This window comes from Coregonus lavaretus (genome assembly GCF_964263955.1).
Source record: "Coregonus lavaretus genome assembly, contig: HAP1_SCAFFOLD_679, whole genome shotgun sequence".
NCBI lineage: Eukaryota > Metazoa > Chordata > Actinopteri > Salmoniformes > Salmonidae > Coregonus > Coregonus lavaretus.
In genome coordinates this window covers 174,062-246,150 of record NW_028158491.1, presented here as the reverse complement: position 1 = coordinate 246,150, position 72,089 = coordinate 174,062, and the positions used below count along the sequence as shown (strand labels likewise).

The following is a 72,089-nucleotide window of genomic DNA, read 5'->3' as shown; positions in this document are numbered from 1 at the left end:
AAGGACAGCATGAGAGTTTATCTCCTCCCACGCAGAACCACTACCGTGTGTGTGTGTTTGTGTGTAGTACCAATGTCTGCCGACTAAAGTGTATACTTGTGACTGGATACATCCCTGCAACACTGGAGGTTGGAAAGAAATGAAAGGAGAAAGAAAGTGAATAAATGACCAGATACATCCTGGATGTTGGAAACCAATAAAAAAGTAAGAAAGAACAAAAGTAAGAAAGAAAATATAGAAAGTAATTGGTTTTCAGAGATTAAACTTTCATCTACTGAGGCTTGGCCCTGATTTTCTGTTCTCTCCCTCCCCCTCTCCCTCTCTCCCTCCACCGGGTAAACAAACAAGCATTTGGGGTATAAAACCCACACAAAGCCGTCTGATGCAATATCACAACAGTTGCTTGGCATTGCCTAGCATTCTCCAAATGAACAAATTCACAAACAACAAAGTCATCTGAATAGTTTCTGTAACATGGAACACTCGCGTTACATCATCAAGTCACATAGGCTGTGTCCCAAATAGTACCCTATTCCCTATATAGTGCACTACTATTGACCAGAGCCCTTTGCAGACAATATATCGATCTGCGTCCCAGAGCCCTGGTCAAAAGTAGTGCAAAATATAGGGAATAGGGTGCCATTTGGGATGCATCCATAGTCTAACCTCGTCCCCAGGCTATTGTGCATTAGGGAGGAAGTGTGGTTGTGGAGACTACAGATGAACTACAGTGCATACAGACCACAGGTGGCTGGTTGCACCTTAATTGGGGAGGACGGGCACATAGTAATGGCTGGAATGGAATGAATGGAATAGCATCAAACACATCAAACACATGGTTTCCATGTGGTTGATGCAATTCCCTTCACTCCATTCCAGCCATTACTATGTGCCCGTCCTCCCCTCAGCAGCCTCCTGTGATAGGGACATAGCCCCAACTAGTGGACAGTCTCTGTCCCTTCTGAATCTCCAATCCATCTCTCCTCTCTTTTCCCTCGTTGACTTGCCCTTCAACATCTGGTAGCAATGGATCAGTGTCAGCTATATACAGATGTAGGATCGTAGCCCCTTCATGCAGTCAAATGGCCTAGTGACCTCATGGGTGAAATGTTATTCCTATTTTTCATAATTTCATAATTAATACACTTTTTTTATTTATTGCGCCGAAAATATGGTGTTTACATGTCAAATGTTTTTTACAAATATTTTTCTGTGTTCTATGATGTATATGAAGTGTAATTTTGTGATGCAAACAAAACATGTTATACATTTCAACTCTATATCTGACATAGTCTTAAGCAAAGTAGATTTGCTTAAGACTACCAAGAAACACTCTGTGTGACCCTGATTTATCCCACTGCCGTAAAAGGTTATTAATTTGAGCCAGTTTGCTACAGCAGGAAAATGTGAATTATTACGTGGATTGATAAATGTTTCATTAAGCCTCTTCAGAAGCCTTTTTAAACCTCAAATGCACTACAAGTTTTACATTTCCTGCATTGCAGGAAGGTTCTCCTGCAACAGGGCGATCAAATTAAGATCCTACATCTATATGACGCTATAAGGATGATCTCTTATACCTATTCTAAAGCTTTTAAATCCATGAGGTGACAGTCAACAAGGGCATAGACAGGGTGGGGTGGGGACTGGGGAGTGGCACTAGAGAATCAGAACGCTCCACTTCTCTCAATGGAAGGTGACATCATTCACCATCCTCTGTCTCCCTGGGATATGTTACATCATCAAGGCCACGGACAGGAAGTGACCTAACCTGATGTGACTAAAATGGAGCTCTGCATGGCGCCTTGGAGGAAGACTAATGGATAGGGGGATTAACTTTTGTGTGTGCGTGCGTGCATGCAAGCATGCGTTTGTGAATGTGTGTGTGCATGCGTGTGTGTTACCATAGGCCTTTGAAATCCACCTTGACTACAATATCAACCTTGAGATCTATCAGATCTGTTGAATGGAGAGAATGGATAAAAGAATGGATGAAGAGAATAGGAGAGAAAAACCATGCTGTATGAACAGGAAAAGAAGGAGAGCAGTAAACAAAGGAAGGACAGACTGACACAATCTAACTGGACTAGGAAGGACAGACTGACACAATCTAACTGGACTAGGAAGGACAGACTGACACAATCTAACTGGACTAGTAAGGACAGACTGACACAATCTAACTGGACTAGGAAGGACAGACTGACACACTCTAACTGGACTAGGAAGGACAGACTGACACAATCTAACTGGACTAGGAAGGACAGACTGACACAATCTAACTGGACTAGGAAGGACAGACTGACACAATCTAACTGGACTAGTAAGGACAGACTGACACAATCTAACTGGACTAGGAAGGACAGACTGACACAATCTAACTGGACTAGGAAGGACAGACTGACACAATCTAACTGGACTAGGAAGGACAGACTGACACAATCTAACTGGACTAGGAAGGACAGACTGACACAATCTAACTGGACTAGGAAGGACAGACTGACACAATCTAACTGGACTAGGAAGGACAGACTGACAATCTAACTGGACTAGGAAGGACAACATGGCAACATATTAAGTAATGGCTAGGATCGACAACATGGCAACATATTAAGTAATGGCTAGGATGGACAACATGGCAACATATTAAGTAATGGCTAGGAAGGACAACATGGCAACATATTAAGTAATGGCTAGGAAGGACAACATAGGATTAGGAAGTGATGGCTCTCTCTATGTGAAGTCAATCATCTATTAAACCTACCACTTTTATAGTGTATCTGTGAAATCTCCCATGAATTTGTCTTGCATCCCAAATTGCATCCTATTCCTTTATTTAGTGGGCAAATGTAGTGCAATTTATAGGGAAAGGGGTGACATTTGGGACGCAAACATAGGCATTATCCTGATTGTGTGTGCTGTCATACAGGTCATACAAGCCCTCTGGGCAAACGTTAAAATGGACAGGGTCAATACAGAACATAGACTAGACCCTTAGTAATATTCATATTCAGTCATGTGTAATAAATATGGGCAGAATAACAAACTACTGTAGAACTAAATTAGTAAATAGAATAATATAACTAAATGTACTGGTAGTTCAGTACATAACATTAACTGGATATTTCATGGGTTAAACTGTTGAAACTGGAGCAACGTTGCATGAATTCAGTGAGTCATCATGGGAATGCCTAACTGTGAGGATCCATTTCCTGGTTTCCTGATTGTGGATAATAACCCCATCACAATGACAGAACTTCTGTGTCTCTGCATTTCAGCCTTTCCACATGTTAACCAATGAATACATACACCCACGCACGCACACACACACACAAACCCTAGAGTGTACACACATACACATGCACGTAGGGCACACACACACACACGCACACACACTTTAGTGTACACACATACAGACACACATCTCCCCCACACCCCCCTCTCAGGCTCTCTCACTCAATTATGCACGTGGCCCTCCATGCTATTATTTGCCATTAGCGGTTAAGTGCGAGTCCTTTCTGTGAGTCCCCCCCTCAGTCACTCTGTTCTTTCATAAGATGCCACACACCACTCAAAACAGATTCACTTCTCAGCTAAGACATTCACAATGGGTATTGCGACTCGTACAGCATTTCATTCCTCAAAATGTATTTAATGTATTTGTATTATTTAGTAATAATTACCCACAGAGAGAAAGACAGAGAGACAGAGGGGTGTTTGAAAAGAAAGAACCCATTTTCAGTAAAATGCCAACTGCCAACACTTTGAAATAAATGTGGACATAATCATAACATTTCTCTGTAGTTGGTGCGCTGAGGCTCTGAAACGGACAGTTCGTTGCTAGCGGAAAAAAGATTAGACTATGGGCCCTGGTCAAAAGTAATGTGCTATATAGGGAATAGGGTGCCATTTGCCATTTGGGATGCAGCCTGAATGAATACATGTAGCACAAGTGTCTCTGACACAAGAGAGTTTGACAAAATATAAACCCTTTTCAGTAATATGCCACTTTCAAATAAATGTAGATAGTTACAGTTCCTTTCTTTGTTGATGTCATCCATATTCCTCTGCTTAATATTCTAACAGCTCACAAGTCTCTTTAATGACCTGAGTTCCAAATGGCAACCTATTCCCTACATTGTGCACCACTTTTGACCAGGGCCCGTAGTGTACCATATAGCATATAGGGTGCCATTTGGGTCGCAGTCTGAATGTAGGCGTGAATTCATGTAGCACAAGTCTCTATGACACTGTCAAGAGCCAATGAATTAGTATTACATGATATAATAGACGATCACTATGCTAGCACTTTCTTCTCCCCTGCAGAATAACTTTAGCTGTCTGATGATAACCTTAGGCTACTAACACCAAAAGGAATCCTATAAGAAGACAAAACAGTGGATAAAACATTGATTGACAAGAACCAGGCACAGTAGCCATTTTGTTTTCTTTCAACATTCCGACAGTGAAATGAGAAATGACTAAAGGGTTTTTAACTTCGACAATCTGGTAAGAGTGCCTTGGTATTTCTGTATGGGATAGCCTATGTCTTAGAAGTTTAGGCTCTTTTTTTCATCAGTGACTGACAGTAGTATACTGGCTGCGTCCTCTCTTCTCTCAAATGATCCAACTCTTATCCCTTCCGGTTAAGGAAATTGAAAGTGGGCAGCGTGCCCAGATCAGAGTATTGGACCACCTATCGTCCCACTCTAGGTTGTAACTACATACAGTTTAACATAGTGAAGACTGATGCAGTGAGAAGAGTGACTGCTGCTGCTGCTACTGAGTCACTCAGTCCTAAAGCAAACACTGTCACCTATATTGGCATAACCAGATTGTCTTTACCATAATATGACTGACACACACAATATATTGTCATTTAAACTGTCACCTATATTGGCATGACCAGATTGTCTTTACCATAATATGACTGACACACACAATATATTGTCATTTAAACTGTCACCTATATTGACATGATCATATTGCCATTACCGTAATATGACTGACTGACTGACAGACACAATATAGTGTCATTTAAACTGTCACCTATATTGGCATGACCAGATTGTCATTACCGTAATATGACTGACTTGACTAACACAATATACTGTGCATGTACATTGACATCTACAGTGTACACTGTCATCGACATTGACATGATATCATTAGCATAACTTACTACAATATACATGTAGATTGTCATCTATACAGTGATCTATCTTGACATGAACATATTGCCACTGACATGACTGACTTATACAATATACATCCAGTTATCTATACTGACACAGGCCATGCCTGCCTTATCTCCTTCTGTATTTCCTATGAACAGCTACTCGTGGATAAACCTGAGAGAGGTATTCAGGGCAGCCAAATGACATGCGGTCACTGTGTGCCACCGGCCATGCAGTGTTGTTGTACAGACACATACGCACACACACACACCAACACAAACACACATACACGTGGGTGGTTGGACGTGTCAATCGGGAGCCTGACAGGAGTCTTCGTCGCTCCTAGTGATTACACACCCACACACACAAACAAGCAAGCGAAGACACAGAGAGGCCTGTGTTATTGTGGGTCATGGAAGTGGCCTAAGGAGAGGATTAGGGTTGAGAATACACACTCACACACACACACACTACACTATCTTTCTGCGTTTGAGTCCTTGACCTCTGCCCCCTCCTTCTCCCCTGGCACTGACTACCCCTTGCTCCTCTGGCTTCACCCACCCCCTCTACACCCTTTGGCAGTGACAAGTGAAAGTGGAGCCAGCCTGGGGAATTACCAGGCACTTTACTGAGGCTGGGGTCTAGCCAACAGAAGCTGCCCCTGCCCTCTGCCCTCAATGTGTGTGTGTGTGTGTGTGTGTGTGTGTGTGTGTGTGTGTGTGTGTGTGTGAGACGGCCCCTTGGCTGTTTGGGTTGTCCTTCCCTTCTGGGCAAAGCTACTAGCCTACATTAGTCCTACCATCAGACCTACCATCAGACCTACCATTAGACCCTACCATTAGACCCTACCATTAGACCCTACCATTAGACCCTACCATTAGACCCTACCATTAGTCCTACCATTAGTCCTACCATTAGACCCTACCATTAGTCCTACCATTAGTCCCTACCATTAGACCCTACCATTAGTCCTACCATTAGACCCTACCATTAGTCCCTACCATTAGACCCTACCATTAGTCCTACCATTAGACCCTACCATTAGTCCTACCATTAGACCCTACCATTAGTCCTACCATTAGATCCTACCATTAGACCCTACCATTAGACCCTACCATTAGACCTACCATTAGTCCTACCATTATTCTACTAATGCTTAGTAATGGGCTTTAAGAGTAGAGGAGGACCACATCCTTACGTCTCCCACTAGCATTTAGCCTGTGTGTGGATATTGATGTCTTGAATGGGAACGGGTTTCCACTCAATACACACACACGCAAGCATGAATGTGAATGTGTACACACACACGCACGCACGCAAAGACGCATGCATGCACGCGCACACACACTGCATTAAAAACGGAGCTAATGATCATATGTGGTCATATATCCAGGCTCTGTCGCAGCTGGCCGCAACCGGTCCAAGGTAGGGGAGGGTTTGGCCGGCAGGGATGTGGGTTCGTTTCCCACGGGGGCCAGTATGGAAAAAAATAAAAAAACGTATGCATTCACTAACTGTAAGTCGCTCTGGATAAGAGCGTCTGCTAAATGACTAAAATGTAATGTAAATGTAATGTGGTGGTTTGACTTGCAAATGCATGTCAAACCAAAAGAGATTATGATTAGTATGATGATTGTTTTTTTACAAGAAAAGGCCATAAGGGCCTCATGGAATAACCGGAACATTCATAAACTGTTCCTAGAATTTATAATCTCTGCTCAAACTTCTAAGAAGATGTCTTCTAGAACATTCAACTGATTTAACCTAGATTCTAGATAGCATTCAGCCAAGACAAGAGATTGCATCCCAAATGGCACCCTATACAGTGCAGTACTACACACTAAAGCAGTACACTATATAGGGAATAAGGTACCATTTGGGACGCTGCCTAGAGGATAACTATTCAACCCTGGAGCAGAATCTTTCATTATGATAATCTAAAACGACTTATTTAGTGTCACCTTGAGTATTGGATGTCTGATGTTATCAATGAAAGTGTGTTGTACCAACTGACACACCTCCATGTTTATTATGACTTCACTATCAGTATCCTCTCCAAGGGCCTGTTTCTCCCACTGAATTACAACTGCCCCTAACAGTGATTCATGAAGTTGCACACACACACACACCTGATCGATATTAGTGCCTTGACAAACTGCTACATTTCTCCCTGCTCTACACATGATATGGCCCTAGTCTGGTACCCCATATGGGACATCTATCAATGATGTTCACTATGCTATGTATGGACCCATACTTTTAGCAGCACACCGTGTAGGCCAGAGACCATCCATGTCCCATACTAGTTGTATACTATAAGGACCAGCAACTCCATACCAAAGCTGTCAAAGCCCTTGTAACTGTGCTATTTGATGGTGTTTAATCAGGTTTGTAGTACTATGGCCCATGTCAGCCTTGGTGGAATTATCTCTGATGGTCACAGGAGACAGAAGGGTACCATAGGTGCACGTTTTGGATTTTGCCCTAGCACTACACAGCTGATTCAAATCACTAACTCATCATCAAGCTTTGATTATTTGAATCAGCTGTGTAGTTCTAGGGGCAAAAACCAAAACGTGCACCCAGAGAGGGGGCCGAAGACCGAGTTAGGGGCACCCTGCTCTATGTTACCCTTCTGTCTCCTGCCATACAGATAATATGGCATTTAGCAGATGCTTTTATCCAAAGCGATTTACAGTCATGTGTGCATACATTTTTACGTATGGGTGGTCCCGGGGTTCGAACCCACTACCCTGGCGTTACAAGCGCCATGATGTGGGTTCGAACCCCGGGACCACCCATACGTAAAAATGTATGCACACATGACTGTAAATCGCTTTGGATAAAAGCATCTGCTAAATGCCATATTATCTGTATGGCAGGAGACAGAAGGGTAACATTGAGCTACAGATGACCACCAGATGATGCCATGTAGATGTTTACTCTAATTGTTACAGAAGGGGGGGGGGGGTTAAGACACTGAGACTGGTTTGCTTCCTGTAGTAAATCAATATAATCAACTTTGGAAAAAGTTGTTACTGCCTTCTGTCATGCAGCATGCGCTAATGCATCAAATTGTAACTTGATATCCCATTAGTCTCGTGCATTAGGCCTAGGAGCTAAGGCTAGCCTATTTAGAAGACTATTTGTTTTCATTTGTTTGTCAAATATAATGTACCTTTGAACATATAATTTAAGGCTTAGTTGTTACATCCATTTTTGGACTTTTTTAATACCCATTGATTATTGAAGAATATAACTTGCCTCAAGAGCTTAGTTCAACTGTTGTAGGCCTACCCCATCGGAACCCAAAATATAAGCATGTTTTACTCCAATGTTTGTAAACAATATAAATGTAAACAAACACTGCATAGCCTCAAAACATGGTTAAAACGATAATGTTGATATCATGGAGGGTCAGTCCTTGCATAGATAGATCTATGAATTTGAGAGTGGTTACATTTCTCCAGGCCCATCCCTAAGCTTTTTACCAAAACAAAGGCAGGGAACGCTTTGTTTTTGTTTCATTTAAGGACTCTCGCTTTAATGTCAGTTTGGTTTCAGTTCTCACCTGCAGCCTCCGACGTCGAATGATTCCAGAGTCATCCATGGCAGTGGCGGGAACATGCGAGTCGCGTGCTTAGTAGTAACCTATCACCTGGTCTCGTGGCCGCAGTGTGGTCGTCTGGCGTCTCCAGGACACGGGGACAGGGCATGGACGTCCCGCGTGGCACTGGCTGCGGGACACTGGCCAAGAACACTCCCGCCTCACTCCTCTTCACTGGTGCGACAAAGCCCCTAGTCTTCTCAACTCTCAAGCTAAAAACCAATTCCTCCCGACTAACATCTGGTCCTGTACCCTAGGCTACTGCTCTAGCAAGTGCTGATGAAGCAAGTTCCTGAAGGTACCAGCCTGTCCTAGTGTCCTTAATACATTGGCCTATAGAGAGGGGCCTGAAGAAGGCTAGTCGAATTTTAATTGTAGCCTACTTTTTAAAATGTAGGCTAGCACACAAATTAAATTAAAATGTATAGACAGAAATAGCTTATCAATTATGGAAAGTACTTTAGGCTAAAAGTAGTGCACCTTCAGCAGTGGTTTTGAATATGCAGGTATCCATATGATTATAATTATTCAGTTCTTTGATTGAATGTCTGTTGCTGTTTATTCCATGTTTGTGTTTATTCCTATTGTGACGTTCTCATTGCACTGTGGCTATCCATTCACTTCACCACTTCAGGATTGCTGTCCATGTGTTTAATTAATCTGGTGTCCAAAAGCACCCTTTATAACGCATTTGTTGTTATAATAGCCTAATGTAGGCTACTGTAAACTACTAGCATATGCAATCAAGAATCAAGCCATATAGGCTACATTAATAACTACAGTAAAATGCATGCAGATTGAACCTCAGCGCGCAGATCAAGCGACACGTGTACGCATCTTCGAATCCTCCCAACGCGCAAACCCCATCCGGTACAGTCATTTGACATCTGTTCGATGTTCTATGGATTCGCATAAGGAGCAAAATACGTAACCCTATACATTCATTTCTGATCCATGCTGAATCCTACCCCAGAGCTTGCTGCTATAAATAAAACCGTTTTCCTCGCTTTTCGTTTCAGAATTATAGCCCACAGATTAGGGCTATAGCTACATACCATTTCCTCATCTCATCCGCGCGCAGGTGCTGCCATATTATTTTCTGAACGTGTCATCCCTTATAGCTTTAATATCCACGGTATAATGATGTTTACCCTGAAGACGAGTTGGTTTGTAATATATCTCTCTCCATTCCATTCCCTACCTCCCACTTCCTTCTAAATACAAGCGAATCACTTTTGGATTTTAACCCCTCAGCGACCAAATTTTCCCTCCGTCCTTTGCCTCTCCTCCATTCTCTATAGTGGAGAGAAATATAGGTCCTATAGCCAGCCATATGTAATGTAGGTATCACTTTAAGGGACAGACATTATTGTAATAAACCTTAATATAAAAGAAAGAAGTCAGACCCATCTACAGCTATATAAGTCATGATGTGACATGTTAAATAGTTAACAGTCAAGTTAATTGAACAGAATGTCCTACGAAAAATAAAGCAAACCTTCAGTTGCTTAAAATATAAATTATTAACCAGAGATAAGACTTCCCTTTCATCCCAGTATTACATATTACTGTCTCAGAGTTTAGGTCTACCTTCAGAACATTTCAACAGTTAATCAGGTGAACACCTTAACACTTACTGTCTGTCACCTTAGGAGGAACGTTACACAACCAAACTCCCACCATTCGTTTATATTCAGGTTAAAGGGTTAAAGGGTTCTGAAGATTTTTAGAGATTAACTAGGCTATATCAATCTCCAAGTGGGCAGCTTTGACCTGTCTTTAGCACTGATTTGGTCATTGTATATGTAAACAAGTCAAAAACATCTTCCAGTGTTTTCTACAGGTGCCTAGTTTAGTTTAGTTTATTAGGATCCCCATTAGCTACTGCATATGCAGCAGCTACTCTTCCTGGGTCCACGTAAAATACAAATACATGACAAAGTACAGAACAGTTATAGACAAGAACAACATAAGATATTACATTAAATTCAAAATAAAAAATAAAATAAAAGTTATATTAAGTTATATATTGGAAAGACACCAAGAGACTATTTACACACTATTCATATATACATATTGATATTCTTATATACAGTGCAGTTAAATTCGATCTTTAGAAAGAGGAGAGGCTCTGTGATACATTTTTTAAATCTGATTTTTTAAGCTAAACTTGTTGCCTGAGTAACCTCTGGTGGCAGAGTATTCCATGATGACATGGCTCTTTACATAACTGAGCCAAGCATTAAATCTGTTTTTGGTTTGGGTACCGTGAAGAAACCCATAGTGACATGTCTGGTGGGGTATGTATGTCTGTTTGAAGTGTATGCAAATACATTATACAAGTGGTTAGGCATTTTCAACACACAAATGTTTCTTTAAAAGGCTAGGAAAAAAGGCTAGAAAATAAGTATTTAATTACTCCTCAACCCTCAACCATGAAAGACTATCATGCATGTTGTTGATGTTAGTTCTGTGTGTGCAGTTTTGGGCAAGGCGTGCTGCTTTGTTTTGAGCCAGCTGCAGCTTTGCTAGGTCTTTCTTTGCTGCACCTGACCATATTACCGGACAGTAATCAAGATGGGACACGATCAGAGCCTGAACAACTAGTACAGTTGATCTTTGTGTCAAGAACGCAGAACAGATTTTTATAAACAGACATACCTCTCCCCATCTTCACAACAACTTTGTCAATATTATATATTTGAGTGATCATTGACTTGGTGTTCTAGTTCTCTCTGTCACCAAGGTTACTGGATGAGGACAAGGGCATGTTGCTGAAGGAAAGACAAGTACAAAGTTCATCATGCCCACACACAATGTGATACAGTATACGTATATATTTAGTGTCAGTATGATATTTAATTGTTAAACATTGCCACAATATAAGAGATGCTTACATCAGACTTCCAAACACACTTGCAAAGCATAAACACACACAAGCTGTGTGTGTTTCTGTGTGTGTGTGTTTCTGTGTGTGTGTGTCTGTGTGTGTGTCTGTCTGGCTTAGAGCCTCACTCTGGGATTTAGCTACTCTTGATAGATTGGTCTGGGTCTTCTGTCTGTGAACAGCCCACTTTCACAGACACACAGACACAGAAACACACACACACACATTCAGGAACTGAAATGAACCTGCGCTGCTATTGTTATAAAACCATGGCAATGAAAAAATAAATTGTTTAAGAATATCGAACTGTTGTTGTCTTAACAAAAGCTTCAACCTCCTCCTGCATAGACAGTCTGCCAGTAAAAAAAAAATGAAATGGGATCCTAGACTACTACCCAGCTGCCTGTTTGTCTAATTCATCCCGAATATGTAGCAACACTGTTCCTCTTCAATAAGAATAGGAGACATGTTTATTTTACATTTTCATGTTCATTAGGAACTATTGGGATGGAAGGAAACCCAGCATACTCAAATAGCCCAATGAAATAAAGCCTTAGTGAAAGTCCCCATACACCTCATTCCAACTAGGTCACAGTGCACACCGTGCCATAGTGCTCAAAGGGGTGATGTCATCCCCTAAATTATGCATGTGGGGGTTGGGGTAACGTGTTGGGGTAACGTCACATCTCAAGAGACAAAAAGCTTGACAAGGCAAAGCCCTTGGAATATTTTTGATCCTTTCTCCCTCACCTCATTCAGTGTCTACAACAAGAACCACGTCACTTCACATCACTTCAGAAGACAGCTAACTTTCTTCCCTTTAGTTTGTATTGGGAACCCAGTTTGGTTCCAGGTAGAACCTGTTGTGGTTCCAGGTAGAACTCTTTTGGGTTCCATGTAGAACCCTCTGTGTAAAGGGTTCTACCTGGAACCAAAACGGGTTCTTCAAAGGGTTCTCCTATGGGGACAGCCGAAGAACCCCTTTAGGTTCTAGATAGGACCTTTTTTTCTAAGAGTTTAGCAACATCAAGTAACATGATGCAGAGCTTATTCAGTGAATACAAGTACAACAACAACGTTGTCAGGTGGGCTAATCAGAGCTAGTGGAGTGTGTCAGTGAGTTAGAGCAGCAACTTGCTTTTTGTTACAATGATGTTCTGTACATTGTGTTCATTGTGTGTTCTTTTCATGGCACTCTGATTCTAGTGTTTGGCAGTGCGCACACACAGGCACGCACATTTTTTATTTATTTATTTCACCTTTATTTAACCAGGTAAGCCAGTTGAGAACAAGTTCTCATTTACAACTGCGACCTGGCCAAGATAAAGCAAAGCAGTGCGATAAAAACAACAACACAGGGGTAAAACAAAACATAAAGTCAAAAATACAACAGAACATATATATACAGTGTGTGCAAATGTAGCAAGTTATGGAGGTAAGGCAATAAATAGGCCATAGTGCAAAATAATTACAATTTAGTATTAACACTGGAATGATAGATGTGCAAGAGATGATGTGCAAATAGAGATACTGGGGTGCAAATGAGCAAAATAAATAACAATATGGGGATGAGGTAGTTGGGTGGGCTAATTTCAGATGGGCTGTGTACAGGTGCAGTGATCGGTAAGGTGCTCTGACAAATGATGCTTAAAGTTAGTGAGGGAGATAAGAGTCTCCAGCTTCAGAGATTTTTGCAGTTCGTTCCAGTCATTGGCAGCAGAGAACTGGAAGGAATGGCGGCCAAAGGAGGTGTTGGCTTTGGGGATGACCAGTGAGATATACCTGCAGGAGCGCATACTAAGGGTGGGTGTTACTATGGTGACCAATGAGCTAAGATAAGGCAGGGATTTGCCTAGCAGTGATTTATAGATGACCTGGAGCCAGTGGGTTTGGCGACGAATATGTAGTGAGGACCAGCCAACAAGAGCGTACAGGTCACAGTGGTGGGTAGTATATGGGGCTTTGGTGACAAAACGGATGGCACTGTGATAGACTACATCCAATTTGCTGAGTAGAATGTTGGAGGCTATTTTGTAAATGACATCGCCGAAGTCAAGGATCGGTAGGATCGTCAGTTTAACAAGGGCATGTTTGGCAGCATGAGTGAAGGAGGCTTTGTTGCGAAATAGGAAGATTTAACTTTGGATTGGAGATGCTTAATGTGAGTCTGGAAGGATAGTTTACAGTCTAACCAGACACCTAGGTATTTGTAGTTGTCCACATACTCTAGGTCAGACCCGCCGAGAGTAGTGATTCTAGTCGGGTGGGCGGGTGCCAGCAGCGTTCGATTGAAGAGCATGCATTTAGTTTTACTAGTGTTTAAGAGCAGTTGGAGGCAACGGAAGGAGTGTTGTATGGCATTGAAGCTCGTTTGGAGGTTTGTTAACACATTGTCCAATGAAGGGCCAGATGTCGTAGCCGGCCGCGACCGGGAGACCCATGGGGCGGCGCACAATTGGCCCAGCGTCGTCCAGGGTAGGGGAGGGATTGGCCGGCAGGGATATAGCTCAGTTGTGGGTTCGATTCACACGGGGGGCCAGTATGAAAAATGAAAAATAATGTATGCACTCACTAACTGTAAGTCGCTCTGGATAAGAGCGTCTGCTAAATGACAAAAAAAAATATATAAAATAAATAACACAATTAAAAAAAAAAAATGTATACAAAATGGTGTCGTCTGCGTAGAGGTGGATCTGAGAGTCACCAGCAGCAAGAGCGACATCATTGATATACACAGAGAAAAGAGTTGGCCCAAGAATTAAACCCTGTGGCACCCCCATAGAGACTGCCATAGGTCCAGACAACAGGCCCTCCGATTTGACACATTGACCTCTATCTGAGAAGTAGTTGGTGAACCAGGCGAGGCAGTCATTTGAGAAACCAAGGCTATTTAGTCTGTCAATAAGAATGTGGTGGTTGACAGAGTCGAAAACCTTGGCCAGGTCGATGAAGACGGCTGCACAGTACTGTCTATTATCGATCGCTGTTATAATATCGTTTAGGACCTTGAGCGTGGCTGAGGTGCACCCATGACCAGCTCGGAAACTGGATTGCATAGCGGAGAAGGTACGGTGGGATTTGAAATGGTCGGTGATCTGTTTGTTAACTTGGCTTTCAAAAACTTTCAAAAGGCAGGGCAGGATGGAGGCAGGGCAGGATGGTAATCTGTAGCTCAATTGGTCCTCTGTAGCTCAATTGGTAGAGCATGGCGCTTGTAACGCCAGGGTAGTGGGTTCGATCCCCGGGACCACCCATTCGTAAAAATTTATGCACACATGACTGTAAATCGCTTTGGATTAAAGCGTCTGCTAAATGGCATATTATTATTATATAGGTCTGTAACAGTTTGGATCTAGAGTATCACCCCCTTTGAAGAGGGGGATGACCGCGGCAGCTTTCCAATCTCTGGGGATCTCAGACATTACGAAAGAGAGGTTGAACAGGCTAGTAATAGGGGTTGCGACAATTTCGGCTGCTAATCTTAGAAAGAAAGGGTCCAGATTGTCTAGCCCAGATGATTTGTAGGGGTACAGATTTTGCAGCTCTTTCAGAACATCAGCTGTCTGAATTTGTGTGAAGGAAAATTGGGGGGGGGGGGCATGGGCAAGTTGCAGCGGAGGGTGCAGAGCTGGTGGCCGGGGTAGTGGTAGCCAGGTGGAAAGCATGGCCAGCCGTAGCAAAATGCTTGTTGAAATTCTCGATTATTGTAGATTTATCGGTGGTGATAGTGTTTCCTAGCCTCAGTGCAGTGGGCAGCTGGGAGGAGGTGCTCTTATTCTCCATGGACTTTACAGTGTCCCAAAACATTTTGGAGTTAGTGCTACAGGATGCACATTTGTTTGAAAAAGCTAGCCTTTGCTTTCCTAACTGCTTGTGTATATTGGTTCCTAACTTCCCTGAAAAGTTGCATATTGCGGGGGCTATTCGATGCTAATGCAGTTAGACAAAAAATTATTTTATGCTGGTCAAGGGCAGTCAAGTCTGAGGAGAACCAGGGGCTATATCTGTTCTTAGTTCTGAATTTTTTGAATGGGGCATGCTTATTTAAGATAGAGAGGAAAGCACTTTTAAAGAACAACCAGGCATCCTCTACTGACGGAATGAGATCGATATCCATCCAGGATACCGGGGCCAGGTCAATTAGGAAGGCCTGCTCGCTAAAGTGTTTTAGGGAGTGTTTGACAGTGATGAGGGGTGGTCGTTTGACCGCGGACCCATTACGGACGCAGGCAATAAGGCAGTGATCGCTGAGATCCTGGTTGAAGACAGTGGAGGTGTATTTAGAGGGTAAGTTAGTCAGGATGATATCTATGAGGGTGCCCATGTTTACGGATTTAGGGTTGTACCTGGTAGGTTCCTTGATCATTTGTGTGAGATTGAGGGCATCTAGTTTGGATTGTAGGATGGCCGGGGTGTTAAGCATATCCCAGTTTAGGTCACCAAGCAGTACGAACTCTGAGGATAGGCTGAGGGGGGTCTGTAGCAAGCGGCAACAGTGAGAGACTTATTTCTGGAAAGGTGGATTTTTAGAAGTAGGAGCTCAAACTGTTTGGGCACAGACCTGGATAGTATTATAGAGCTCTGCAGGCTATCTCTACAGTAGATTGCAACTCCACCCCCTTTGGCAGTTCTATCTAGACGGAAAATGTTGTAGTTGTGGATGGACATTTCTGAATTTTTGGTGGCCTTCCTAAGCCAGGATTCAGACACTGCTAGAACATCAGGGTTGGCGGAGTGTGCCAATGCAGTGAATAACTCAAACTTAGGAAGGAGGCTTCTGATGTTAACATGCAAAAAGCCAAGGCTTTTACGGTTACAGAAGTCAACAAATGATAGCGCCTGGGGAGTAGGAGTGATACTGGGGGCTGCAGGGCCTGGGTTAACCTCTACATCACCAGAGGAACAGAGGAGGAATAGAATAAGGATACGGCTAAAGGCTTTAAGAACTGGTCTTCTAGTGCGTTGGGTACAGAGAAAAAAGATTTCCAGGCGTTGTAGAATAGATTCAGGGCATTATGTACAGACAAGGATATGGAAGGATATGAGTACAGTGGAGGTAAACCTAAGCGTTGGGTAACAATGAAAGAGATAGCATCACTGGAGGCACCGATTGAGCTGGTCTCCGCGTGTATGGGGGGTGGAACAAAGGAGCTATTTGAGGCAGTTTGAGAGGGACTTGGGGCTCTACAGTGAAATTGTATAATAAGAACTAACTGGAACAGCAATAGGCAAGGCATATTGACATGAGAGAGAGGCATAAAGCAATCACAGGTGTTATTCGAGAGAGCTAAGATGTAGGATCTTAATTTGAGCCAGTTTGCTACAGCAGGAAAATAGTACTGCAGCAACAGGAAATGTGAATTATTATGTGTATTATAATTAATGGACATGTTTTTGTAGGGGTTGATACATTTTTCGTTAGGGCAAATCAAGTCTGCCATTTGAAAGTGGAAATTACACATTTTAGAAGCCTTGAATACACTATAAGTTTGCATTTCCTGCAGTGCATGAAAATTCTCAGGCACACACACAGACACACACACAGTCCTCTTCTTCCCTGTGTGGAAGTGGGTCACGGACTACAGCCTTGCTAAAAGCCTGGGAGAAGAGAAGAGGCACTAAATAAAATACCAGCAGACTACAAGTCCCATGGGAGAACCATCATCAGTCAGAGTCCATAGACTAGGGGGGGGTGGGGGAGGGAAGAGAGGGAAAGAGAGATGAGGGGAGATACAGACAGACAGACAGACAGACAGACAGACAGACAGACAGACAGACAGACAGACAGACAGACAGACAGACAGACAGACAGACAGACAGACAGACAGACAGACAGACAGACAGACAGACAGACAGACAGACAGACAGACAGACAGACAGACAGACAGACAGACAGACAGACAGACAGACAGACAGACAGACAGACAGACAGACAGACAGACAGACAGACAGACAGACAGACAGACAGAGAGAGAGAGAGAGAGAGAGAGAGAGAGAGAGAGAGAGAGAGAGAGAGAGAGAGAGAGAGAGAGAGAGAGAGAGAGAGAGAGAGAGAGAGAGAGAGAGAGAGAGAGAGAGAGAGAGAGAGAGCAAAAGCAGGTAGATTTGAAGAGTTTATTTCCAAAACACTATTTACACAAATGTTTCCCATTTGTGTTTTTTCATCAGAAATGAATGCTTATGGGTAACATTATTTGTGTGTAAAATATTACTATTCTCAGATTTTAAATGAATAGGTTTCAGATGTGTATTAAAATGTGTTTTGTTGCAAAACTCTATATATCCATTGTTTCGCAGTATATTTAACATAAACATTCAACCCATCATAAATCTAGCCTCATGCTATAGTGTTTGGTTAAACTTAGGTCTTGTCCCAAATGGCATCCTATTCTCTATATAGTGCACTACTTTTGAACAGAACCCAGATCTCATATTACTGTATCGATAAATGTTTAAATACACTACATATACAAAAGTATGTGGACACCCCTTCAAATTAGTGGATTCGGGTTTTTCAGCCACACCCGTTGTTGACAGGTGTATAAAATCGAACACACAGCCATGCAATTTCCATAGACAAACATTGGCAGTAGAATGGCCTTACTGAAGAGCTCAGTGACTTTCAATGTGGCACCGTCACAGCATGCCACCTTTCCAACTAGTCAGTTCGTCAAATTTCTGCCCTGCTAGAGCTGCTCCGGTCAACTGTAAGTGCTGTTATTGTGAAGTGGAAACGTCTAGGAGCAACAATGGCTCAGCCGTGAAGTGGTAGGTTACAAAAGCTCACAGAACGGGACCGCCAAGTGCTGAAGCGCGTAGCGCGTACAAATCTTCTGTCCTCGGTTGCAACGCTCACTACTGAGTTCCAAACTGCCTCTGGAAGCAACGTCAGCATAAGAACTGTTCGTTGGGAGCTTCATGAAATGGGTTTCCATGGCCGAGCAGCCGCACACAAGCCTAAGATCACCATGCGCAATGCCAAGCGTCGGCTGGAGTGGTGTAAAGCTTGCCGCCATTGGACTCTGGAGCAGTGGAAATGCGTTCTCTGGAGTAATGAATCACGCTTCACCATCTGGTAGTCGGTCAGACTAATCTGGGTTTTGCAGATGCCAGGAGAACACTACCTTCCCAAATGCATAGTGCCCTCTGTAAAGTTTGGTGGAGGAGGAATAATGGTCTGTGGCAGTTTTTCATGATTCAGGTTAGGCCCCTTAGTTCCAGTGAAGGGAAATCTTAACGCTACAGCATACAATGACATTCATGACGATTCTGTGCTTCCAACTTTGTGGCGACAGTTTGGGAAAGGACCTTTCCTGTTTCAACATGACAATGGCCCCGTGCACAAAGCGAGGTCCATACAGAAATGGTTTGTCAAGATCGGTGTGGAAGAACTAGACTGGACTGCACAGAGCCCTGACCTCAACCCTATCGAACACCTTTGGGATGAATTGGAATGCCGACTGCGAGCCAGGCCTAATCGCCCAACATCAGTGCCCGACCACACTTATACTCTCGTGGCTGAATGGAAGCAAGTCCCCACAGCAATGTTCCAACATCTAGTGGAAAGCCTTCCCAGAATAGTGGAATCTGTTATAGCAGCAAAGGGGGGACCAACTCCATATTAATGCCCATCATTTTGGAATGAGATGTTCGATGAGCAGATGTCCACATACTTTTGGTCATTTAGTGTATATACAGTACCAGTCAAAGGTTTAGACACACCAACTCATTCAATGGTTTTTCTTAATTTGTACAATTATTTACATTATAGAATAATAGTGAAGACATCAAAACTATGAAATAACACATATGGAATCATGTAGTAACCAAAAAAGTGTTAAACAAATCAAAATATATTTTATAGTTGAGATTCTTCAAATAGCCACCCTTTGCCTTGATGACAGCTTTGCAAACTCTTGGCATTCTCTCAACCAGCTCAACCAACACTTTTTTGGTTACTACATGATTCCATATGTGTTATTTCATAGTTTTGATGTCTTCACTATTATTCTACAATGTAGAAAATTGTAAAAATTAAGAAAAACCCTTGAATGAGTAAGTGTGTCCAAACTTTTGACTGGTACTGTATATTTTTAAAGTATTTGTGTCACAAATGTATCATTTGTACAATTCTTTATTAAAAAGGTCATTATTTCTCACATTTGACAATGTAAAACCTTGCAGTGCTACTTTTGTCTCTGAGAGTGAGGCGGATTTATTGTCAGTATTGTAGTCCGTCTGACATGTGGGGAAATGATGAACTGAAAATGTAATGAAGAAATTAGTAATTTGTCTCCAGTCATTTGTCTCCAGTTGTGACATGTTGTAGGCCTCAACCTGGCTGTGACATCTGTTGTAGGCCTCTACATGGCTGTGACATCTGTTGTAGGCCTCTACATGGCTGTGACATCTGTTGTAGGCCTCTACATGGCTGTGACATCTGTTGTAGGCCTGTACCTGGCTGTGACATGTTGTAGGCCTCAACCTGGCTGTGACATCTGTTGTAGGCCTCAACCTGGCTGTGACATCTGTTGTAGGCCTCTACATGGCTGTGACATGTTGTAGGCCTGTACCTGGCTGTGCTAAAGACTCGTACTACTCCACCCCCTCCCCTCATCTCTGACTGTGACTGCATGCGAAGGTGTCCTTTTCTACACAGCCTGATACCATAATACACTTTAATTTCTCTCTCCCTCTTCCTTCCTCCCTCCGTCTCTCTCTCTCTCTTCCTCCCTCCAAGACTTCAGAACATCACAGGAGCAGTGTCTAACAGCATGTCACCATAACCCACTGGGCTTTATTGATGTCTATATCATCCACTCATGATTACTGTATTAGGGTGTCACACAAGGTGGCTTACACACAATACACGTTCACTACAGTGCAACAGCAGCACCCTGTGGTAGAGCGGTGTTACTGTAATAAAACTGAGACCATGGGGTTATTAATCTCGGAAATCCAGGATTTAAATTTCGCGTAACTGCGCCAGTTAGATGTTACGTGGTCTGTCCACAAGATATTATCATGAGGTGACTCTCAAATGAAAATCAAATCAAAAGTATTTTCTTGAAATGTATATTTTATAAGGGTTTTATGTATGTTTTGATATAGTGAAGAGGAGACAGGAAAGGTGGGAGAGTTTGCAAGTCAGAAGGGCATGGGTCAGATTCGAACCCATGCTGACTCTGGTAGCACTAGGCTGTACATGTGTGTCGGGTTCCGCAGCATTAACCGCTAGGACAGCAAAAATATTGTATTGCGTCCTCTCTCCTCGCCTCCGCTCTCCTCACCTCCTCTCTCCTCACCATCTTTTGGATAGCAAGGATAAGGATATCAGGGCTCTTTGAAAAGTCAATTAATTGACACTACAACACGTCCTAGATAGGAGATCTAATAGCAGGATTTAAGCAGATAGATCCATGTCTTCCAGATCCTTTGCCTGAGTCAGTGTGAACCAGGTGCTCCTTGAAACAGAATCACTTGGAATGTCTACTAATGTCAACATCTCTTAACCCGGGACTCTGGGTGTTCTTTGACCTCATCTTTGGCCAACTATACAATACCTGAGCCATCACTTGAGATCTATGTAACTCATCTCTATTCTTTTGAACTGGGCATCACCTGATCTGACTCCAGAGTTCATGTATTGATACTAGCCTAGGCATATGTAACTAACTGGAAATGTTCCCTCTCCGCTATACCATCTGAACCAATAGATTACCATGGTGGCCAATGATGAATTGGATATGAGGTGCATGCCATGGACACAAGCCTCAAGAAAATATGGAGAAATCAGATACTCTATGGTGTGTCTGAAATGGCACCCTATATCCCATATAAGGGAAAGGGGGATATCTAGTCAGTTGTACAATTGAATGCATTCAACTGAAATGTGTCGTCCGCATTTAACCCAACCCCTCTGAATAGTGCATTACTCATCTCTTAATCTCGTCTGATCATTTATCACATTCATAGCTTCTGTGTCATCAGTGTTGTCCTACTCATACTATTTGATCCTGTCTCCAGGGTGGTGTCATAAAGGGAGTTTAAACATAGGCCTATGCATCAGTGGTCAGATTTAGCCTGTTATTCACGATCCTTTAAACATCACTTGAATCCTAACACATCTTCTATGGACACCACCTGAATGGTGATGTATTATTGCGCAGACGACACACAACTAATCTTCTCCTTTCCCCATTCTGATAACCAGGTGGCGAATCACATCTCTGCATGTCTGGCAGACATATCAGTATGGATGACGGATCACCACCTCAAGCTGAACCTTGGCAAGACGGAGCTGCTCTTCCTCCCGGGGAAGGACTGCCCGTTCCATGACCTCGCCATCACGGTTGACAACTCCGTTGTGTCCTCCTCCCAGAGTGCGAAGAGCCTTGGCGTGACCCTGGACAACACCCTGTCGTTCTCCGCTAACATCAAGGCGGTGACCCGATCCTGTAGGTTCATGCTCTACAATATTCGGAGAGTACGACCCTGCCTTACACAGGAAGCGGCACAGGTCCTAATCCAGGCACTTGTCATATCTCCCGTCTGGATTACTGCAACTCGCTGTTGGCTGGGCTCCCTGCCTGTGCCATTAAACCCCTACAACTCATCCAGAATGCCGCAGCCCGTCTGGTGTTCAACCTTCCCAAGTTCTCTCACGTCACCCCGCTCCTCCGCACACTACACTGGCTTCCAGTTGAAGCTCGCATCTGCTACAAGACCATGGTGCTTGCCTACGGAGCTGTGAGGGGAACGGCACCTCCGTACCTTCAGGCTCTGATCAGTCCCGACACCCAAACGAGGGCATTGCGTTCATCCACCTCTGGCCTGCTGGCTCCCCTACCTCTGCTGAAGCACAGTTCCCGCTCAGCCCAGTCAAAACTGTTCGCTGCTCTGGCACCCCAATGGTGGAACAAGCTCCCTCACGACGCCAGGACAGCGGAGTCACTCACCACCTTCCGGAGACATTTGAAACCCCACCTCTTTAAGGAACACCTGGGATAGGATAAAGTAATCCTTCTAACCCCCCCCCCCCCCCTTACCCCACCCAAAAAAATAAATAATAATAATAATAATAATAATAATAATAGTAAAGTGGTTATCCCACTGGCTATAAGGTGAATGCACCTATTTGTAAGTCGCTCTGGATAAGAGCGTCTGCTAAATGATGTAAATGTAAATGTAATTGCATGTAGCTACATTATGTATAACTGCAATCAGGGTTGGGGTCAATTCCCATTTCAATTCCAGTCAATTCAGAAAGTAAACCAAATTCCAATTCCAAATTGTCCTAATTGAAAACTGAAAAGCGTTGAAAAAAAATGGAATTGGGTTTACTTTCTGGAATTGAAATGTAATTGACCCAAACCCTGACTGGAATCAATCTGATGCTGAGACAATAGATGGTGGCATATGATAAACTGGGTAGCCTAATGGTTGCTGGTTCGAATCCCAGAGCCGACTAGGTGAAAAACCCATAGATGTGCCCTTGAGCAAGGCATTTAACCCTAATTGCTCCTGTAGGTCGCTCTGGATAAGAGCTTCTGCTAAATGACTTAATTGTCAAATGTGATACAACCTAAAATCTGGCGATTTTGTGTAATTTTCCGTGACAGAAGGTACTACCAGATTCAGAGGCCTAATGTCATGACTCATTATGCGTTCAGTGGTCTATGCCAATAGTGGAAAAGAACAGCAACATACTAATCTCATTACGACAATTAAGAGCCCGGGGATGAAGGACCCGTGGACCCGGCGTTGCCTAGGTCACCGATGTAGGCATATTCCTGGCGCCATGACGCTGTCCGCGGTGCTGAAAGCATGAGCTAAGGGCCGATGTTTTTTCTGTATTGCAGCTATATAACGGCGTACGATTAGGACGTTGCACCTGGTGAATTATCTTAACTGATTTGGTTCGGTTCCAACTTCCCAGTAACCCCGATGCACCTTCTGGTCCCAAAACCGTACATTGCCTTGTTTTCTGTGAAGTGAGCAGGGTTACCTTGGAAATGTTTATTTCACACTGACACGTGATCCTATTCCACTGATTAAATTCCCCACCACTTGTTTTGGTTCAAGGACAAAAAAAAGTATTGCAGGGGAATTTATTACTGTTGGACAAGACTCGTGACCTAACCTCACCTATGCCACTGGTTTTACATAAGTGTTTTCCTTTATTTATTAGGACAAGCATAAACAGACATTATCCTACATAAAACGTGCAATATTAGTAGACTATAAAGCCCATTGGAGGCTGCTGTGGGGAGGACGGCTCATAATAATGGCTGGAATGGAGTCAATGGAATGGCAAACACATCAAATAAGAATGTAGTTGACACCACTCCATTGAATTAATTCTAGCCATTATTATGAGCTGTCCTCCCCTCAGCAGCCTCCACTGATAATGCCCCTCTTTTGGATGGCTAGGTAGCCTACTCTCTTGACCTGACCTGCACCATTTCCTTCTCTCCTTTGCTGTGGGTGTTAGTGTTATGTTGTCCACTGTATAAACCCCAGGAGGACCACCAGAGGGGTATACTACAAAGCAGGATCAATAACTTAGCCAGCTATCTTGCCTAAATATTTTTTATTGTTTTTATTTATTTTAAAGATAAGCTTAGAATGGGCATGGTCTAACTGACTCAACAACCAAAAACACATATCTACATTTAGCTTTCTTAATGACCCAGAACATCAATAGTTGTTTCTGGTTGTTTATTGAAGTTAGCTGGCTAACTCATTGAACCTGCTTTGTAGAATACCCTCTGGCGTCTCTACCAGAGGTTATGTCAGGAGGATACTGGATCGATACGCCAGGTGGTCTTCCTGGCGTTAATACAGTGGACAACATAACACACAAACACCCATAGCAACAGAAGGAAATGGTATCCTCTGATCGTCTCCATTCACCTCCTCCTGTTTGGCACAGCAGGGGTTCTTCTAATACTATTAAACCCATTGAGTGACTTTGGCCGCTGGTGCTGGTATACTCATAAAGCTTAGCCCCACCCCCAGTCTCAGCCAATTGTCCTAATCTATTTACAATCCCATTGACGCAGTCGGACACAGACAGGACTAACTCAGAGGGATTTGAGGTAGAGCTCCATGGGAACAGGCTAGGGAGGTTATAAAAGGCAGACAGGAGTGACTAGAGGGATCAAGACCTAAACTGGGACATTACTTACTGTGTGGACTGTAGACTGGATGTTTACCTGATTTGAGGCTTCCAGAAGAGGCAGTGAGTGTTGAGTTCCCAGGCCCAGAAACAGCTCTCGAAGTGGGCCGGTGGATCTAGCCTTCAGTCTCTGGATGAAAGATCCAGGCAGTGACTGTTGAACGCCAGCCGCAGAAGCAGCTCTCGAAGTGGGCCGGTGGATCTAGCCTCCTCCAGTCCCCGGATGTTTGTCTGAGCTCCACTGGACCAAAGAGAGACCCAGCCCCAGAAGCAGCTCTCTTTGTGGGGCAAGAGGACTTAACCATCAGTCCCAGAAGTCTCTGAGCTCCAGCCTCTACCAGACCACCAGAGAGATCCATGGAGCCCATTGCCCAGACCATGGTGGCCCAGGCTGCAGACCCTGACTCCCTCCCCAGGAGGGCCATGAGGGTAGCCCCCAGAGGGGCCTCCACCCAGTTCGTAGGCACATCCATCATCATCCTCTCCTCCTTCGCTGTGTCCACCGTGGCTATGAACATGGGGAAGAAGATAGTGGATTCCAGGCAGAAGGGCAATGACGGCTAAAGGACAATGGATAGGCTGGCTAACGCCTTAGATACGTAGCTAAACACTTATGCTACCTTGTTATAGTGTGTATTTTGGTCATACCTATAGTCACCTGTGTTGACTAGTGTCTGCTGAAAAAAGCCTGGAAGAAAATTGGTGAGAAGCAGGGAATTTCAATTTACCCGAGTCACACTCAACTCCCAGGGGGAAAACAGAAGATGGAATTTGATGTAAACCTGGTTGCCATGTCAAAAACAGAGGATGCCCAAGACTGTATGAGTTGAGTTCAGAGATTCAGAAATTACCAGCGGACACTTGATGCAATGCCAAATTTGGTTAACAAGACAATAGTCAGACTTGTGGATCTAATCTATTGTGTATAAATGATTCTTACACAACTGTCACTTTATTTACTCTATGCCAATATCACAGGTATTTTCTCAGGGAAACTCAGTATAATATATATTGTATTAATATGCATTTTGCATGATAACTGTAGGCCTATTTACTACTTGTCTTAAGTCTGTCACTGAGAATAAGGCATTAGAATAAGAGTAGTAATGTAGTAATAATGGGAGTTTTCTACTTATGCTTATACAATGTATTACCTTTATGACTTCCTGAACAGTTCCTAATTATTCCAGTAAAAGGTGATTTCCAGTGCCTACGGAACATCTGTGGCATATACGAGGTGTATAACTAGTATAAAGGCTGCAGCAAGAGTGATGGGAGAGAATTGACGTGAAACATATCTTGAAGTGTACGTTTTTCACCACTTGGGGGCAGTGTGGGAATATGAAAATTGAGCACTACCTACTGAGCGCAGTATTCACTAATGCAATAATAAAAACACACCTGAACTAAACACTATTTCCTTTCCTGAACTCTATGAAAGAAATTGAAAATTATTCAGAAACAATTAATATATATTTATTGTTCAAAAGACAACAAAGTTCATGAAGTTCCTAAGTGTTGGGCTCCAAGTCCATTCAGTCAGTTGTGCCCACAGCACTGTTCATCTTGTGTGCATGTGGTTTGTATTCTACAGCATCTACCGGCAAGTGTGTGTGTGTGTGTGCTCCTCTCCATATCTTTAATTAACTGTCCAGTGAAAATCCCACTTTTAAAAGTTCCTATTGTTAACTCGGACCCAAATAATGTTGTTGACTTGACCTATACTCGTATTTGTGGCCAAAGCATGAATCTGAGGAAAAAAAAAAAAAAAAACTTTAAAAACCCCACTTCAAACAGAATGCTTGCTATTTCCTCATAGAGGATGATGTCATCGTCCTGAGGAGGATGAGCTGGCCAATCAGCGGTCTACTTCTGTTCATATTTTTTATGACCAGTATACGCTCACACCCTTCTGCTGTTGGGGTACGCCCACACCATTCTAACACAGAAAAGCTGCTTTTTAACACACTTAATAACAAAAATTGGGTAGGAACACTATTTCAGTAATATTGTAATTAACTATAGGTCATATTTGATAGAAATCTGGAAACACTGGACAGTTAAACAGAGTGTGTGTGTGCCCTGCACCATGTCTCAGTGGGTGGGTGTATTCCTCCTCTTAGAGTGTGGCCAGGCTCTGCAGTCTCCTCTCGGTGAAGAAGCGGTGTGTCTGGTGTGTGTTGCTCTGCTGGGCGGAGGTCTTGGAGCCGGCCTTGAAGTAGGACAACATGGAGGTGTTGTTCTGACGTGCTGCAGCCTTCTCCCCATCCTCCTCATCATCATCCCTGATATCACACAAATAGTTATGTGAACTTGTTCTACTGAATGTATAGACAGAGACAGATACAGCTTTCACATTGCTATAGCCCCTACCCTTTCCTCAAACACTTGTATGGGGGTAAACAGGGTTATAGTAGTAAAATAAATGAGTACAATATAGGGTAAACACTGAGCACTTTTCACCATCTACCTGTAGCCCTCTCTCACCGCAGACCCTCACCCCCCCCACTTCCACCCCATCTCTCCTCACCAGTGTACGGTGACAGCCTTGCTGTCCAGCAGGGTCTGTGTGGTGCTCCAGCTGAACCTGACAAACTGAGGGTAGCCAAACACCGGGTCAAGGTACTTCAGCAGCCACGCCTTCGTCTTCGGGTCTGGAGGAAACACACAAGAAGACATTCTACTTTATTTTAAACAGATTCTACCATTACAGCACTAAAACACTGTACTTCTACAAACTCTTCTATTTAACAGAAAAGATGGACCTCCATCCTTTACCAGCCATGACTTTTAAAATTGTTATACAACATTTAAATTCATATGATGTCAAAACGATGGTTTCTGCGCTTCTAGTGTTAAACCAATTCTACCAATAAAGGACTAAAACATGAGTCAAATTTGACTAAACTAGGATTTAATACAAGATTATGAACTTCATATATTGTTCCAGTGTTGTCAAGCCATTAAAAAGAGTGTGATGGGAGAAGATTTTCCCTAACGTGTTCCCCTACTGACCGTTGGGGTAGCCAGAGCCGTAGTCTGCATCCACCTCGCCTAGGTCTTCTGGAAAGTTCCAGTCTTTTACTGAATGGTCCCTGGCCACCTGAAGGAGCAGCAGAGATCATTTAGGCCAGTGATCCTCCTTCTTAGCCTGGTCCCAGGTCTGTTTGTGCTCCTGCCAACTCAATCGCTGTCTAGAATTGACAAGGAGTTGGCATGATAGCACAGACAGACTGGCACTCAGGCTACCTCAATCCTGCTAATCTGGGACAAAACCCTTCACTCCAGTACTTTCAGATCCCTGGTCTCGAGGTACAGGAGACAAAGAGAGGAAACTATAAGAGAAAATGAGAGAGTTAGCGTGACCTCTGACCTTGGCACAGATACTGGCAGCGCTGACGATGGGGAAGAGGGAGTCAGCTTTGGGTCGTACGGTCACCTCCACCCCGGGGAACCGCTGGGACAGTTTCTCCTGGTACTTCTCTGCAGGACCCACCGTGTCCACAAAAACCTGTCACACACAGGGAGAGGGAGGGAGGACAAGGGACAGGGTAGTAATAGAAGGTTGGTCAAATCATTCAAATTACATTTCATTAGTCACATGCTTCGTAAACAACAGATGTAGACTAACAGTGAAATGCTTACTTACAGGCCCTTCCCAACAATGCAGAGTTTAAGATAAAGAAAAACTGAAATAGTGACCAGAGGTATAAATACACAGTGAATAACAATGAGGAGTAAAAATAACATGTCTATATAGTTGGAAGGGTGGTGGATATGATAGAGAGAAAGGGAGAAAACGAGGGAGAGAGACAAAAAGGAATATAGAAAGGCAGAGTGAGAGAAAAGAGTAGGGCAGAAAGGACATTTAGAGGGTTTGTAATGTTGTATTGATGATAGTGGTGTGTTTGTATGCATGGTTTACAAGAATCAAGATGCTTTGTACCGTACCTCTTTGAGCTGTACTCCACTGTCCAGGGCGAACTGTACCAGGCCAATGGCTGCGTCATGAGAGAGAGCGTTCAGGTTGTATTTGGACCTGTGGAAGAGTAGAACAGTTAGAATCATCTGTGTGTGGGTTCTCTTGTTCGCTCTCTCTCTCTCTCTCTGTGTCTGTGTGTGTGTAGTACAGTATGTGTTTAAATACCTCTGCAGCATGCTGGTAGAGATAGTGTTGGGTGAGAGGATCTGAAGAGCCCAGCCTACAAAGCTCTTGGCCTCGTCCAGCTTGCGGAATAGATGCTCTCTCTGTGCCTCTGTCAATGTCTTCGAGTCTAGAAAAGGAGACACAGTAACTCATCATTGTACAATAAACAGATGAATGAATCAACTTAGTTGATCCTCAAAGGTTTGTCAGTAGAGACACAGACATGTACAATACAGACACACAGGCATCCTGCAGAACACGCATGATATGAATTAATGAATTATTTAACGGTGGATTCCTCTCGAATGTTTATGTATATATATTTTTTTAACTTTCATGAACCTACATCATGAACTTACCTGCCACTTTCAAGTCCTTCAGATCTTCCTTTTTGCCGATGGGACAGAAACATATTCCGTAGACCATGGGTCCTGGTGGAGCAAACGCATGATATTAGCAAGCAACATCAAATGATGACCAAGCAACTAGATAACAGACATTCAGTGATCTACTAAGTGATCCATGACGTTTGAATAGGAGCCCAAAAAATCTGCTAAATGACCTAAATGTAAAAATAGATTAGATAACATGGACTAGTAATCCATGACATTTGAACAGGAGGTAGAAACCCCATATTTTCATGGTTGAGACCCACTCACCCAGTACAGGCCCCCTGCCGGCTTCATCGATACCCAAACAGCAGTCTTCTGTCTTGCAGACATCGGGTATCGCTGAAGCCAGGCGACAGCTCACCGAGTTGTCTGCTTCAAACTCACCGAGATCCATGGTAACCTTCCACTGTCTGCTTTTGTAAGTCTATAATCAACTGTAAACAAACAAGAAATGTAAACAACTGTACAGAGAAAGTACACTGTAAACAAGTGATCTGTAAACAGGATAAGTAGCCTAAACAACTGTAAGCAACATTTCAAGGGTCTTGGTAGCTGGCTATGTTGACATTATGAAACCTGAAATAGCAATCAAATTGTAAGCAAGCAATGACAAGATATAGCCAGCTAGAAATAACAGTAGAATAGAGATGCGCGGGATGACTCATAACCCGCAGTCCCCACGGTTATATCCGCAGGGAGGGGCAGGTTTAGGGTCATTAAATATTCTGTGGAGAAAGGGTGCGTGGGTGGCAGGTGGGTTGAATAAAGAGAAAACAATACCTTTAAAAAAATAATTGTGCAATTTATATCTATAGGCTACATTGAGCTTCTTATTTCATTATTTCAGGCTCTGGCATTAGTGCATAAGCCTAAGCTCTAGGGTTTAACTGTACGCGCGCCAAATAGCCTACACAGCCAATCACCAAATGCTTTTAGGAACGGGCAGAAAAATTGATCCAAGGAGGCAAAACGGACAATGTCGGAGTTTAATTCAATAAGAGAAAAGCTGCGAAAGGAGAGTTGAAAATAAAGAGAAGGGAGGGCCTGAAATGTAATGTTTGGGAAAGATTTGGTGAAGTGGTAAAATAGGATGATAGCAGTGCCGGCTATGTTACAGTGGGGAAAAAAAGTATTTAGTCAGCCACCAATTGTGCAAGTTCTTCCACTTAAAAAGATGAGAGAGGCCTGTAATTTTCATCATAGGTACACGTCAACTATGACAGACAAATTGAGAAGAAAAAAATCCAGAAAATCACACTGTAGGATTTTTTATGAATTTATTTGCAAATTATGGTGGAAAATAAGTATTTGGTCACCTACAAACAAGCAAGATTTCTGGCTCTCACAGACCTGTAACTTCTTATTTAAGAGGCTCCTCTGTCCTCCACTCGTTACCTGTATAAAAGACACCTGTCCACAACCTCAAACAGTCACACTCCAAACTCCACTATGGCCAAGACCAAAGAGCTGTCAAAGGACACCAGAAACAAAATTGTAGACCTGCACCAGGCTGGGAAGACGGAATCTGCAATAGGTAAGCAGCTTGGTTTGAAGAAATCAACCGTGGGAGCAATTATTAGGAAATGGAAGACATAAAAGACCACTGATAATCTCCCTCGATCTGGGGCTCCACGCAAGATCTCACCCCGTGGGGTCAAAATGATCACAAGAACGGTGAGCAAAAATCCCAGAACCACACGGGGGGACCTAGTGAATGACCTGCAGAGAGCTGGGACCAAAGTAACAAAGCCTACCATCATTAACACACTACGCCGCCAGGGACTCAAATCCTGCAGTGCCAGACGTGTCCCCATGCTTAAGCCAGTACATGTCCAGGCCCGTCTGAAGTTTGCTAGAGTGCATTTGGATGATCCAGAAGAGGATTGGGAGAATGTCATATGGTCAGATGAAACCAAAATAGAACTTTTTGGTAAAAACTCAACTCGTCGTGTTTGGAGGACAAAGAATGCTGAGTTGCATCCAAAGAACACCATACCTACTGTGAAGAATGGGGGTGGAAACATCATGCTTTGGGGCTGTTTTTCTGCAAAGGGACCAGGACGACTGATCCGTGTAAAGGAAGTATCGTGAGATTTTTTGCGAAAACCTCCTTCCATCAGCAAGGGCATTGAAGATGAAACGTGGCTGGGTCTTTCAGCATGACAATGATCCCAAACACACCGCCCGGGCAACGAAGGGGTGGCTTTGTAAGAAGCATTTCAAGGTCCTGGAGTGGCCTAGCCAGACTCCAGATCTCAACCCCATAGAAAATCTTTGGAGGGAGTTGAAAGTCTGTGTTGCCCAGCGACAGCCCCAAAACATCACTACTCTAGAGGAGATCTGCATGGAGGAATGGGCCAAAATACCAGCAACAGTGTGTGAAAACCTTGTGAAGACTTACAGAAAACGTTTGACCATGTGTCATTGCCAACAAAGGGTATATAACAAAGTATTGAGAAACTTTTGTTATTGACCAAATACTAATTTTCCACCATAATTTGCAAATAAATTCATTAAAAATCCTACAATGTGATTTGCTGGATTTTCTTTTCTCATTTTGTCTGTCATAGTTGACGTGTACCTATGATGAAAATTACAGGCTTCTCTCATCTTTTTAAGTAGGAGAACTTGCACAATTGGTGGCTGACTAAATACTTTTTTCCCCCACTGTATGTGTGATGATTGTGAGGCACTATACAAATTCGACAGTCACAAGACAGGGACTTCCAATAGGCCTATGGCAGGTCAAGTGAACGTACTGTTCAGATGGGTTAAATGAAAACTGAAATCTGGACACTGAAATTTTCACTGCATTCTATTTCCTTACAACCGGTCAAACTGATGTAATTTGGAAATTTTGCACAGAAAATCTTTCCAGTTTTTTGGGGGGTTATTACATTTTCTCCCGGTCCCTAAATGTCTTTGCTCCGTGAAAGAAGCAAAAATGACAAAGAAAACTTGAATGATGTCAACTAGATTGAAGCATTCATTCTATGTATAGATGACATTCTGGTGAGCAAGGGTTTATTTAGTCTTCTAGAGCAACATAATGACAGAAGAGAAGCTGCATGTATCTAATTATAGACAAGTTGACTAACAAATAGCCTACCAAAATGTCGGAAATTATAGGCTGTTTCTGCTTATCTAAATCAGGCCAAAAAATCGTTCTGCGGTTTCTGACTGTAGCCCACAGCCCATTTTCTATACTAGCAGGTTAGGGTCGGGTGCGGGCCTCAGATTTTCACTTTATCATATATAGTCGGGCGGTTGCGGATGAGTTATTAGCAATTCCGGGCGGGTGTGGGTGAACAAACAGCTGACCCGTGAACCATTATAGTAGAAGTAACACGTGCATGTGCCGGTAGTAGTGCAAATCCAATGCATGCACGACGACTTAAGCTAGTCTGGCAGTATACAAAGCATTTTGGAGAAATAACAACTGTGACCCAGCACTCTAACAACTTTACTTTGGTGAGTTACGAAAGTATATTTAAGCCAGTCACCTAAAAAAGTCAGGCCGATAGTAAGAGTGCAGCCGAACGACGCCCTGGGCCAGAGCTAGCTTTCGAAAACTCTAGGCGGCATTCTGCCTTACAGTTTTCAGCGGCACGACTGGCTCATGTGAACTATACTGAACAAAAATCTAAACGCAACATGTAAAGTGTTGGTCACATGTTTCATGAGCTGAAATAATAGATCCCAGAAATGTTCCATGCCCACAAAAATCTTATTTCTCTCAAATGTTGTGCACAAATTTGTTTACATCCCTGTTAGTGAGCATTTCTCCTTTGCCAAGATAATCCATCCACCTGACAGGTGTGCAATATCAAGAAGCTGATTAAACAGCATGATCATTGCACAGGTGCACCTTGTGCTGGGGACAATAAAAGGCCACTCTAAAATGTGCAGTTGTCACACAACACAATGCCACAGATGCCTCAAGTTTGGAGGGAGTGTGCAATTAGCATGCTGACTGCAGGAATGTCACCAGAGCTGTTGCCAGAGAATGTAAATGTTAATTTCTCTACCATAAGCCAACGTCGTTTTCCAGAATTTGGCAGTACGTCCAACCGGCCTCACTACCACAGACCACGTTTATGGCGTTGTGTGGGCGAGCGGTTTGCTGATGTCAACTTTGTGAAAAGAGTGCCCCATGGTGGGGTTATGGTATGGGCAGGCATAAGATATGGACAACAAACACAATTGCATTTTATCGCTGGAAATGTTAATGCACAGAGATACCGTGACGAGGTCCTGAGGCCCATTGTCGTGCCATTCATCCGCCGCCATCACCTCATGTTTCAGCATGATAATGCTGTATACTCACCAGACATGTCACCCATTGTTTGGGCTGATCTGGATTGATGTGTACGACAGTGTGTTCCAGTTCACGCCAATATCCAGCAACTTGGCACAGCCATTGAATAGAAAGTGGGACAACATTCCACAGGCCACAATCAACAGCCTGATCAACTCTATGCGAAGGAGATGTGTCATGAGGCAAATGGTGGTCACACCAGATACAGCGGTTTTCTGATCCATGCCCCTACCTCTTTTGTTAAGGTATCTGTGACCAACAGATGCATATCTGTATTCCCGATCATGTGAAATCCATAGATTAGGGCCTAATTTATTTATTTCAATTGACTGAATTCCTTATATGAACTGTAACTCCATAAAGTCTTTGAAATTGTTGCATGCTGCGTTTATATTTTTGTTCAGTATACAATCCCGGCATTGTGTTTAACCGTTTAGAAATGTCAACAATCATCGCTTGTGATACGGCTTTCGAAACATATGGCCCTTATTAGGGTGTCCAATTAAAAAAGCATTGTTTGACCAATGGGTAAAATAACGTTTTCCTCTAAGAAAACCGATGGTCCTAACCTCATGTGTCTATCATAATCCGTTCAAAAGTTAATTGAGTTATCACCCTTTTAGGATGGCCAAAATTAGGGTGAATAATTCAATGGAGGCCAGAAAGAAAGTGGTAAAAAATCTGGAAAATAGCACTGTGTCAGTTAGGCTGGATGCTGTGAGAGAATTAAGGCCAACTGACAGGCTCACCGTTCAACTAGTCATCCTTCTTCTCAAATCCGGAGGACATAAAACAATATAGAGGTATGGTAGATATCGATTTTGAGACAACATGTAGTATTTTCATATTTTAGTAAACGCTTTTCATATTAATGCGAAATTCCTGTTTTTTTTCTAAGATTTCTCACAAAAACAAGCATATCTCTGAAATGTCAACGGAACACTGATCTCCCGAGTGGCGCAGTGGTCTAAGGCACTGCATCGCAGTGCTAGCTGTGCCACTAGAGATCCTGGTTCGAATCCAGGCTCTGTCGTAGCTGGCCGTGACCGGGAGACCCATGGGGCGGCGCACAATTGGCCCAGCGTCGTCCAGGGTAGGGGAGGGAATGGCCAGCAGGGATGTAGCTCAGTTGGTAGAGCATGGCGTTTGCAACGCCAGGGTTGTGGGTTCGATTCCCACGGGGGGCCAGTATGAAAAATTTTAAAAAATGTATGCACTCACTAACTGTAAGTTGCTCTGGATAAGAGCGTCTGCTAAATGACTAAAATGTAAAATGTTATACCGCAAGTTTTTTATTTTCAAAGCCTTTTACATTTAATTCCACTTGTGTCATGTTAATTTAGCTTTTTGCGACCAGCGGAAACAACTTTGGGCTCCCGAGTGGCACAGCGGTCTAAGGCACTGCATTGCAGTGCTAGAGGCATCACTACAGACCCGGGTTCGATCCCGGGCTGTATAACAACCGGCCGTGATCGTGAGTCCCATAGGGCGGTGCACACAGGGGTTCGGAGCACGCTAGATAGCTAATTGACACAGGTGGTCACCCTTGTCTTCTATCAATTTCCCGTAAACAAGCGCTGTAACATGGCGATATGGCCTTGTGGGAACACTAACCCCAACCCTATAAAAAGGTGTGTATCAATTTAACCTTTAGTTTTTTGAAAATGATTTCTTGCTGATAAGAAAGATAAGGTCCTTATGGTTCCAAAACCATACCACAAGCGATGCATGTTAATGTTCAGACCAAGCATCGTGGCTCTTAAAGCTACAATATGTTACTTATTAGGCAACCCAACCAAATTCACATAGAAATGTGAGTTATAGATCTGTCACTCATCGAAAGCAAGTCTAATATGATGTAGATCAGTTCTATGTGCGCTATTTCTATGCTTCCCGTTCTTAAGTTTTGTTTTCTTAATCTTTAACTTTTGGTTTTATACACCAGCTTCAAACAGCTGAAAATAAATTATTTCTGGTTATGGAAAATATATTTACCAGCGGTTTAGATGGTACATTGATTCTCTACACTATACTTGCTTGTGTTGTCACATAAACGGAAACTATGTAAACTATTAGAATTTTAGCAACCAGAAAATGGCAGAGGGATTTCTGCATAGTGCACCTTTTAAAGCTTCATTTTGTAACTTTTTGGGTGGCCCAGATTCACATAGAAATGTGAGTTATAGATCTTTAATTTTCATTGAAAGCAAGTCTAATAAGCGGTAGATCTGTTATGTGCTGCGATTTCTATGTTTCCCGTGCTTTAGTTTAGTTTTTGCGTCCTTTACTTCCGGTCTCTATGCTTCTGGTGCTTAAGTTTCGTTTTTTTACTTTAGGTTTTGTGCACCAGCTTCAAACAGCTGAAAAAAAAAAAAAAAATATCGAAAATATATTTCACCCCATACAGAAGACGGCTTTGTCCAATGACTTCGGTGTACCAGTAATGTAAGGGAACTGACTGAGAGTCGTGATCAAGGGCTAGGGCTAGTCGTGAGCTAACTGTCTAGCTAAGCAGTTTGTTTAAAGCATGTTAGCAACATTTTAGTGTCTTACTTGCGTTGAGTTGAATAATGCACGCTGTTTAGCAAGTGAAAAGGAAAGATCCGCACATAAAGTCCAACTCACCCCGTGTGCTGTTGATGTTCCTGTCTGGTGGTCAGTCAATTTTGGCGCGGAATCTCTGACGTAACCCTCATGTGGTGAACAGTGCTTCATGGGATATGTTGTCCCATCCTCTGGCTCCCCTGGGTTGTATGCTTATTATTTTAGTGCAGTACCTCTTTACACTCGGAGGATGGCAGCAACAGTCTTCCATCTTACTGTACTTGTGCGTGTGACAAATAAAACCTGAAACTTAAACATGAGTGACAACAACCATGTCACTCTGTTTAACGATATGCTTTGTGTGTGTGTGTGTGTGTGTGTGTGTGTGTGTGTGTGTGTGTGTGTGTGTGTGTGTTCGAACGCGTCAGCCCCTATGAACAGCAAATATTTCACACAAAAAATAAATCCCATTGTAGGTACACCTGTAGCTCAGTTGGTAGAGCATGGCGCTTGCAACGCCAGGGTTATGGGTTCGATTCCCACGGGGGGCCAGTATGGGAAATGTATGCACTCACTAACTGTAAGTCGCTCTGGATAAGAGCATCTGCTAAATGACTAAAATGTAAATGTACACATGACCAAATCACTTAGGTTGGTATTCAAGCGAACGGTAACACGGTACAACAACATAAAACATGGCCTTTCCTAAGTTGTCCCTCTCCCGCCTCCCCCTCCCTCTTGATGGCCTCGCTGTCAGGGTTACGCAGTGACATCTAGATTTAATGTAGCCTAATTTATCTGCAGTCCAGATATGTTATTGGTTATAATCATGTCATAGGATGTCATATCTGAAAGAACACACTTCTTCTCAAGTCTCTTTTCATGTTTTCTCTCTTCTCAGTCGGATAGTACAACATGCCAAACTAATAACCCTCTCCTAATTACACCAACCACCATGATGAGAGATAGCATTTATTAACCTACATTAATTTGTTGTTCCCATTTGAACGTTCCAATTTCATCCAATGGAACGACAAGTCCCACTCAATGGGTGCTAATTAGGTAGCAGTGATTAGCAGCCCAGTGTTGTGTTGTGTGTGTGTGTGAGAGAGAGAGAGAGAGCGAGATAGAGAGCAGTGGTGACAGTGAGGACGTACTCATGGAGCATTAGCGTCGTTAGTCATGTTGACCTCTCTGATCCTCCTAGACCTAGATGATGGACGTGTGTATGGTGTGTGTGTATGGTGTGTGTGTATGTGTGTGTATGTGTGTATGTGTGTGTGTATGTGTGTGTGTGTATGTGTGTGTGGTATTTCTGGTCCTCTCTGATAATGGTTCGTAGACCAATCATCCTCTTAGACCAACCAGAGGGGTTGTTTTCCTTCTGTGTCTCTCTTTTTTTGCACTGTCTCTATCTCATTCACCTCTCACTCCCCTCTCTCCCTCTCTCTCTCTCTCTCTCGCTCTCTATCACGCTCGCTGTCTCCTTCTCTCTCTTTCTCCCCTCTCTTTCTTTCTCTCTCTCTCTCTCTCTCTCTCTCTCTCTCTCTCTCTCTCTCTCTCTCTCTCTCTCTCTCTCTCTCTCTCTCTCTCTCTCTCTCTCTCTCTCCTTCAGTCTCCCTCTCTGCCTCTACCTCACTCCTCACTCTTCTCTTCCCCCTGTTATCTCTCTAGTTAGTTAGTGAAAACCAAGACTGTTCTCGGGGCAGGTCTGGCAGTTTTGATTAGCAGAATTTACTTTTCATAGCAGGTTAGGAGAATTAACGTGGCAGGTTACAATAATTAGGTTAAGGTTAGGAAAAGGTTTAGCTAAAATGCTAAAATTGTCCCCGACGCGAATCAAACATATCTAGCTACAACCAGGCCTGCCCTGAGAACAGTCTTGATTTCCACTAATGCGATGCTGCCATTTTTGATGGCCTCGCTGTCGGGTTCCTGTAATGTAGACGAGCACCTGCTGAGGTGATGTCGTAATCCCAGGCGGCGTGCGGGGAAAATGACTTTGCTGCTCAGTAAGGGACGGGACAAAAAGAAGCTAATGGGCAGTAGCACACCTCATCAGGTCGCCAAGTGGCTCGGTCTACGAGACCCAGACGTACGCACACACTCAAACGTATACCCTCATGCTCACATACACCTTCATCAGTGTGTAAATAGCACAAGGTCATTATTTTATTTACATACCAAGGGCAGACATTTACATTTACATTTTAGTCATTTAGCAGACGCTCTTATCCAGAGCGACTTACAGGAGCAAGTAGGGTTAAGTGCCTTGCTCAAGGGCACATCAACAGATTTTTCACCTAGTTGGCTCGGGGATTAGAACCAGCGACCTTTCGGTTACTGGCACAACGCTCTTAACCACTAAGCTACCTGCCTCCCACATCTCTTTAGCACATGGACAGAATACATAAAAACACCCTTTTCCCTTGCTGGTCGCTTAGCTCTTACATGAGCAATCCTTAGGCAAGTCTTTACATTTATATTTTAGTCCTTTAGCAGATGCTCGTATCCAGAACTACTGGTAATCAGTGCATTCAACTATAGGTAGTATAACCACATATGGTAGTATAACCACATATCACAATCATTGCAAGTAAGACTTTCTGCAAAATAGCTACCATCTGCAAAATCAGTGCTCATGTGTCAGTGCTGCTGGCTAGTGGGTACAAAAGGTGAGAGAAAGCAATTCCTGGGTAGAAACACTGTGCTCTTTTCCTGGAATTATCCGAGAAAAATACCCACCGTGCACCACACTGCGGAACAGAACAGATTTGAGCTTGTGCTCTATGTTCCCACAGAGGGTGACTTTTACCACAAAGTTTAACTGGATTAAAATCTTTATCCATAAATGCCTGAAATTTGGAACGACATAGTGTAGATTGGTACCATTAACCTTTTTTCTCCCATTAAAGTAACTGGGGTGTTTCCTGCTGGTGAAAATACAGTAAGATACCCCCGCAACTCAACTCCAGATTGTGGCTTTAATTCCTTTTCCCCCTCGCTTTAAAACTTAATAAAAGTATGGATAGGCCTGTGGGTTGATATGGGTCTTAAACATGAGTCTTAGCCAAACAAAAACACAGACGAAGCCATTTAAAGAGGGAGACCGAATCTGTCTGAACAGCAGTGTAAAACGTAAGGCTGAGCCAGGCTAGCCTAAACCAAACGGAATGCTGTGTTCACCATTATGAGAACATCAATCACGTTGGTTTAACCAGGCTAAAGCCAATCCTCAGAGAGGAGGAGACATTTAAGAGTGGGCCAAATCTTATCCAGAAAATGTGTGATGAGCATGCAGGACCAAGCAAAATGTCAATCAAGACCATTTATAAGTCGCTCTGGATAAGAGCGTCTGCTAAATGATGTAAATGTAAATGTAATAGTTTTTTAAACCTTATTATATAGTTGGTGCATATGAGACACACAACAAAAGCAGGGCTGAACCAAACCAACACAAGCCACAGAGAGTGGAAGACATTTAATATGGGGCCAAATCTAATAAGGACTGCTGTGTGAAGAATGTCATTTGTCAGCCGGTGAGTATTTCATTACCCTGGGCTGGGTTATCAGCTCTGTGAGTCACTGATGTAAATCAGTCACTCAGAGAGAAGCAATCACATTGATAGGGAGATAGTACATATTTAGAATGGTGGGATGTGTGTCTGTTAGGGGGGAGGGGGCAGGTGTGTGTGTGGGGGATATGTGTGTGTGTGGTGGGGTGGGGGGGTGGGGGGTTCTGTGTGTGGGGGTGGGGGGAGGTTGTGTGTGTGTGTGTATGTGCGTGAGTGCATTGTCGGTGTGAGTGTGTGAGTGTGTGTGTGTCTGTGTTTTGGGCAGTCACACACAGAGGTAGTCATAATGATAGGCAGAAGAGAGGGGTGGGGGTGAATGGAAGTCAGCTTTGAAAGTATGATTATTTTTTATTGTTAAAAAAACAACAGAACAATGAAGGAAAAGAAAGGGGATGAGGAAAATAAAGGGGGATGATGAGGAAAAGAAGGGGGGATGAGGAAAAGAAGGGGGGATGAGGAAAAGAAGGGGGATGAGGAAAAGAAGGGGGATGATGAGGAAAAGAAGGGGGTATGAGGAAAAGAAGGGGGGATTAGGAAAAGAAGGGGGATGAGGAAAAGAAGGGGGATGAGGAAAATAAGGGGGGTGAGGAAAGGAAAGGGGATGAGGAAAAGAAGGGTGATGAGGAAAAGAAAGGGGGATGAGGAAAATAAAGGGGGATGAGGAAAAGAAGGGGGATGAGGAAAAGAAGGGGGATGAGGAAAAGAAAAGGGGATGAGGAAAATAAGGGGGATGAGGAAAAGAAAAGGGATGAGGAAAAGAAGTGGGAAGAGGAAAAGAAGTGGGAAGAGGAAAAGAAAGGGGATGAGGAAAACAAGGGGGATGAGGAAAACAAGGGGGATGAGGAAAACAAGGGGGATGAGGAAAAGAAGGGTGATGAGGAAAAGAAGGGGGATGAGGAAAAGATAGGGGGATGATGAGGAAAATAAAGGGGATGAGGAAAAGAAGGGGGATGAGGAAAAGAAAGGGGGATGAGGAAAATAAATGGGGATGAGGAAAATAAAGGGAGATGAGGAAAAGAAGGGGGATGAGGAAAAGAAAGGGGGATGAGGAAAAGAAGGGGGATGATGAGGAAAAGAAAGGGGATGAGAAAAAGAAGGGGGATGAGGAAAAGAAAGGGGGATGAGGAAAATAAGGGGGGATGAGGAAAAGAAAGGGGGATGAGGAAAATAAAGTGGGATGAGGAAAATAAAGGGAGATGAGGAAAAGAAGGGGGATGAGGAAAAGAAAGGGGGATGAGGAAAAGAAGGGGGATGATGAGGAAAAGAAAGGGGTTGAGGAAAAAAAGGGGATGAGGAAAAGAAGGGGGATGAGGAAAATAAAGTGGGATGATGAGGAAAAGAAGGGGGATGAGGAAAAGAGGGGGGGATGAGGAAAAGAAGGGGGATGATGAGGAAAAGAAAGGGGATGAGGAAAAGAAGGGGGATGAGGAAAAGAAGGGGGATGAGGAAAATAAAGTGGGGTGAGGAAAATAAAGTGGGATGAGGAAAAGAAGGGGGATGAGGAAAAGAAGGGGATGAGGAAAAGAAGGGGGGATGAGGAAAAGAAGGGGGATGATGAGGAAAAGAAAGGTATGAGGAAAAGAAGGGGGATGATGAAAATAAAGTGGGATGAGGAAAAGAAGGGGGGATCATGAAAATAAAGGGGGATGATGGCAGTTGTATAGTAGATGAATGGAAGTCAGCTCTGAAATTAATGTTTTAATTGTTGAAATAAAACCAGAACAATTAAATAGTTATTGTTTCATGTAACTACACAGTCAGACACAAAGCCAATCGTAATGACAGGGAGATACATGTTTAAAAAGGGATGGATGGTGGATAGAAACCAGAACCATGATTAGTTATTGTGTGTTTTTTATCTCTTTGGAAAACTGGCTACAATTATTGGGAGATGATATGATTGCGACAAACAATAGTATGGCTTGAGAGCAATTTGTTGTAAAATGAAAACATTTGAAAGCCTCAAAGACTAATTATTTAACTGTCCACTTTAGATCATGTAGGCCTATATCTCAACTATCTCCACTCCTGTGTTACAGAAAGGTCTGTTGATGCCAATATCCAACTTCACATGACATACTGACCAGGTGAATCCAGGTGAAAGCCATGATCCCTTATTGATGTCACTTGTTAAATCCACTTCAAATCACTGTACTATGGGGAGGGGACAGGTTAAATAATCATTTTAAAACCTTGAGACAATTGAGACATGGATTGTGTGTGTGCCATTCAGAGGGTGAATGGGCAAGACAAAATATTTAAGTGCCTTTGAACGGGGTATGGTAGTAGGTGCCAGGTGCACCTGTTTGGTTGTGTGAAGAACTGCAATGCTGCTGGGTTTTTGACGCTCAACAGTTTCCAGTGTGTATCAAGAATGGTCCACCACCCAAAGGAAATCCAGCCAGCTTGACACAACTGTGGGAAGCATTGGAGTCAACATGGGCCAGCATCCTTGTGGAATGCTTTCCACACCTTGTAGAGTCCATGCCCTGACGAATTGAGGCTGTTCTCAGGGCAAAAAAGGGGGGGAGAGGAGTGCAACTCAATATTAAGGAAGGTGTTCCTAATGTTTGGTATACTCAGTGTTTATTGCAGATAAGGCCATTCACGACCTTCAGCTTGGCTTTGATTCAATTCAAGAATTGATCACCGATCTTGAATTAGTGCTAAATGTTGATAAAACCAAGTTTATATTTTTCTCCATGTCTCGTATTGATCCTAATGACCTGCATATCTGTACCTTGAGAGGAGCCCAAATTGAGCCCCATTATAAGTATCTAGGTATTTGGAATGATGATAAGCTGTCCTTTAAAACACATATTGATAAGCTGACTAAAAAGTTGCGAGTAAAGATTGGTTTCCTGTATAGAAATAAGTCCTGTCTGACTTTTGAAAATAGGAGGAAGATTGTTCAAGCAACACTCCTCCCAGTAATTGACTATGGTGACTCAATCTACATGCAGCCTCTGTGTTAAAACCTCTAGATTCAGTCTACCACTCAGCCTTGCGTTTTATCACTGGTGATAATTTCCGTACACATCATTGTCTCTTAAATAGTTATGTTGGCTGGGAGTCTCTGACTACCAGAAGGGCCCAACATTGGCTTCTCCGGAAACTCCCATACTACCTCACCTTACTTCTATATTGGAAATCTAGTAACTATAAGACTCTTTAGACTGGATGGTTCTAGAGGTTCCACGGTTCTCCTCTGAGTTAGGGAAAAAACTGCTTTCAGTTACGATGTCCCTCAGTCTTACAGGTCATTCTAAAACTTGATTCTTTGGACCCAAAATATTAATTTAAGGCTCTGATTTTAAAAAAGACCAATGAAAAATGCACTTGTTTTGATTGATTGTATATATTTGTTTCTACTGCCCTTTTGAATGTAACGTAATTTATTTGAAATGTTCTAACTGTCATTTTGTAGTGATCATTCTTAAATGTGTTGCTCACATTGCTTGAACTGTTGTTCTCAGGGCACCATTGGAAATTAGACCCTGGTCTCAATGGGTTCCCCTGGTTAAATAAAGTTAATAAAAAAAGAGAAATCTCTTTCACAGAAGGCTTGCGTGTTCTGTGTGGCCAAGGTTAGCAGTATTAACACAATACAATACTTGACACCTTATACTTGGGGGTGTCTTAAGTTGGCGGTATTGGGGGATTCCAGGGACATAAAACAGATAGATACAAGATGGAAAACTATATATTGTATTGTGTAAATCAAAAATCTCACAGACACATCTTGTTATGTGTGTTGGGACTTGGCATTCTTGTCGGGGGTTTCCAGACCAAACCTGTGCTGCCTGCCTGCCCTGCCTTCCACAATGATTCCCAAAGAAAGCAAAGGCAAACTGTACAAAACCCTAGTAATAGTGTATATTCTGTATCAAATCTAAAATCTCTCCAATATAAGACTTTCAAACAGACATACATACTCCACCAGACACAACACTATGGGTTTCTTCACGGTACACAAAACAAAAACAGATTTAATGCTGCCACCAGAGGTTACTCAGGCAACAAGTTTAGCTAAAAAAAACAGGTAAAAAACATATTGTATCACAGCGCCTCTCCTCTTTCTAAATATGTATTTTAACTTTACTGTATATAAGAATATGAATATGTATATATGAATAGTGTGTAAATAATATTTTTGTTGTCTCTTGGTGTCTTTCCAATATATAACTCTTTATATATATATATATCTGTGTGTGTTTTAATCTACATTTTTGGGGGGAATTGAATGACCTTGTCTAGAACTGTTCTGTACTTTGTCATGTATTTGTATTTTATGTGGACCCAGGAAGAGTAGCTGCTGCATATGCAGTAGCTAATGTGGATCCTAATAAACTAAACTAACCTTGTTATATACAGTATTATCTGTGTGGTCTGTAGGTGGTCAGTCTTGGGGGTTTCCAGTCAACCCAGGAGTATGCTGCTGTGTTGTCTTCCATTACTTTCCATATTGATTTAATCAGATAGAAACAAGTAGCCTATAGCCATAAAAACCTAGAACCCCTCCCTAGAAATCACATATAGCTGTGTCTTTGTTGTAGAACATCCCCAGCCTCTTTCACACTATATGCCTTGTAATATGTTCATGCATGTTATAGTGTGTGGTACTTAGGGAGTTTCCAGTCAGATCAGGAGTCTGCTGTGCTGCCTTACCTTCTCATCCTTGACACATTGATTTGCCTATATCATAAAGACAGTGCAGACATACAAATGAAATCATACAAATAGTATCTGGCCCTATCGCTTTCTGCTATTCTCTAGAAATATCCCAATAAGCTTGTTATGTACAGTATGTGGCCTTAGTGTTGGCAGTCAGGCCATCCAGGAGTGTGCTGCTCTTCTGCTTCCACCCTGCCTCTCCTCATCTTGCCTCTCCTCTCCTCTCCTCTCCTCTCCTCTCCTCTCCTCTCCTCTCCTCTCCTCTCCTCTCCTCTCCTCATCCTGCCTCTCCTCTCCTCATCCTGTCTTCTCTTTCTTGCCTTTACTTTCCACATTGATTTTCTCCAGCAGCTTGTGGGCTAATTGCCCTTATCAAAATCATGGCCGGTAAATGATCGCCGTCTTTAATCGCCGGCAGCCATTGACATTTAGTCAAATTAATGAAGGCAAGCAGCGAGAGGATTGGGGCTCAGTGACTCAGACCTGGGTTTAAATACGATTAGAAATCTTTCAAATACTTTGAGCGTTTGCTTTAGTCTGCCCTCAAGTCAAGTGCCAGGTGGGTGGGGTTTGCACATGTGAGGCTTTGTAATTGGTTCCATTGCTACAGGCAAGCTCAATCAAGCACAGATAAAGTATTGGAAATTATTTAGAATAGTATTTGAACCCAGTTTAGAAGTGGCTGTTTAGTTGGTAAAATGGCAGCCTCCCTCACACTGAATAACAAGGCAAGTTAACAGAGAGAGATGGAGAGACAGAGAGGGGGAGGAAGGTAAGAAAGAGCGAGAGAGAGAGAGAGAGAGAGAGAGAGAGAGAGAGAGAGAGAGAGAGAGAGAGAGAGAGAGAGAGAGAGAGAGAGAGAGAGAGAGAGAGAGAGAGAGAGAGAGAGAGAGAGAGAGAGAGAGAGAGAGAGAGAGAGAGAGAGAGAGAGAGAGAGAGAGAGAGAGAGAGAGAGAGAGAGAGAGAGAGAGAGAGAGAGAGAGAGAGAGAGAGAGAGAGAGAGCGAGAGCGAGAGAGAGAGGGGGAGGAAGGTAAGAAAGAGCGAGAGAGAGAGAGAGAGAGAGAGAGCTTTGGTGTGAAGGAGTGTGTGTGTGCGTGCTTTGCAAGTGTGTTTGGAAGTCTGATGTAAGCATCTCTTATATTGTGGCAATGTTTAACAATGAAATATCATGGAAAACTATCAACTGTATTGTGTAAATAAAAAATCTCACACACACATCTTGTTATGTGTGTTGGGACTTGGCATTCTTGTCGGGGGTTTCCAGACCAAACCTGTGCTGCCTGCCTGCCCTGCCTTCCACAATGATTCCCAAAGAAAGCAAAGGCATACTGTACAAAACCCTAGTAATAGTGTATATTCTGTATATAATCTAAAATCTCTATTTTTTTATGTTATTTATTTATTTTATTATATTTGGGATTGAATGACCTTGTCTAGAACTGTTCTGTACTTTGTCATGTATTTGTATTTTATGTGGACCCAGGAAGAGTAGCTGCTGCATATGCAGTAGCTAATGGGGATCCTAATACACTAAACTAACCTTGTTATATACAGTATTATCTGTGTGGTCTGTAGGTGGTCAGTCTTGGGGGTTTCCAGTCAACCCAGGAGTATGCTGCTGTGTTGTCTTCCATTACTTTCCATATTGATTTAATCAGATAGAAACAAGTAGCCTATAGCCATAAAAACCTAGAACCCCTCCCTAGAAATCACATATAGCTGTGTCTTTGTTGTAGAACATCCCCAGCCTCTTTCACACTATATGCCTTGTAATATGTTCATGCATGTTATAGTGTGTGGTACTTAGGGAGTTTCTAGTCAGATCAGGAGTCTGCTGTGCTGCCTTACCTTCTCATCCTTGACACATTGATTTGCCTATAACATAAAGACAGTGCAGACATACAAATGAAATCATACAAATAGTATCTAGCCCTATCTCTTTCTGCTATTCTCTAGAAATATCCCAATAAGCTTGTTATGTACAGTATGTGGCCTTAGTGTTGGCAGTCAGGCCATCCAGGAGTGTGCTGCTCTTCTGCTTCCACCCTGCCTCTCCTCATCCTGCCTCTCCTCATTCTGCCTCTTCTCTCCTCACCCTGCCTCTCCTCTCCTCTCCTCATCCTGCCTCTCCTCTCTTCACCCTACCTCTCCTTATCCTGCCTCACAAGCAGCGAGAGGATTGGAGCTCAGTGATTCAGACCGGGGTTTAAATTACGATTGGGAGATGGTGAGACAGAGAGAGAGGGAGATGGTGAGACAGAGAGAGGGAGATGGTGAGACAGAGAGAGAGGGAGATGGTGAGACAGAGAGAGGGAGATGGTGAGACAGAGAGAGAGGGAGATGGTGAGACAGAGAGAGAGGGAGATGGTGAGACAGAGAGAGAGGGAGATGGTGAGACAGAGAGAGGAAGAAAGGTAAGAAAGTGAAAGAGAGGGAGAGAAAGGTAAGACAGAGAGAGAGAGAGAGAGAGAGAGAGAGAGAGAGAGAGAGAGAGAGAGAGAGAGAGAGAGAGATGGTGAGTATTCATTTTTACCAGCTGCACTATATGCAGTCAGGGACAATGGGTCTACAGTGTGTGTATGTGTGTGTGCTGCGTACGCTGCGCGCGTGTGTGTGTGTGTGGACAATTAATTTTCCATAGCCTACCTCGCTTGCCAGGTTAGAGACTCAGCGAGAAACAGAGCTAATTGGATAAACAATAATTTGATAAACAATAATTTGGGAATTGTTTTTTGAGAGAATAATAGGCTGGTAGGAAGCTGCACCTTTCGTGTCTGTGTTTCTTTCCTTCATAATTCCAAATGGCATCAGTACAAATGTCTCAAGTCCTCAAACAGGTGCATAGTCAAATATAGGCATTCATACACATTCATTCCCACATACTGTATGTCAAAACATACACCTGCACTATTACACCATCTGCGTCCCAAACGGCACAATGATTCCCTATACAGTTGATTCGGAAAGTATTCAGACCCCTTGACTTTTTCAACATTTTGTTACGTTCCAGCCTTAATCTAAAATGGATTAAACAAATACAAATCCTCATCAATCTACACACAATACCCCATAAAGACAAAGCGAAAACTTGTTTAGACATTTTTGCAAATGTATTAAACATAAAAAACATAAATACATTATTTACATAACTATTCAGATCCTTTGCTATGAGACTCAAAATTGAAATCAGGTGCATCCTGTTTCCATTGATCATCCTTGAGATGTTTTTACAACATGATTGGAGTCCACCTGTGGTAAATTCAATTGATTGGACATGATTTGGAAAGGCACACACCTGTCTATATAAGGTCCCACAGTTAACAGTGCATGTCAGAACACAAACTGAGCCATGAGGTAGAAGGAATTGTCCGTAGAGCTCCGAGACAGGATTGTGTCGAGGCACAGATCTGGGGAAGGGTACCAAAAAATGTCTGCAGCATTGAAGATCCCCAAGAACACGGTGGTCTCCATCATTCTTAAATGGAAGCACTTTGGAACCACCAAGACTCTTCCTAGAGCTGGCCGCCCGGCCAAACTGAGCAATCAGGGGAGAAGGGCCTTGGTCAGGGAAGTGACCAAGAACCCGATGGTCACTCTGACAGAGCTCCAGAGTTCCTCTGTGGAGATGGGAGAACCTTCCAGAAGGAGAACCATCTCTGCAGCACTCCACCAATCAGGTCTTTATGGTAGAGTTACCAGACGGAAGCCACTCCTCAGTAAAAGGCACATGAAAATGGCTGTACAAGTAACAAAATGTGGGAAAAGGGAAGGGGTCTGAATACTTTCCGAATGCACTGAGTCATCATTGAATTACGTGTAGGCATATTTATTTTCTCTGTATTTCCCTATATTTCTCTAATTAGCCAACTGAAGAGCATTGTCCCCTCAAGCTCCCACACTGACAGCTCCGAAAGGCTCATCACTCATCCTCGTAGCGCCCGGCTGTGGTATAGGAGATTTACTGCCCCTGTTAAAACAACCAGCTGCACCCCTGTGCCATAGGGATTTACTGCCCCCCTCCTGGCTGTGTCATAGGGATTTACTGCCCCCCTCCTGGCTGTGCCATAGGGATTTACTGCCCCCCTCTTGGCTGTGCAATAGGGATTTACTGCCCCCCTCCTGGCTGTGCCATAGGGGTATTACTGCCCCCCTGCTGCACTGGCGTATGCTGTTGATACTGTTTCTGAATATTTAACACTAGAAGCGCCAAGGCAGTCATTTTGACTGCATATGAATTTAAAATTGAAATATCTCTGCCATTTTTAAAGTCATACCCCACTCCACCCTTGACTTTTCCTACATAAGTCTATTTAACAATAGTACATCACATCACTTGGGCCGAGCTCCCTGCCATCCAGGACCTCTATACCAGGCGGTGTCAGAGGAACGCCCTAAAAAATGTCAGACTCCAGCCACCCAAGTCATAGACTGTTCTCTCTGCTACCACAGAGTCTGGAACCAAAAGGAACCTGAACAGCTTCTACCCCCGAGCCATAAGACTGCTAAAAAGTTAGTTTAATAGTTAACCAAATAGCTACCTGGACTATCTGCATTGACCCTTTTGTACTAAACTTTTTACTCATCACATAACGCTGCTGCTACTGTTTACTATCTGTCACTTATTTGTAGTTATATGTACATAGCTACCTTCATTACCTCATACCCCTGCACATTGACTCGGTACTGGTACCTGTGTATATAGTCAAGTTATCGTATTTACAGTATTATTACTTGTTTTACCTTTCTATTTTTTCTCTATGTTCTTTCTCTCTGCGTTGTTGTGAAGGGCCTGGAAGTACGAATTTCACTGTTAGTCTACACCTGTTGTTTACCAAGCATGTGACAAATACAATTTGATTTGATTTAACACACGTATGTTGTTAGAATTTTGATGTCACAAACATCATTTGTGTAAAGGGCAGTCATTTTTTTGTCCGAAGCGCCAAAAGGTGACTTCTTCAAGTCCTCCTACAGAGTCATATGCAGGTAAGATGTTTTGATTTCAATATTGAATGAGAAAGAACAGGTTTCCAAAGCACTTACTTTTGCCAAATAACTTGTGTGCTTTCCCCAGGGTTTGGAAGGCGTCCCTTGTGCTCCCTCTCCACAAAGGTGGTGACACCTCCGACCTAAATAATTATCGCCCTATCTCGAAATCGTCTTGCCTAGCAAACAACTGTCAGCTTAGATCCTTCCCAGTTACGAGACATATTCTAAGTGTTCACCAGTCTGGTTGCTGGAACCTTGGTGTTAAATGATGTGATAAAGGGTTATGTGATTATGTGATAAAGGGTATGGATCGGAGGGAGCATTATGCTGACCTCTTTATTGATTTATCGGAGGCTTTCGATGCTGTTGACCGCTCTTTATTGATTCAAAGATTGTCTGCAATAAGTTCTTTGATATTATGAAAGGTGTCCCACATCGATCGATTTTAGGTCCTGTTCTTTTTACTGCCTATATAAACAATGTTGGTCTATCAGATTTTTTTTTTTTTTACATACACCTGTATGCAGATGACACTGTTGTGTATGCTATTGCCCCCACGGTTGACCAGGCTCTTTCAGAGCTTCAATCTGCCTTAATTTCTTTGCAGAAAGCCTTTGTTGAACTGAAATTGGTACTTAATGCAGGTCAAACCAAGTATACAGTGAGGGAAAAAAGTATTTGATCCCCTGCAGATTTTGTACGTTTGCCCACTGACAAAGAAATGATCAGTCTATAATTTTAATGGTATGTTTATTTGAACAGTGAGAGACAGAATAACAACAAAAAAATCCAGAAAAACGCATGTCAAAAATGTTATAAATTGATTTGCATTTTAATGAAGGAAATAAGTAAGCAACAAAGGCTCTCCACTTCTGGAGGTCTTTGGCCAACCGTATTTACCAATGTCTGGTCAGTAGACAGATGATCTACTTCCTGTTGCACCGTGTCAACAAACCAACCTTTGTACCTCCACTCCCTCTGCTAGCTGTCTGCTTATTATTAAATGTTTGACCAAGAAACATAACATGCGTCATATGCAGTAAATGACAGCCCTCTGAGAAACGTGATGGGTGTAAATACGTGTTAACACGTTCAGTTATTTGATTTGGATATCTGTGTCACTGCTGTGTCACTACCATTAAACAAATGTGATCTGGATTTCAGGCAGACCTGGATTCAGATACTATTTGAAATCTTTCTAAACTTTTGGATTTGCTTTAGCCTGCCTGGAGTGCTAGATGACCTTGGTGTGCTCTTTTGCGACTATTCTATTGGTTCCATTGGCCAGGCAAGTTCAATCAAGCCCAGCTCAAAAAAAGTTTTAAACACTATTTGAACCCGGATCGGATTTCATGCTGCTGCCAAAACAGATGAAAGTAAATAAAACGTTAGATTAAACTATGAAGTAATGAAAAACTATGCCATAAGCTCCATGGTTAGCAAAAAGCAATTAAATAAGGTGTAGCAAATCAATATACTGAAGACAAATAAAGAAGCGGAAAATTGCAATGGGGAAATAAACACCCTTTCAAATTAGTGGATTCGGCTATTTCAGCCACACCCGTTGCTGACAGTTGTATAAAATCGATCACACAGCCCTCCAATCTCCATAGACAAACAATGGCATTAGAATGGTCCGTACTGAAGAACTCATTGACTTTCAGTGTGGCACTATCATACAGTAGGATGCCACCTTTCCAACAAGTCAGTTTGTCAAATTTCTGCCCTGCTAGAACTGCCCTGGTCAACTGTAAGTGTTGTTATTGTGAAGTGGATACATCTAGGAGCAACAACGGCTCAGCTGTGAAATGGTAGGCCACACAAGTTCACAGAAGGGGACTGCCGAGTGCTGAAGTGCGTAGCACGTAAAAATCGTCTGTCCTCGGTCGCAACACCCACTACTGAGTTCCAAACTTCCTCTGGAAGCAATGTCAGCACAAGAACGTTGGGCGCTTCATGAAATGGGTTTCCATGGCCAAGCAGCTGCACACAAGCCTAAGATCACCATGCGCAATGCCAAGCGTCGTCTGGAGTGGTGTAAAGCTCGCTTCACCATCGGGAAGTCAGACGGACAAATCTGGGTTTGGCGGATGCCAGGAGAACGCTACCTGCCCGAATGCATTGTGCCAACTGTAAAGTTTGGTGGAGGAGGAATAATGGTCTGGGGGTTCGGGCTAGGCCCCTTAGTTCCAGTGAAGGGAAATCTTAACGCTACAGCATACAATTACATTCTGGATCATTATGTGCATCCAACATTGTGACAACAGTTTGAGGAAGGCCCTTTCCTGTTTCAGCATGATAATGCCCCCGTGCACAAAGCGAGGCCCATACAGAAATGGTTTGTCTAGATCGGTGTGGAAGAACTTGACTGGCCTGCACAGAGCCCTGACCTCAACCCCATCGAACACCTTTGGGATGAATTGGAATGCTGACTGCGAGCCAGGCCTAATCACCCAACATCAGTGCCCGACCTCACTAATGCTCTTGTGGCTAAATGGAAGCAAGTCCCTGCAGGTGTCCACATACTTTTGTGTATATCAACATTGAAATATGCATTCAGAGCAGGTGCATGGGTGCTTCAATAATTCTGCCTCTGTGGGAAAAACAAAAACAAAACACATCAACTTCCATCAAGGAGAAAAAATAACAGTGCTGTGCTTTTAGCCCATGGGGAGTGTCAGTGCATAGGCTGTTTCGGTCAAAGTAGAACATTTGCTACTAATGCTAAGACATTAGTGGAAAGTTTGACATTAACATATTAGGTTTCAAGTAGCATAACCTTTACTAATGCTATGACATGCACTCACTTTCAATGAGTAAACAAAACAGAAAATAACAATGTCTGCTGTGCTTGTAGCCGATGGGTAATATCAGTCTATAGGTGATCTATAGGTGTCTGTATTCAGGCTAAGTAGGACCTTTGTTAATGCTATGACTTTAGTGCAAAGTCTGAAACAAACAGAATAGACATTGTCCACATCCCAAATGGCAACCTGTTCCCTATTAAGTGCACTACCTTTGACCTGGGCCCATAGGGATGCAGCCATTAAGTAGCCCTATACCCTCTATCAATGATATAAACTCTACCAGATAATGTTTAATTTTTATTTAATGCTAGACGGCTGGAGTATGTCCACTGCTGAGATCGGAGAGTGGATGGGCAACCCGCCGTGTGTGTGTGTGTGTGTGTGTGTGTGTGTGTGTGTGTGTGTGTGTGTGTGTGTGTGTGTGTGTGTGTGCGTGTGTGTGTGTGTGTGTGTGAGTGCTTGCGGGCGTGTCCGTGTGACCTGCTGTGAGAGAGGCTTTTTACAAGAGTGCCTCAAATCGATCAGTAGAGGGATGAATGAACGAAGGGGGTCGAGGTCACCGGTTCATCTTTCTTTCATGAGATATAGTTCTAATGCATTTTCAAAAAACCTTCCCATTCGTGTCCCCTCACGTCTGGCTGGGCCTTTCAGGCAGCAAATGGCCCTAAAGGTAGCATAATCTGCTGGTTACTGTCTGGTAGCATTATCTGCCGTTGTTTGTTGCTGCGGTGATTAGCGGGGGAGGACACCATCAAGGTGGAACAGTGGGGGTCGACCTGAGGTTCTTCTTGTAGGAGGAATTGAAGAGGCTGTTCTAATGCATACACACACACAGTCAAGCACGCAGGCATATAGGGGATCAGCATGGGGGTAGAGCAGAAGTTATAGGAATTAAACAGGCAGTTCTAGCGGGCTGTTCTGTTCTTGAGAATTACCCACTGGGTTGGGTTTGTTGGAATGTGTAAAGTTCTAACTCTGGAAACATCCATCATGCTTATCTAACTCTGGAAACTTCCATCATGCTTATCTAACTCTGGAAACTTCCATCATGCTTATCATACTTTATCTGTTTCCAAGTTTAACTCTTAGTTCAGAGACACAAGAAAACAACAACAAGACCCTGCTCTCCCCCCAAACACGCACGCACGCACACACACACACACACACACACACACACACACACACACACACACACACACACACACACACACACACACACACACACACACGTGAGGAGGAAGTTTTCTCCTTCTGTTTTCTCCCTCTCAACACCTCATCATCACTTGACATTCCTTGATGTGAGGCGTCCAACTGTGGTTCACTGGGAGTGGGAAATAGATCAAAGTGAGCTGTAGAAGAAAAACGTGTGTGTGTGGGGGGGGGGGGTGTGGACACACCACCAACTGTATAGTATTTGAGGATGGCAGAGGTGTTGTGTGTGGCCCGAATGGCACCCTATGGGCCCTCGTCCAAATTAGTGCACTATGTAGGAAATAGGGTGCCATTCGGGACACAGCATTGTCTACTCCACTACACCTCTTGTGACCTCTTCAGGGGATATGTTACAGGGAAATACCTTCAGTGCAATACTTCTCTCTTTGTCTAGGTAACGGAGACTTGATCCGCTCCAGGCAGATATAAACACACACACACACACACACACACACACACACACACACACACACACACACACACCAGGTGGAAATCTATTCACAGAGCCGCCAACAATGCTTTATTCTCCCAGTGGTTAAAATTACATGCCTTTGTGGCCCTGTAATTTCTGCAATAATGCATAGAACAGTGGGAGAAGGACTTGATAAAGAATAGACAGTACAGTTGAAGTCAGAAGTTTACATACACCTTAGCCAAATACATTTAAACTCAGTTTTTCACAATTCCTGACATTTAATCCTAGTAAAAATGCCTGTCTTAGGTCATTTAGGATCACCACTTTATTTTAAGAATGTGAAATGTCAGAATAATAGTAGAGAGAATTACTTCTTTCAGGTTTTATTTCTTTCATCACATTCCCAGTGGGTTTAGAAGTTTACATACACTCAATTAGTATTTGGTAGCATTGCCTTTCAATTGTTTAACTTGGGTCAAACATTTCGGGTAGCCTTCCACAAGCTTCCCACAATAAGTTGTATGAATTTTGGCCCATTCCTCCTGACAGAGCTTGTGTAACTGAGTGAGGATTGTAGGCCTCCTTGCTCGCACACGCTTTTTCAGTTCTGCCCACAAATGTTCAATAGGATTGAGGTCAGGGCTTTGTGATGACCACTCCAATACCTTGTTGTCCTTAAGCCATTTTGCTTTGGAAGTATGCTTGGGGTCATTGTCCATTTGGAAGACGCATTTGTGACCAAGCTTTAACTTCCTGACTGATGTCTTGAGATGTTGCTTCAATATATCCACATAATTTTCCTTCCTCATCATGCGATCTATTTTGTGAAGTGCACCAGTCCCTCCTGCAGCAAAGCACCCCCACAGCATGATGCTGCCACCCCGGTGCATCATGGTTGGGATGGTGTTCTTCGGCTTGCAAGCACACCCTTTTTCCTCCAAACATAACGATGGTCATGATGGCCAAACATTATGGCCATTTCTCCAAAAAGTACGATCTTTGTCCCCATGTGCAGTTGCTAACCGTGGGGTTTTTGGAGCAGTGGCTTCTTCCTTGCTGAGTGGCCTTTCAGGTTATGTCGACATAGGACTCGTTTTACTGTGTATATAGATACTTTTGTACCTGTTTCCTCCAGCATCTTCACAAGGTCCTTTGCTGTTGTTCTGGGATTGATTTGCACTTTTCGCACCAAAGTACGTTCATCTCTAGAAGACAAAACACGTCTCCTTTCTGAGCGGTATGACAGCTGCGTGGTCCCATGGTGTTTATACTTGCATACTATTGTTTGTACAGATGAACGTGGTAACTTCAGGTGTTTGGAAATTGCTCCCAAGGATGAACCAGACTTGTGGAGGTCTACAATATTTTTTCTGAAGTCTTGGCTGATTTATTTGGTTTTCCCATGATGCAAAGAGTATTTGGATTGAGTGTGAAGGTAGGCCTTGAAATACATCCACACCTCCAAGTAACGTCAATTAGCCTATCAGAAGCTTCTAAAGCCATAACATCATTTTCTGGAATTTTCCAAGCTGTTTAAAGACACAGTCAACTTAGTGTATGTAAACTTCTGACCCGCTGGAATTACATTTTACATTACATTTTAGTCATTTAGCAGACGCTCTTATCCAGAGCAACTTACAGTTAGTGAGTGCATACATTTTTCATACTGGCCCCCCGTGGGAAACGAACCCACAACCCTGGCGTTGCAAGCGCCATACTCTACCAACTGAGCTACAGGGGACTTGGTTGAAAAACAAGTTTTAATGACTCCAACCTAAGTGTATGTAAACTTCCGAATTCAACTGTATATAATAGACATGTATGGGGGATCTACATTAATGTACTTCTTCTCTACTCCTTTTTTAATAAAGTTATTTATCACCTCCTCCAACCCAAACCCATTACCCTAAACCGGGTCCGTATCCCATTCCCAACCCTACCCCCAAACCTAAACCCTAAACTGGGTTCGTATCCTATACCCAACCCAACCCTACCCCCAAACCTAAACCCTAAACTGGGTTCATATCCTATACCCAACCTACCCCCAAACCTAAACCCTAAACTGGGTTCGTATCCTATACCCAACCCTACCCCCAAACCTAAACCCTAAACTGGGTTCGTATCCTATAGCCAACCAAACCCTACCCCCAAACCTAAACCCTAAACTGCGTTTGCATCATATACCCAACCAAACCCTACCCCCAAACCTAAACCCTAAATCGGGTCTGTATCCTATACCCAACCTACCCCCACTTTTATGTCAATATCTTCTTTATTCATTACATCTTTTAAACCCAATAAAGTTTGTTTTAATAAAAGTTTAGAACGACAAGAAAAGGTGAACTACAATGTGTGTGTGCCGTTCCACCATAAAGGATTCATCTATAACCTTTACTGAACAATCAACAGTTAGATCATCTACATTCAAACTTCAGTTACAGAGCTTGAGAGCGAAAATAATTCAGATGGTACAAGGTCAAATTTAAATAATTTAACCATAATGTCTAGATAACTTTTATAAGTTTGGATGAGTGCTCTTGAATAAACTGCTACGTATTCAACTGTGAATATTTTATATACCTATATACTTATTTATTTATTAACTGAAGGCCAATAAAAGAAAATAATACTTGACTTTTTCCACATTTTGTTACGTTACAGCCTTATTCTAAAATGGATTAAATAAATAAAAATCCTCAGCAATCTACTCACAATACCCCATAATGACAAAGCGAAAACAGGTTTTCAGATTTTTTGACAAATTTATAAAATATAAAAAACAGAAATACCTTATTTACATAAGTATTCAGACCCTTTGCTATGAGACTCGAATTTGAGCTCAGGTGCATCCTGTTTCCATTAATCATCCTTGAGATGTTTCTACAACTTGATTGGAGTCCACCTGTGGTAAATTCAATTGATTGGACATGATTTGGAAAGGCACACACCTGTCTATATAAGTTTCCATAGTTGACAGTACATGTCAGAGCAAAAAGCAAGCCATGAGGTCGAAGGAATTGTCCGTAGAGCTCCGAGACAGGAGTGTGTCAAGGCACATATCTGGGGAAGGGCACCAAAAAATGTCTGCAACATTGAAGGTCCACAAGAACACAGTGGCTTCCATCATTCTTAAATGGAAGAAATTTGGAACCACCAAGACTCTTCCTAGAGCTGGCCGCCCAGCCAAATTGAGCAATCATGAGAGAAGGGCCTTCGTCAGGGAGGTGACCAAGAACCCGATGGTCACTCTGACAGAGCTCTAGAGTTCCTCTGTGGAGATGGGAGAACCTTCCAGAAGGAGAACTATCTCTGCAGCACTCCACCAATCAGGCCTTTATGGTAGAGTGCCAGACAGAATCCACTCCTCAGTGAAAGGCACATGACAGCCCACTTGGAGTTTGCCAAAAGGCACCTAAAGACTCTCAGACCATGAGAAACTACATTCTCTGGTCTGATAAAACCAAGATTGAACTCCAGACGTGCCAAGCGTCACGTCTGGAGGAAACCTGGCACCATCCCTACAGTGAAGCATGGTTGTGGCAGCATCATGCTGTGGGGATGTTTTTCAGCGGCATGGACTGGGAGACTAGTCAGGATCGAGGGAAAGATGAACGGAGCAAAGTACAGAGAGATCCTTGATAAAAACCTGCTCCAGAGCGCTCAGGACCTCAGACTGGGGCGAAGGTTCACCTTCCAACAGGACAACGACCCTAAGCACACAGCCAAGACAACTCAGGAGTGGCTTTGGGACAAGTCTCTGAATGTCCTTGAGTGAACCAGCCAGAGCCCGGACTTGAACCCGATCGAACATCTCTGGAGAGACCTGAAAATAGCTGTGCAGTGACGCTCCCCATCCAACCTGACAGAGCTTGAGAGTATCTGCAGAGAAGAATGGGAGAAACTCCCCAAATACAAACCAAAGAAGACTAGAGGTTGTAATTGCTGCCAAAGGTGCTTCAACAAAGTACTAAGTAAAGGGTCTGAATTCTTATTGTGTGTAGATTGATGCGGAAAAAATACAATTTAATCAATTTTAGAATAAGGCTGTAACCTAACAAAATGTGGAAAAGGTCAAGGGGTCTGAATACTCCCCGAAGCACTATATACAGTGGGGGAAAAAAGTATTTAGTCAGCCACCAATTGTGCAAGTTCTCCCACTTAAAAAGATGAGAGAGGCCTGTAATATTCATCATAGGTACACGTCAACTATGACAGACAAAATGAGAAAAATAAATCCAGAAAATCACATTGTAGGATTTTTAATGAATTTATTTGCAAATTATGGTGAAAAATAAGTATTTGGTCACCTACAAACAAGCAAGATTTCTGGCTCTCACAGACCTGTAACTTCTTCTTTAAGAGGCTCCTCTGTCCTCCACTCGTTACCTGTATTAATGGCACCTGTTTGAACTTGTTATCAGTATAAAAGACACCTGTCCACAACCTCAAACAGTCACACTCCAAACTCCACTATGGCCAAGACCAAAGAGCTGTCAAAGGACACCAGAAACAAAAGTGTAGACCTGCACCAGGCTGGGAAGACTGAATCTGCAATAGGTAAGCAGCTTGGTTTGAAGAAATCAACTGTGGGAGCAATTATTAGGAAATGGAAGACATACAAGACCACTGAAAATCTCCCTCGATCTGGGGCTCTACGCAAGATCTCACCCCGTGGGGTCAAAATGATCACAAGAACGGTGAGCAAAAATCCCAGAACCACAGGGGGGGACCTAGTGAATGACCTGCAGAGAGCTGGGACCAAAGTAACAAAGCCTACCATCAGTAACACACTACGCCGCCAGGGACTCAAATCCTGCAGTGCCAGACGTGTCCCCCTGCTTAAGCCAGCACATGTCCAGGCCCGTCTGAAGTTTGCTAGAGTGCATTTGGATGATCCAGAAGAGGATTGGGAGAATGTCATATGGTCAGATGAAACCAAAATATAACTTTTTGGTAAAAACTCATCTCGTCGTGTTTGGAGGACAAAGAATGCTGAGTTGCATCCAAAGAACACCATACCTACTGTGAAGCATGGGGGTGGAAACATCATGCTTTGGGGCTGTTTTTCTGCAAAGGGACCAGGACGACTAATCCGTGTAAAGGAAAGAATGAATGGGGCCATGTATCGTGAGATTTTGAGTGAAAACCTTCCATCAGCAAGGGCATTGAAGATGAAACGTGGCTGGGTCTTTCAGCATGACAATGATCCCAAACACACCGCCCGGGCAACGAAGGAGCGGCTTTGTAAGAAGCATTTCAAGGTCCTGGAGTGGCCTAGCCAGACTCCAGATCTCAACCCCATAGAAAATCTTTGGAGGGAGTTGAAAGTCCGTGTTGCCCAGCGACAGCCCCAAAACATCACTGCTCTAGAGGAGATCTGCATGGAGGAATGGGCCAAAATACCAGCAACAGTGTGTGAAAACCTTGTGAAGACTTACAGCAAACATTTGACCTGTGTCATTGCCAACAAAGGGTATATAACAAAGTATTGAGAAACTTTTGTTATTGACCAAATACTTATTTTCCACCATAATTTGCAAATAAATTCATTTAAAATCCTACAATGTGATTTTCTGGAATTTCTTTTCTCATTTTGTCTGTCATAGTTGACGTGTACCTATGATGAAAATTACAGGCCTCTCTCATCTTTTTAAGTGGGAGAACTTGCACAATTGGTGGCTGACTAAATACTTTTTTCCCCCACTGTATATATATTTAAAATGATTAGCCTTGTACCACCTGTACAGTATGTTTGGGTGAATCAACAATTCAATTTTCTCAAATTTTCTCCCTAGTGGTGAGTGCTAATGTCTTATAAATATGACTATACATCTTTCAAATAAGGTTTTAGCTATTCCCAACTCCCTTGGGTACCAGTTGGTTGCCATTAGCGACGCATGGTCACTGGTACAATCTTACAAAACATGATTATAACTAAACGGAAAAAACTGTTCTCTAAAACTGTTTTTCTAAGGACTGTTTTCCTCCGTCATTACTCAGGAAGAGAGAGAGAGAGAGAGATGACCCCTGCATTGCTATTCTCTCCACTGTGAGTCATTTGCATATTCTATGATTCCGTTTCTCTTTTATTATTATGGCCATTAGTTATAATAATCTAAGAGATTAACTGATAGCTGTGTGACACCCACACACACGCACGCGCACACACACGCATATGCATATGTGAACAGTCTCACACACACACACATACATACACACACACACCGTGTTCATTTGTTCTCCAGAGGGCCATGTGCAGAAAAGCCCACGATTGAACATTTTCCTTTATAATGCTGGGTCAAATCACAAAAGTCACGATGCTAAACCTTGCTGAACACTTATAGAAGCCATATACATTTACATGTAAAGTGGTTCCATTCAGATGTAGGATCTTCATTTTAGCCAGTTTGCTACAGCAGAAAAATATTTCTGCAGCAACAGGAAATGTGAATTATTGTGTGGATTATAATTTATGAAAATGTTTGTAGGGGTTGATACATTTTTCTTAAGTGAAAATCAAGTCTGAAATTTCAAAGTGGAAATTACAAACTTCAGAAATCTTTTTAAACCTCAAATACACGACAAGTTTTATATGTCCTGCATTGCAGGAAAGTTCTCCTGCAACAGGGTGATCAAATTAAGATCCAACACCTGTAGGAAAGGCGAAAGGTTAATAGTAGTGGGGAATATGAGTTATATTTCATGATCTCTCTTGTAGGGACAGTATGTGCAAAAGGCATCAGTCAACATGGAAGTGAAGATATACCAGTCAGTTATGCTTTTAACCCTGCGCGTGCTTGCTTCTTCAATATAGCTACTTCAGGGAAGATAATATATACCATTTAAGCAGATGCTTTTATCCAACAGTGAGTGCATTATCGTAGAAGGAATATCTTTATGAAGGCCATATGTTTCTCAAACAGCATCATAAATGAACACGACAGACAGCATTCACCTCAAAGGACCTATGAACATAACACAAGTTACTATCTGTGGGGTTGCTATCTAAACAGCCATTCTGCTGTTTTTATGCCATTTCCTTTTCATTATTTGCTGTCGTGCTATAGATCGAATAGATAGATAGATGGATAATAGATAGAAGAAGCTAAACAGTATGGAGTCCCCACAGTCATTGTAGCCTATGGATAATCACACTGAGGAAGAATGTTGAGAAAAGACAACACTACTCAGTTAATCAAATGAAACCTTGAAGTTAGTTTTATGAGTCTAGGAAACCTGGAGAGGGGTGTTCTTTGCTTCCAGCCGAGTCTAGCTCACAATTATCATTCTTCTCTCTGTACAGAGAGGGGACTTCTGGGAGATGGTTTCCATGGCGATGGGATGAATGCGACAAGGAAGAGGAGACTTAATATGACAATATTTAAGCCGCAATATCCCAGAGACCCATAACTAGGGTTGATAAAGGAGGGTATATCACTGGAAACTTTCAAAGTTTAGCACTAAACTACCAGAAATGTGGTATCTTTCAAGGATTTTATGTAATCTATCACAACACATCTAGTGGCCCTTTTGGTACTTCAGATTGTCACAGGTGTGTAATTATGTGTGGCCTTATCAAATCAAATCAAAAAATCAAATCAAATGTATTGGTCACATACACATGGTTAGCAGATGTTATTGCGAGTGTAGCGAAATGCTTGTGCTTCTAGTTCCGACAGTGCAGCAATATCTAGTAAGTAATATCTAACAGTTCCACAACAAAAACCTAATACACACAAATCTAAGTAAAGGAATGGAATAAGAATATATAAATATATGGATGAGCAATGTCATTATCAGAGTGGCACAGGCTAAGATGCAATAGATAGTACAGTGAGGGAAAAAAGTATTTGATCCCCTGCTGATTTTGTACGTTTGCCCACTGACAAAGACATGATCAGTCTATAATTGTAATGGTAGGTTAATTTGAACAGTGAGAGACAGAATAACAACTAAAAAATCCAGAAAAACGCATGTCAAAAATGTTTTAAATTGATTTGCATTTTAATGAGGGAAATAAGTATTTGACCCCTCTGCAAAACGTGACTTAGTACTTGGTGGCAATACCCTTGTTGGCAATCACAGAGGTCAGGCGTTTCTTGTAGTTGGCCACCAGGTTTGCACACATCTCAGGAGGAATTTTGTTCCACTCCTCTTTGCAGATCTTCTCCAAGTCATTAAGGTTTCGAGGCTGACGTTTGGCAAATCGAACCTTCAGCTCCCTCCACAGATTTTCTATGGGATTAAGGTCTGGAGACTGGCTAGGCCACTCCAGGACCTTAATGTGCTTCTTTTTGAGCCACTCCTTTGTTGCCTTGGCTGTGTGTTTTGGGTCATTTTCATGCTGGAATACCCACCCACAACCCATTTTCAATGCCCTGGCTGAGGGAAGGAGGTTCTCACCCAAGATTTGACGGTACATGGCCCCGTCCATCGTCCCTTTGATGCGGTGAAGTTGTCCTGTCCCCTTAGCAGAAAAACACCCCCAAAGCATAATGTTTCCACCTCCATGTTTGATGGTGGGGATGGTGTTCTTGGGGTCATAGGCAGCATTCCTCCTCCTCCAAACACGGCGAGTTGAGTTGATGCCAAAGAGCTCGATTTTGGTCTCATCTGACCACAACACTTTCACCCAGTTCTCATCTGAATCATTCAGATGTTCATTGGAAAACTTCAGACGGGCATGTATATGTGCTTTCTTGAGCAGGGGGGCCTTGCGGGCGCTGCAGGATTTCAGTCCTTCACAGCATAGTGTGTTACCAATTGTTTTCTTGGTGACCATGGTCCCAGCTTCCTTGAGATCATTGACAAGATCCTCCCGTGTAGTTCTGGGCTGATTCCTCACCGTTCTCATGATCATTGCAACTCCAGGAGGTGAGATCTTGCATGGAGCCCCAGGCTGAGGGAGATTGACAGTTCAATGTGTCAAATCAGAGGGCATGTTGTCTGGACCTATGGCAGTCTCTATGTGGGTGCCATAGGGTTCAATTCTTGGGCCGACTCTTTTCTCAGTGTATATCAATGATGTCGCTCTTGCTGCTGGTGACTCTCAGATCCACCTCTACGCAGACGACACCATTTGGTATGCATCTGGCCCTTCATTGGACAATGTGTTAACAAACCTCCAAACGAGCTTCAATGCCATACAACACTCCTTCCGTTGCCTCCAACTGCTCTTAAACACTAGTAAAACTAAATGCATGCTCTTCAATCGAACGCTGCTGGCACCTGCCCACCCGACTAGAATCACTACTCTCGGCGGGTCTGACCTAGAGTATGTGGGCAACTACAAATACCTAGGTGCTGCCAAACATGCCCTCGTAAAACTGACTATCCTACCGATCCTTGACTTCGGCGATGTCATTTACAAAATAGCCTCCAACACTCTACTCAGCAAATTGGATGTAGTCTATCACAGTGCCATCCGTTTTGTCACCAAAGCCCCATATACTACCCACCACTGTGACCTGTACGCTATTGTTGGCTGGTCCTCACTACATATTCGTCGCCAAACCCACTGGCTCCAGGCCATCTATAAATCACTGCTAGGCAAATCCCCGCCTTATCTTAGCTCATTGGTCACCATAGCAACACCCACCCGTAGTATGCGCTCCAGCAGGTATATCTCACTGGTCATCCCCAAAGCCAACACCTCCTTTGGCCGCCATTCCTTCCACTTCTCTGCTGCCAATGACTGGAACGAATTGCAAAAATCTCTGAAGCTGGAGACACTTATCTCCCTCACTAACTTTAAGCATCAGTTGTCAGAGCACCTTACCGATCACTGCACCTGTACATAGCCCATCTGAAATTAGCCCACCCAACTACCTCATCCCCATATTGTTATTTATTTTGCTCATTTGCACCCCAGTATCTCTATTTGCACATCATCTCTTGCACATCTATCATTCCAGTGTTAATACTAATTGTAATTATTTTGCACTATAGCCTATTTATTGCCTTACCTCCATAACTTGCTACATTTGCACACACTGTATATATATATATTCTGTTGTATTTTTGACTTTATGTTTTGTTTTACCCCATATATGTTGTTGTTTTTATCGCACTGCTTTGCTTTATCTTGGCCAGGTCGCAGTTGTAAATGAGAACTTGTTCTCAACTGGCTTTCCTGGTTAAATAAAGGTTAAATAAAATAAGAAAAATATTAAAGTGGCAGTATTAAAGTGACTAGTGTTCCATTTATTAAAGTGGCCAGTGATTACATGTAATATATATAAAATAATTGAATAAGATGATAAAAAAAGAAAAAAAAGAATGACAAAGCTGTAAAACATTATCCTAAATATATACCATCAACTTGGTGACGATGGGTGTTTAATTTGAGGGTTTCAGCATGAAATATCCTTAATATTTTTTGTCACAAACTGTTTTTTACAAACTTTTTGATTTTTTTTACTATATCAATATGCATTTGTTGCCAATGTTTTGGAGTCAAACTGGTGGCAGTTGTGGAAAAAGTAAATAGTTGGAAGAGTTGCGGAGTTAATTTAAAATAAGGTCATTGTTGAATAGATGCTTTTTTCCCATTAATTATGCTATTTTCTGTGGAACTGTATGATCTATCTACTTGAAAATCATGGACAATATGGACACAGATATAATAAATGAATACTATATATGAATGTACAGTACCAGTCAAAAGTCTGGACACACCTACTCATTCAAGGGTTTTTCTTTATTTCTAGTATTTCTACATTGTAGAAGAATAGTGAAGACATCAGAACTATGAAATAACACATATGGAATCATGTAGTAACCAAAACAAATGATAGTCTCAGTAAGCGCAAACCAGATGGGATGGCGTATCGCTGCAGAATGCAGGCAAGTGTGCCTTGAATTCTAAATAAATCACTGACAGTGTCACCAGTAAAGCACCCCCACACCATCACACCTCCTCCATGCTTTACGGTGGGAACCACACATGCGGAGATCCTCCGTTCACCTTCTCTGCGTCTCACAAAGACACGGCGGTTGGAACCAAAAATCTCACATTTGGACTCATCAGACCAAAGGACAGTTTTCCAACGGTCTAATATCCATTGCTTGTGTTTATTGGCCCAAGCAAGTCTCTTCTTCTTATTGGTGTCCTTTAGTAGAGCCTTCTTTGCAGCAATTCGACCATGAAGGCCTGATTCACGCAGTCTCCTCTGAACAGTTGATGTTGAGATGTGTCTGTTACTTGAACTCTGTGAAGCATTTATTTGGGCTGCAATCTGAGGTGCAGTTAATTGCAGATTTCTGAGGCTGGTAACTCTAATGAACTTATCCTCTGCAGCAGAGGTAACTCTGGGTCTTCCTTTCCTGTGGCGGTCCTCATGAGAGCCAGTTCCATCATAGCGCTTGATTGTTTTTGCGACTGCACTTGAAGAAACTTTCAAAGTTCTTTAAATGTTCCGTACTGACTGACCTTCATGTATATATTTTGATTTGTTTAACCATGTTTTGGTTACTACATGATTCCATATGTGTTATTTCATAGTTTTGATGTCTTCACTATTATTCTACAATTTAGAAAATAGTACAAATAAAGAAAAACACTTGAATGAGTAGGTGTGTCCCAACTTTTGACTGGTACTGTATATATTTTTGCTATTCAATTATAAATTACCAAAGTTACGATAGATTGCCATACATTTTCTGTTAATTACCATTACTGAAGATACCCATGGGGAGGGGTCACACTTGGACAATCAGAGAGGGGGCTTACTATTGTGGCCCAAGTGGCACAAAATAATCAATAATTGTGTCTCAGGTGAAGAGGGTGGATCTGATCTCCATCACCTAGGACTTAACATAGATTAAATAGATTAATCAAATCTCACATTGTTGTTAACTTTTTCTCAATCTTGCATGCTTTCTCAAATGGCAGTAACTGTATATGCATTCGTAAATCAGGTCCTTTCTTGAGTTGGGCTCTGGGATGTATCAACCATTGAGCATCTGATCTTGTGGCTGGTTGGAGAGGGGGGGGGTTGAGTGTGTGAGCGTGTGTGTGTGGGTGTGTGTGTGTGTGAGTTTGTAGAGGGGGGGGGGGGGGGGGGGGGGGGGTTGGATCGCAGTGGTTGTTTGCTGAAGTGGTAGTTGCTTGTTAAAAATGTAATGTAATACAATGGCAATTTGGGTTATAGGTTAAAATCGTACGCATGAATGCCGACATTATTACGCACATTAATTGATAATGATGGAAAATAAGATATGCAAGATATTTGAATAGATATATTTTTAAATAGCTGTATAAATATATTGAGTTGAGAGCATTGGAAATGCTTTTGGCAGTTGACCTGCTTCTGTTTTGTGGGTGGCACTATGTGATGTTTTCGATGGATGGGTCCTGGCCCCTCGGGAGCATAGGGATCCAGGGGGACAGGGGTGGTATGTTGATCACTGAGATGACGGCCCAACTTGGGAAGGGGAGGGGTTTTAGCGGGGGAATTAGTGGAGAACAATTGGAGGGTTATTTAGTAACATTGCAAATATCATGGTATAGCTAAATGGACACTCAATCACTATGGTATTTTCTATTGGTAAATTAACAAACATATATGATGACAAATAGATTTGAAACTTTTATCTCATTATGGTATGTGGTGAAATAAGTATAGAAAGTTATAATTGTAATGGCTTAGCAGATAATAACAAAAGAAGAACAATATTTACATGGCTCAAAGAGAAGGAATATAATATCTATTGTTTACAGGAAACCCATTCAACAATTCTAGATGAAATTGAATGAATGGGGGGGGGGGGGCTAAGAAACTCAAAAGGGGTGATGATATTCATTAACAGTAATTTCGATCCGAATGTGCAAATTGTCCAAACAGATACGCAAGGTAGATGGATTATTTTAAATATGTTTTGGACCATAAACAAATATGGCTCATTAACCTTTACGGAACAAATAATGATGAGCCACACTTCTTTGAAAATATATATAATAAATTATAGACCTTGCAAGCAATTCAAGACTCTATTATTATGGTGGGAGATTATAATACCATTTTAAATAGCTCAATTTTTATTTTTATTTTTTATTTTTTTTATTTCACCTTTATTTAACCAGGTAAGCCAGTTGAGAACAGGTTCTCATTTACAACTGCGACCTGGCCAAGACAAAGCAAAGTAGTGCAACAAAAACAACACAGAGTTACATATGGGGTAAAAAAAAACAAAGTCAGAAATACAACAGAAAATATATATACAGTGTGTGCAAATGTAGCAAGTTATGGAGGTAAGGCAATAAATAGGCTATAGTGCAGAATAATTACAATAGTATTAACACTGGAATGCTAGATGTGCAAGAGATTATGTGCAAATAGAGATACTGGGGTGCAAAAGAGCAAATTAAATAACAATATAGGGATGAGGTAGTTGGGTGGGCTAAATTCAGATGGGCTGTGTACAGGTGCAGTGATCGGTAAGGTGCTCTGACAACTGATGCTTAAAGTTATTGAGGGAGATAAGAGTCTCCAGCTTCAGAGATTTTTGCAATTCGTTCCAGTCATTGGCAGCAGAGAACTGGAAGGAATGGCGGCCAAAGGAGGTGTTGGCTTTGGGAATGACCAGTGAGATATACCTGCTGGAGCGCAGACTACGGGTGGGTGCTGCTATGGTGACCAATGAGCTAAGATAAGGCGGGGATTTGCCTAGCAGTGATCTATAGATGGCCTGGAGCCAGTGGGTTTGACGACGAACATGTAGTGAGGACCAGCCAACAAGAGCGTACAGGTCACAGTGGTGGGTAGTGTATGGGGCTTTGGAGACAAAACGGATGGCACTGTGATAGACTACATCCAATTTGCTGAGTAGAGTGTTGGAGGCTATTTTATAAATGACATCGCCGAAGTCAAGGATCGGTAGGATAGTCAGTTTTACGAGGGCATGTTTGGCAGCATGAGTGAAGGAGGCTTTGTTGCGAAATAGGAAGCCGATTCTAGATTTAACTTTGGATTGGAGATTCTTTATGTGAGTCTGGAAGTTGAGTTTACAGTCTAACCAGACACCTAGATATTTGTAGTTGTCCACATACTCTAGGTCAGACCCGTCGAGAGTGGTGATTCTAGTCGGGTGGGCGGGTGCTAGCAGTGTTCGATTGAAAAGCATGCATTTAGTTTTACTAGTGTTTAAGAGCAGTTGAAGGCTACTGAAGGATTGTTGTATGGCATTGAAGCTCGTTTGGAGGTTTGTTAACACAGTGTCCAATGAAGGGCCAGATGTATACAAAATGGTGTCGTCTGCGTAGAGGTGGATCTGAGAGTCACCAGCAGCAAGAGCGACATCATTGATATACACAGAGAAAAGTGTCGGCCCAAGAATTGAACCCTGTGGCACCCCCATAGAGACCGCCATAGGTCCAGACAACAGGCCCTCCGATTTGACACACTGAACTCTATCTGAGAAGTAGTTGGTGAGGTAGATGGATCGTAAAGGAAATCACACTACAAACAATCACCCTCATGCTCTTAAGGAAATCGTGAATGTCATGGACACATTAGAACTAGTAGATATATGGAGGCTTAAATATCCTGATCTAGTGAGATATACATGGCGGAGACTCAATCAAGCTAGTCGTCTTGACTACTTTCTTATGTCATTCTCGTTGGCACCAAAAGTTAAAAAAGTGTTGATAGGGGACAGAATGCGATCGCACCATCATATAATTGCCATATACATTCCTCTTACTGAATTTCCACGTGAGCGAGGTTATTGGAAATGTAATCAAAGCCTATTGGATGATATCTTGTTTTTAACTAGGACAGAGGAATTTATAACTGATTTTTTCTGACATAACATAGGTACAGCAAATCCCCTTATTGTATGGGATACCTTTAAATGTGCCTTTAGAGGCCATGTAATTCAGTACTCATCTCGAAAACAAAAGCAATTTAGGTCAAAAGAGTCCACACTAACAAAGGAAATAGAAGGTCTAACAGAACAGATAGATAGCAATAAAAACTGTAACATAGAGGCTCAGGATAAATTAGAGGAAAAACAAAAAGAAATTGAGAAACTTATTCAAGAAAGATCAAGTGTAATATATTATAAAAATAAAGCAAACTGGATGGAATATGGGGAAAAATGCACCAAATTATTTTTTTATCTTCAACATACAGTGGGGAGAACAAGTATTTGATACACTGCCGATTTTGCAGGTTTTCCTACTTACAAAGCATATAGAGGTCTGTCATTTTTATCATAGGTACACTTCAACTGTGAGAGACGGAATCTATAACAAAAATCCAGAAAATCACATTGTATGATTTTTAAGTAATTAATATGCATTTTATTGCATGACATAAGTATTTGATCACCTAACCAGTAAGAATTCCGGCTCTCACAGACCTGTTAGTTTTTCTTTAAGAAGCCCTCCTGTTCTCCACTCATTACCTGTATTAACTGCACCTGTTTGAACTCGTTACCTGTATAAAAGACACCTGTCCACACACTCAATCAAACAGACTCCAACCTCTCCACAATGGCCAAGACCAGAGAGCTGTGTAAGGACATCAGGGATAAAATTGTAGACCTGCACAAGGCTGGGATGGGCTACAGGACAATAGGCAAGCAGCTTGGTGAGAAGGCAACAACTGTTGGCACAATTATTAGAAAATGGAAGAAGTTCAAGATGACGGTCAATCATGTAGTAACCAAAACAGTGTTAAACTTATCAAAATATATTTTAGATTTTAGATTCTTCAAAGTAGCCACCCTTTGCCTTGATGACAGCTTTGCACACTCTTGGTATTCTCTCAACCAGCTTCATGAGGTAGTCACCTGGAATGCTTTTCCAACAGTCTTGAAGGAGTTCCCACATATGCTGAGCACTTGTTGGCTGCTTTTTCTTCACTCTGCGGTCCAACTCATCCCAAACCATCTCAGTTGGGTTCAGGTCGGGTGATTGTGGAGGCCAGGTCATCTGATGCAGCACTCCATCACTCTGCTTCTTGGTCAAATAGCCCTTACACAGCCTGGAGGTGTGTTTTGGGTCATTGTCATGTTGAAAAACAAATGATAGTCCCAGTAAGCGCAAACCAGATGGGATGGCGTATCGCTGCAGAATTCTGTGGTAGCCATCAGTGGCGGCTACTGAAAAAATTCTCAGGAGGGGCAATTTTTCTGATGATTTAGGTGACCTACACACATTTTAAAAAAGATATGTCCAGCAACAACATGAAGACAGGGGCAGCATATAAGTCAATACCAGAAGCATTTATTGACTGATCTGGGGAGATGGATTCCAGTTTCTGTGACAGATTATAAATAATCTCTGATGCCTTTGTTATATTAGCTTTTGGTTGAATGTACTGTCGTAGTAAATATATAATGTTATAGCTTGGTCTGACTAAAATCTTGTGCATGACCCATTTTGTGTTGGGCGTTTGTTTTCAATCAATGCTGTTCCTATCCTATAACAATGGACAAAAGAGTCCTATCTTGTCAGCCTTGTCAGCAGGTGGCCAAGGACAACACCCACGCCATAGGTCTCTCAGTTCTTCCAACTCACGAGTTCTTGCTCTGAGGACACACACACACACACACACACACACACACACATCATCACTGATAACACACACACACACACACATCATCACTGTTAAACACACACACACACACACACACAAAAATCCCCTCTCTTTAGGCTGAACATTTGAAGACAGAGAACCCGACTCAGAGCCAATGCAACAGTGGAGGGGACCTCGCCCAACTCATCAGGACCAATCAGAAGATCAGAACTACTAGATTCAACCTACATCATTTATTGTATAAAATGTCTGCACACAATGTTTTCGGGGCTCTCTTCAGATAGCTCCCTAAGAGTTTGACGAACGAGTCCGTGCACGCGATTCCAGATATCTTTACCTCTGAATAAACTGCCTTTATTATACCATATCCACCCTGTCCAAAGTCTCTACTTGGTCTCAGTTCTCCAGTAAACTTGTGATTATCAACAGTACACAACGGTAACAAACAATTGGGGGAACTCACGGGGCAGATAGTAAGGTCGCAGTGACACAGAAAGCAGTTCAATGTCGGGGGTACAGAGTCGCTCTCTTACCAGGATCGATCTGTGACTGTCAGATCGCGGTCCGCTCTGACCAGGGTGAAGCCGGCCGGCTCCACTTCTCCGGGACTCTGTCATCCAGCCAAGTCTCCCAGCTGTATTGGATTCCGCTGCCAGCAGCGTTTTCATTATTTAGTCCGTTCGTAGCGGGTATGTACACGATCAACAAGATCAGTCCAAAACCCACCACTGGAAATCCATGGTTGGCAGAATGTTTGTAAACTAAGTGTACAAATTAAAAACATAAAATAACGCCACTAAGTGTACAAATTAAAAACATAAGATAACGCCACACTGCAGGTCGCAACAGAGACGCTGCTAGCCGCTATTTGCTTAGTTACGTTCATGGTTACGTCACGTATGACGAAAGCGCGTAAGTGCAAGCCCACAGACACCCATAGAGATTGTATTGAAAGCTTTGAAATTTGAAAAAAATTGATTTTACATGACAGGCTATGAGAGACTTCTGGGCGATTTTCAACCTGACTGAAATCGCCCCAAAAACGGGCGGGGCCATTTGAAGCACGACTTTAGCCTGATTTGACATTTAGTGGCAGTCAGATCAGATTACAACACTGATAACTACTGTTGCCGTGATATAATTGATTAGAAAAAAAATCCCTTCCTTTTCCCGTTTGGCAGTGCGTCGCCCATATCGCCCTATTGAACAGGCCGTCCCTGGTAGCCATGCTGGTTAAGTGTGCCTTGAATTCTAAATAAATCACTGACAGTTTCACCAGTAAAGTACCCCCAAACCATCACACATCCTCCATGCTTTACGTGGGAACCACACATGCGTAGATCATCCGTTCACCTTCTCTGCGTCTCACAAAGACACGGCGGTTGGAACCAAAAATCTCAAATTTGGACTCATCAGACCAAAGGACAGATTTCCACCGCTAATGTCCATTGCTTGTGTTTCTTGGCCCAAGCAAGTCTCTTCTTCTTATTGGTGTACTTTAGTAGAGCCTTCTTTGCAGCAATTCGACCATGAAGGCCTGATTCACGCAGTCTCCTCTGAACAGTTGATGTTGAGATGTGTCTGTTACTGTTATGATTTAACTGGATAAGAACCCAAATGCAG

The 72,089-nt window shown here is 42.7% G+C and overlaps 1 protein-coding gene across 1 annotated transcript; it reads right to left on the bottom strand.

Moving 5' to 3' along the window:
• Nucleotides 1–26,308: 26,308 nt before the first annotated feature.
• On the bottom strand, nucleotides 26,309–36,392 carry LOC311123912 (ribonuclease H2 subunit A-like). The gene is made up of 9 exons (XM_084198126.1): nucleotides 36,331–36,392; nucleotides 29,655–29,821; nucleotides 29,355–29,426; nucleotides 28,996–29,122; nucleotides 28,800–28,887; nucleotides 28,222–28,359; nucleotides 27,864–27,951; nucleotides 27,379–27,502; nucleotides 26,309–27,133 (listed from the first exon to the last, which is right to left on the bottom strand). Exons 2-9 carry the CDS (start codon nucleotides 29,779–29,781, stop codon nucleotides 26,968–26,970), a joined length of 930 nt encoding a protein of 309 aa, XP_084054252.1. The 5' UTR covers nucleotides 29,782–29,821; nucleotides 36,331–36,392; the 3' UTR covers nucleotides 26,309–26,967.
• Nucleotides 36,393–72,089: the final 35,697 nt, after the last annotated feature.

Bases quoted from the DNA above. Each gene is read 5' to 3' on its own strand.
- LOC311123912 (XM_084198126.1), bottom strand. From the start codon at position 29,781: ATGGATCTCGGTGAGTTTGAAGCAGACAACTCGGTGAGCTGTCGCCTG. The intron at 27,952-28,221 runs GTCAGAGGTCAC...CTGCTCCTTCAG, and splicing joins CTGCCAGTATCTGTGCCAAG to GTGGCCAGGGACCATTCAGT. The intron at 27,134-27,378 runs GTGAGGAGAGAT...GTGTGATATCAG, and splicing joins AAGGCTGTCACCGTACACTG to GGATGATGATGAGGAGGATG.